The 72,089-nt window shown below is 42.5% G+C and overlaps 2 protein-coding genes and 1 long non-coding RNA gene across 4 annotated transcripts in view; all 3 read right to left on the bottom strand.

The window, feature by feature from the left end:
- The window catches only part of LOC124594307, a 21,061-nt gene extending 2,531 nt beyond the window's left edge, over positions 1-18,530 (bottom strand). The window contains exons 1-3 of the mRNA XM_047132670.1: positions 18,379-18,530; positions 4,796-5,157; positions 4,298-4,723 (exon numbers count right to left, since the gene is read on the bottom strand). Coding sequence (XP_046988626.1) covers positions 4,298-4,723; positions 4,796-5,134 — 765 coding nt within the window. The 5' untranslated portion in view covers positions 5,135-5,157; positions 18,379-18,530. The remainder of the gene's footprint in view (positions 1-4,297; positions 4,724-4,795; positions 5,158-18,378) is intronic.
- A 42,345-nt stretch (positions 18,531-60,875) lies between these two features.
- Positions 60,876-63,361, bottom strand: LOC124595779. The gene is made up of 5 exons (XR_006978244.1): positions 63,011-63,361; positions 62,244-62,903; positions 62,014-62,129; positions 61,840-61,910; positions 60,876-61,734 (listed from the first exon to the last, which is right to left on the bottom strand). It is a non-coding gene; the product is annotated as an uncharacterized LOC124595779 (long non-coding RNA).
- Positions 63,362-63,492: 131 nt separating this feature from the next.
- LOC124595778 (E3 SUMO-protein ligase ZBED1-like) lies at positions 63,493-67,604 on the bottom strand. 2 transcript variants are annotated; one of them, XM_047134664.1, is made up of 2 exons: positions 67,329-67,604; positions 63,493-64,027 (listed from the first exon to the last, which is right to left on the bottom strand). In XM_047134664.1, the coding sequence occupies exons 1-2, from the start codon at positions 67,492-67,494 to the stop codon at positions 63,600-63,602; spliced, it is 594 nt and encodes a 197-aa protein (XP_046990620.1). In that variant the 5' UTR covers positions 67,495-67,604; the 3' UTR covers positions 63,493-63,599. The 2 variants fall into 2 exon arrangements, with proteins under 2 accessions (XP_046990620.1, XP_046990621.1); XM_047134665.1 differs by lacking the exon at positions 67,329-67,604 and adding an exon at positions 66,029-66,112.
- Between the last annotated feature and the right edge of the window lie 4,485 nt (positions 67,605-72,089).

Here is a 72,089-nt window from a genome sequence, read left to right as displayed (position 1 = left end):
TCAGGATTGAAGACCACAACAACAACAACAACAACAACAACAACAACAACAACATTGTCGGTTGTGGTTAGATTCGCAACATTCACAGTGGAAGTATTTCAGTTTGTGTCATTTCAGAAGTAAGGAGTCGAGCCACTGAAATAAACTGCAAGTAATAAGTATAGCGCACTCATCTTAACTTGGTTGATTTGAAATGCGGTTGCAGACTATGGCTGAAGTAGGTGTCACTAGGGAGAGGAGTGATGGTGAGGAAGCGTGTGTTTTGTAGCAAGTATTTACCCTCAATGTTGATAGTTAGCTTTCGTTTCTGAAAAGGAGTTGTAAGCAGCACTCGGGATTGACTGAGAACTGCATCATCGTATAAAAAAAGATTGTTAGACACGTGCAATACTAATCGTCTCATTTATTTACTCGTTCGTGGGTTAATAATCTACAATAACTATACATCATTTATCCTTCATTTTGAAAGTAAAAGTGTTCAAAGAATATTGTTTGTGATGCAAATTTTCAATTAGACTGTAATGTTGAAGAGAGTGGTGGTGGGGGCGGGGGAGGTGGGAGGAGATTCCGGGGGGAGGGGGGGATTATGGCTAATACCTGGTTTCTTAACCTTAAAGGCCGGTCCACACGCAACTATCCACGAGCGTGAGTCAAATGAAAAACCTGAAATTTGTAATAACAAATCAAAATTTCGCGCCTTTATCCTGTAAGTTGGTAAGCGTGCTACAAACAGTGTACAGAATGGCCAGTAGGTGGCAGCATAGTGCAGATGCACACATACCGTCGCAGTGTCAGTATAAAGATGGCCGCCCCACTTGCGACTTGCACCAGGGAAGAACAGCGTTCTGTTATTCGGTTTTTGCGTAGTGAAGGTGTGAAACCTATTGAAATTCATCGACGAATGAAGGTTCAGTGCGGTGATGCATGTCTGTCACAGCAGCAAGTCTACGAATGGAGTAGGAAGTTCGTAAATGGTGTGACTTCAGTGGAAGATGCTCAGCGTCCAGGTCAGGGACAACGAGTTGTGGCTCCACAGAACATTGCAGCAGTTGAAGCCATAGTGAAGGTGTTGTGGATTGCCAAGACAGCCAACCCACTATGAGAGGAAGCCGAAAGGCACGCGTTTTAGCTCACGCAGGCTGGCGTGAGGTCTGGAACAGGTCAAGGAAATGAGACTAACAAAAAACGTACGTAGCTGTGGAATACTTAACTTTAATCCATAATTGGTGAACATCGCTCTTGACGGTACATGTTTTACAGCATCAATAGTAACTGGTAATGGCGCCTTGCTAGGTCGTAGCAAATGACGTAGCTGAAGGCTATGCTAACTATCGTCTCGGCAAATGAGAGCGTATTTTGTCAGTGAACCATCGCTAGCAAAGTCGGCTGTTCAACTGGGCGAGTGCTAGGACGTCTCTCTAGACCTGCCGTGTGGCGGCGCTCGGTCTTCAATCACTGATAGTGGCGACACGCGGGTCCGACGTATACTAATGGACCGCGGCCGATTTAAAGGCTACCACCTAGCAAGTGTGGTGTCTGGCGGTGACACCACAGAAGGAAAACCGCCGAGTAACACTGAATGACACTGCAGCAAGTTTACACATTAGTCATGAGTCAGCACACCACATTGTGCATGATGTGCTCCAGTTTCACAAAGTGTCTGCAAGATAGGTGCCACGGCAGCTGACTCCTGAAATGAGAGAACGACGTGGTGATGCTTGTGAAGAGCTTCTTCGGCGCTTTGAACGAGAAGGTCATGGCTTCCTTGCAAGAATCGTTGCTGGGGACGAAACTTGGGTTCACTTCCACCAACCGGAAACGAAGAGAGCTAGCAAGGATTGGTGCCATTCCTCATCACCAAAACCAAAGAAGTTTTGAACAGAACCATCAGCAGGGAAGGTTATGCTGACTCTTTTGGGACGAAAAAGGCGTCATTTTGGAGCATTACATGCTTAGAGGGATCACTGTCACCAATGCATCATACAAAGATCTCCTAAATAAATCTTCTGCGACCTGCAATCAAATCAAAGCGACATGGATTGCTGTCAACAGGTGTCCTTTTGCAACATGACAATGCAAGGTCCCACACTGCCCGTACAACAGTTACAACAATCACAGATCTGCATTTTGAGTGTCTTCCTCATCCACCATAGTCACCAGACCTTGCCCCCAAGTGATTTTCATATGTTTGTACCACTCAAAGACGCAATGGGAGGAAAGAAGTTCCGTTTTGATGAAGAGGTACGCCACACGGTGCATGAGTGATTACGCGGATTACCGAAAGAATTTTTTTCCAAAGGAATTTATGCACTTTGTAAGTGCTGGAGGACTTGCTTTGAGCGTGGGGGAGATTCTGTGGAAAAGTGTAACAGCTTTGCACCACTTCTGCATAATAAATAATATTTAAAAAAATATTTAAGGTTTTCATCTGACTTACCCTCGTACATATCTAGACCACAATTATCGCACTAGGCTAATCTGGGACCGGGGCAAGTAAAAATCCGCTTCAAAAGTAATTTGGATTGTAACGGGAAACAAACTGATGGTTTCCGTCGGCGCTGGGTATAGCATGAACGACGTGACGAGCAGAATTTGTCTGAGCTGACTCCAGCTCCATACTGAAAATAGGAAATTGGAAATACACTACTGGCCATTAAATTTACTACACCACGAAGATGACGTGCTACAGACGAGAAATTTAACCGACAAGAAGATAGTGTGATATGCAAATGACTAGCTTTTCAGAGCAATCACACAAGGTTGGCGCCGGTGGCGACACCTACAAAGTGCTGACATGAGGAACGTTTCCAACCGATTTCTCATACACAAACAGCAGGTGACCGGCGTTGGCTGGTGAAACGTTGCTGTGATGCCTCGTGTAAGGAGAAGAAATGCGTACCATCACGTTTCCGACTTTGATAAAGGTCGGATTGTAGCCTATCGCGAATGCGGTTTATCATGTCGCGACATTGCTGCTCGCGTTCGTCGAGATCCAATGACTGTTAGCAGAATATGGAATCGATGGGTTCAGGAGGGTAATACGGAACGCCGTGTTGGATCCCAACGGCCTCTTATCACTAGCAGTCGAGATGACAGACATTTTATCCGCATGGCTGTAATGGATCGTGCCGGCCGAGGTGGCCCAGCGGTTCTAGGCACTACAGCCTGGAACCGCGCGACCGCCACGGTCGTAGGTACGAATCCTGCCTCGGGCATGGATGTGTGTGATGTCCTTAGTTTAGTTAGGTTTAAGTAGTTCTAGGGGACTGATGACCTCAGAAGTTAAGTCCCATAGTGCTCAGAGCCATTTTGTAATGGATCGTGCAGCCACGTCTCGATCCCTGAGTCAACAGATGGGGACGTTTGCAAGACAACAACCATCTGCACGAACAGTTCGACGACGTTTGCAGCAGCATGGACTATCAGTTCGGAGACCATGGCTGTGGCTACGCTTGATGCTGCATCACAGACAGGAGCGGCTGCGATGGTGTACTCAACGACGAACCTGGGTGCACGAATGGCAAAACGTCATTCTTTCGGATGAATCCAGGTTCTGTCTACAGCATCATGATGGTCGCATCCGTGTTTGGCGACATCGCGGTGAACGCACATTGGAAGCGTGTATTCGTCATTGCCATACTGGCGTATCACCCGGCGCGATGGTACGGGGTGCCATTGGTTACACGTCTCGGTCACCTCTAGTTCGCATTGACGGCGCTTTGAACAGTGGACCCTACATTCCAGATATGTTACGACCTGTGGCTCTACCCTTCATTCGATCCCTGCGAAACCCTACATTTCAGCGGGATACTGCACGACCGCATGTTGCGGGTCCTGTACGGGCCTTTCTGGATACAGAAAACGTTCGACTGCTGCCCTGGCCAGCACATTCTCCAGATCTCTCACCAATTGAAAACGTCTCGTCAATGGCGGCCGGGCAACTGGCTCGTCACAATACGCCAGTCACTACTCTTGAATTGTGGTATCGTGCTGCAGCATGGGCAGCCATCCAAGCTCTGTGTGACTCAATGCCCAGGCGTATCAAGGCCGTTATTACGGCCTTAGGTGGTTGTTCAGGGTTCTCAGGATCTATGCACCCAAATTGCGTGAAAATGTAATGACATGTCAGTTCTAGTATAATATATTTCTCCAATGAATACCCGTTTATCATCTGCATTTCTTATTGGTGTAGCAATTTTAATGGCCAGTAGTGTATGTACGGACACACGAGAGAAAACGCGCCTGATGATTCTCAGGAGAGATACTGTGTATATATGAAGGAATGTGTGACACAGACCTGGAAGTCGTAGAGACGGACTTGGAGCTCTCCCGCTGCGGTGCGGAACATGATGTTGTTCCTCTTGAGGTCGCCGTGCAGCAGGACGCGCAGACCACCGGAGCATTCCTTGACTGCCCGCGCCGCTCGCGGGTACAGCTCGCGCGCTAGCTTCTGGAAGCGTTGGTCGTACGGGTGAAACCACGGGTATTCCGCGAGCACCTCCCCCATGCGCAGCAGGGACGACTGCACCAGGCCGCCGACGGCGGCGGCGTTCTCGTCGGCGAAGGTGAGCGACTGCCGGAAGAGCGGGCCGTCGAGCGGGGGCCGCGGCAGCTGCGGCACGCTGGCGGCGTGCAGGCGGGCGGCCGCGGTCAGCGCGGCGGCGCACTGCGCGCGGTCCAGCGGCGCCGCCTGCGGCTCCCAGAAGCCGGCCGCCGACAGGTCCTCCAGCAGCAGGTAGTCGGGCCCGGGCGGCGCGCCGCTGCCGTAGCACGCGGGCGCCACCGCCGTCCACGCGCTGCCCCCGCCACCGCCCTCGGCCGCCAGCGCGGGAAGCACGTCGCAGTAGACGGCGCGCTCCCGCGAGAACACGTCCGAACTGCCCAGGTCCTTCATCGCGCCCTCCGACCGCAGCGCGCTCTTCACCACCAGCGACCGTTCTCCTGCACTCTGCCCTCGAAGCTTCGCCCGCAGGCGGAAAGTCTCGCTCATTAAGCCGCCTCCGTACTTGCACGCGTACTCGATACGTGCAGTATCCGAGTCCACTTCGTTGCCCGCTTTGAGGAAAGCCTCTTCGATGAATTTGTTGTCCATCCACGACGGCATTTCATTTCTCTTTTCCGTGCTCGGCTCCATTACACAGCCGCGGTTTCTTTTCTCTGAAAATGAAACAGAAGAGCTAGACTTTCAAAATGATGGAGTTCAGCAGTCAGTCATCCTTTCCTTTCAGACTTTATTAAAGCAAATCTAGGACTCGGCTAGTAATTAGACATTCTCAATGCAGTATTTCAGAGTTTTAATAGATGCCCTGTTGTTCGGGCTCCTGCCACAGTGCATTCACAGTTTATTCAGAGTTCATCGAAACGATAAGTGATTGTTTGCATGTGAAGCTCAAATGGTATTTGCACTTTTTTTTTTGGTTTTGACGTCTACCCGTCGATAAATGATGATCTGATGGTGGATTACCGAATGCTGCAGGCTCTGGCAGTTGATCTGAATGTAAATACGAGGCGTGTTATTTAAGTACCGTTTTGAAATTAAAAAAAGATGTTCAGATGTGTGTGAAATCTTATGGGACTTAACTGCTAAGGTCATCAGTCCCAAAGCTTACACACTACTTAACCTAAATTATCCTAAGGACAAACACACACACACACACACACACACACACACACACACACACACACACACACACATGACCGAGGGAGGACTCGAACCTCCGCCGGGACCTTAAAAAAGTCGTGCTAAGATATCTCAATAATTTTATTTTTACATCTGGCCTGTACCTTAACCACCTTTTCTACATAATTTCCGTCAATATCGATGCATTTGTCATAGCATTGTACCAGTTTTTGAATACCCTCCTGATAGAAGTCTGCCGCCTGACTTGTTAACCACTGCACCACCACTGTTTTGACTTCGTCGTCGTCTTGAAGACGCTGACCGCCCAGGTGTTTCTTCAAGTGCAGGAGCAGATGTTAGTCACTGGGCGCAACATCGGGGCTGTACGGAGGATGATCTGGAGTTTCCCCATCGAAAAGATGTGATGAGATGTTTGGTCTGATTCGCCACATGCGGACGGGCATTGTCTTGCAGCAAAACGATGTCCTTGCTCAACTTCCATGGACTGTTGCTTTGATTCTGGTGTGACTTAGGCCACTCATGTTTCATCACCCGTAACAATTTGGCTTAAGAAATCATCACCGTCGTTGTGGTACTGCTCAAGGAAAGTCAATGCACTGTCTCAACGTTTGGTTTTTCGCACATCCGTCAACATTTTCCCTACCCAACGTGCGCACAATTTTCGGTAATTCAAGTGCTCGGTCACAATGCCATACAAAACACTACGAGAAACAGTAGGAAAGTCATCCCGCAAGGAGGAAATCGTAAAGCGTCTGTTTTCTCTCTCCTTATTGTCCACTTCCTGCACAAAACTTTCATTAACGACCAAAGGACGCCCACTCCGTTGTTCATCATGCACATTTGTGCGGCCATCTTTAAATGCTCTCACCCACTTTCTTACCATTCCATCACTCATAATGTTTTCTCCGTAAACTGCATAGATCTCACGATGAATATCGATCGCTTTTAGGCCTTTAGCACTAAGAAATCTTATAACAGCCCGTACTTCACAGTCGGCGGGACTCACGATAATCGGAGGCATCTTAAACACTCAGTACACAACGTAAACAAGGAAGAATCAGACTGTAATGGCGTCAGTGAGTAGATTAAGGTACCGGGTTTCATGTAAAAACAAAATTATCGAGATATCTTAGCACGTCTCTTTTAATTTCAAAACGGTACATACTTAAAAAACACGACTCGTAAATATAACATATTGCACGTACATGGAGAAAGAAATCCACTGCTGTACAAATACATTATTACAATTAATAAAATGTTCCGGGCTATTATGCTGTGATCGAAAGGATTTAACATTTAACCCCAACTTTTCGTTCCCACCTGTGAGGGACGTTTTCAGTGCGGATCGTAGCTTTCTTGTCAGTCCGATTCACACCCTGACTCGCTACTGACAGCAGCAAGATTAGGATTGCCCGTGCTCCCACACAGCCATGCGACATCAGATGCTTTCTATACCCGGGTGCAAAGATTGTTCTGCAATAGCTGATCTGTCAATCTTTGCCCTCCATGCCCTTGTGCTCTTCTATTCGTTTTTGGGCTATTCTTTTTGTAGTACCCAAGTGTATCTAACAGCAAGTACACGGAATCCTATATATTCCTGCCTTTTCTAGCGGTTCGCGACCATCCTTGGCCAATTTTAGGTGATCCTATATCTTCTGCGTGGGTTTGTAGATTAATGCGAGTTACAATTTGTCAAAATTTTTCCTGGGCGCTCAGTAACGTCCTTAAGGAAAGGCAGGAAAGCTTTCGATTTCACAGGCGCTTCTGCATCGCTATGACTTTTAGGCGGTGGTCTTAACGTTCTTTTTACCTCAGCGGACGAATAATCATTGTTGAGCAATGGATTGGTGAGGTGTTTTAATTTCGCGCAACGTAGCTCTTTTTCGAAAATGTTCCTTGCTGTACCACCAACGTTTTTATGATGCCACGCACAAGGGAAGCTGCAGAAGGGGTGAGACTGACAGATGGTTCAAATGGCTCTAAGCACTATGGTACTTAACATCTGAGGTCATCAGTCCCCTAGACTTACAACTACACTAGTGGGCATTAAAATTGCTACACCAAGAAGAAATGCAGACGATAAACGGGTATTCATTGGACAAATACATTATACTAGAACTGACATGAGGTTACATTTTCAGGCAGTTTGGGTGCATAGATCCTGAGAAATCAGTACCCAGAACAACCACCTCTGGCCATAATAACGGCCTTGATACGCCCGAGCATTGAGTCAAACAGAGCTTGGTGGCGTGTACAGGTACAACTTCCATGCAGCTTCAACACGATACCACAGTTCATCAAGAGTAGTGACTGGCGTATTGTGACGAGCCACCATTCACCAGACTTTTCAGTTGGTGTGAGATCTGGAGGATGTGCTGGCCAGGGCAGCAGTCGAACATTTTCTTTATCCAGAAAGGCCCGTACGGGACCTGCAACATGCGGTCGTGCATTATCCTGCTGAAATGTAGGGTTTCGCAGTGATCGAATTAAGGGTAGAGCCACTGGTCGTAACACATGTAAAATGTAACGTCCACTGTTCAAAGTGCTGTCAATGTGAACAAGAGGTGACCGAGACGTGTAACCAATGGCACCCCATACCATCACGCCGGGTGATACGCCAGGATGGCGATGACGTTCACCGCGATGTCGCCAAACACGGATGCGACCCTCATGATGCTGTAAACAGAACCTGGATTCATCCGAAAGAATGACGTTTTGCCATTCGTGCACCCAGGTTCGTCGTTGAGTACACCATCGCAGGCGCTCCTGTCTGTGATGCAGCGTCAAGGGTAACTGCAGCCATGGTCTCCGAGCTAATGGTCCATGCTGCTGCAAACGTCGTCGAACTGTTCACGCAGATGGTTGTTATCTTGCAAACGTCCCCATCTGTTGACTCAGGGATCGAGACGTGGCTGCACGATCCGTTACAGCCATGTGGATAAGATGCCTGTCATCTCGACTGCTAGTGGTATGAGGCCGTTGGGATCCAGCAGGGCGTTCCGTATTACCCTCCTGAACCCACTGATTCCATATTCTGCTAACAGTCAATGGATCTCGACCAACGCAAGCAGCAATGTCGCGATACGGTAAACCGCAATTGCGATAGGCCACAATCTGACCTTTATCATAGTCCGAAACGTGATGGTACGCATTTCTCCTCCTTAGACGAGGCATCATAACAACGTTTCACCAGGCAACACCGGTAAACTGTCGTTTGTGTATGAGTAATCGGTTGGAAACTTTCCTCATGTCAGCACGTTGTAGGTGTCGCCACCGGTGCCACCCTTTTGCGAATGCTCTGAAGAGCTAATCATTTGCATACCACAGCGTCTTCTTCCTGTCGGTTAAATTTCGCGTCTGTAGCACGTAATCTTCGTGGTGTAGCAATTTTAATGGCCAGTAGTGTACTTAAACAAACTAAGCTAAGGACATCACTCACATCCACGCCTGAGGCAGGATTCGAACCTGCGACCGCAGCAGCAGCGCAGTTCCGGACTGATGCGCCTAGAACCGGTAGGCCACAGCGTCCGGCAGACTGACAGATGTTGCGGAAAATGCTTTGCAGGCAGGAGACTACAACATTCATTTTGATAGGACTCAAGTACTGGTAGCCCCAAGCCATGAAAGGCTGTACAGAGAGGCCACAGAGATTGTGAAACACCCCAGGAATTTCAGTAGGAAGGAGGAGGGCGTTAAACTGAATGACATCCGAATTCCGGTGTTGAAGATGAGTACCTGTCTTCCGCTATGGGGCGGCAGCAACAGCGGGCTACAGCAGTCGACACCGGCCAACTACGCTCGGGTATTCAAAACATGTGACGTCACGCCACAGCGCGGAAGCATGAGAAAACGGCATTTTGTTGCAGTGAGTAACGAGCCATGGTATGAATCGGATGCACAAAGCCATCCGCAGATGGCGACAAAACGTTGGATTTAAGCGTTAACTCCATTCGACCACGCCACGCCGAGTGGCCGCGAGGTCTGAAGCGCCATTTCACAGATGGTGCAGCCCCTCCAGCTGGAAGTTCAAGTCCTCCCTCAGGCATGGATGTAGGTGTTGTTCTTAGCATAAGCTAGTTTAAATAGTGTGTAAGTGTAGGGACCAAAGACCTCAGCAGTTTGGTCCTTCAGGAATTAACACACACTTTTTTTCCATGCGACCACACCGTAATAGCCCAGAACATTTTACTAACTGTGAGATTTCCGACAGTGAAAGTTTACATTTTACAACTACACTACTGACAACAAATTGCCGGTCACAGCGTCTACAGTAAAATATACAGGAGTATTAGAGCGACCTAAAGGGTATACGGAATGAGTTTTTCGATGCGAAAATCGATTTTTGGGAAAATGCATTTTAGAAATATTTAGAGTCTCCCGTTTAAAGTTGTGTATATAATATTGACATGAAGTGTGTAGAAGTATTTTAAATCATCTTTTCAAAATTGCAGCACACGAAGTTCCGCAGTGTTTGAGACATGAAACATGCTTAACGTAGCCTGCGTTGCCATAGATATAATTGAGCGTAATTTTTTCTTTTGGCTCCATTGCAGGACAGTTGGCAATCGAACTTGCGCCATTTGTGTTCTTCCCTTTGTGAATAAATGCAGGTGTTTGTTATTAAAGTCAAACTTGATGTGCCAGCCGGTGTGGCTGAGCGGCTCTAGGCGCTACAGTCTGGAACCGCGCGACCGCTACGGTCGCAGGTTCGAATCCTGCCTAGGGCATGGATGTGTGTGCTGTCCTTAGGTTAGTTAGGATTAATTAGTTCTACGTTCTAGGGGACTAATGACCTTAGAAGTTAAGTCCCATAGTGCTCAGAGCCCTTTGAACCATACTTGATGTAGTCATTGAGGTTTCTTATCTTCAGCATGCCAAGATCTAGTGCGAAGGTATTTAAAAAGCGTGTACATTGGCACAAGAAAGTAAAGGGTACTAAGAATTCCTTTCATTCATCGACGACACCAATATTTGACGTCCCAGCAGCGCCCAACCTCTACTATGGTAGTTATACACTGAGTGATGCTACATGTCTGTGTACTGTGGGAAAATCGAGAGTACAGTTCCAAAACTCATGAAAAAATGTTCCTAATTTTCGACTCAATTTACCAGTGTAAAAATACCCTGTGGAATGGCCACATACAACAAATAGTAGGAAACGCAGTTGCCGCACAGCACTAAGGTCAACATACTACTTATTCCCACATACATCTCGCGAAATGACCACAACGTGAAAATTCTAGAAATTAGGGCTAATACAGAGGCTTTGCGACAATTATTCTTCCACGCGCTATTCGAGAGTGGGGCAAGGAAGGGGGGATTAGTTAGTGATGCCAAAAGAACCCTTCACCACACATCGGTAAGTGGCCTGCGGAGTATGATGTAGATGTACAATGACTATATCCTTGTTTACCCTTATTGAGCAAGAATGTTTGCGCTTGCTGTCTCGCTTTTTTTCCTTTTTTCTAAGGAACATTACTAATCACATCCCTCCAGCTGAAAGCCGATAGAGTGAAGAAGTTATGACTTTATGGCAGGGGCTGAATTCTGCCGAATTGCTGTTGATCAAGACTTACAATGATGAAACCAAAATGAAGCAAATATATTTAAAATTAATTTTTTATTAATACAAACATTCAATAAATAGCTTCAGAGAGGTACTCAGTGGATGACCTGTGTGAAGGATTCCAGGAACTAAGTTTGATGTTAAGTATTACTCATTAAATCTTAAAAATTCATGTTCCCTAGAAGGGGTTAACTTTTTGTATAAATAGTTGTCAGTAACAATTTTCGATGTCTGCATTTTCGACGTCTGAAAACTGGTTCAATATTTAAATTTACCTGTGAAAGAATGTATTTTAACAAATACGAAATTTTACACTCGCTATGTTAGGAATAAATGCAGAAACTAACACGTCATTTAAAAATAGGTACAGAAAACTGTATTGCCGAGAAAATACGTACAATAATAAATATCTTTTCGCTTTTTTGCTGCAGCAAACTGTGTCATTCGATCGCAAACGAATGCCTTATGGGTGACAAACTCATGACTTTCGAGGAATATTTTTGCGGCCCAGTAATGCGAATGCCAAGCTGTATGTTTTTGTATACACTTACATCTTAGAATATGGAGTAGAGGTGACCCTTCAGTAATCATTAGACCCGCATTTCCGTGTAAATGCATGTCTGCATGTTTTGGCGTTTCGGGGAGTAAATGCGTATTTCGAAGATTTAATCGATATAACTGCATAAATTTAAACGTTTATACTGCATATTACATCGTTTCTCTTACCTCAATGTATATATTGCAATAGCTTGTATAATAGAACGTTTTACTGATGTTGTCTTAGTAAGAACTACGCCATTCGGAAGGACGACGGTTCAATCCCGCGTCCGGCCATCCTGATTTAGGTTTTCCGTGATTTCCCTACATCACTCCAGGCAAATGCCGGGATGGTTCCTCTGAAAGGGCACGGCCGACTTCCTTCCCCATCCTTCCCTAATCCGATGAGACCGATGACCACGCTGTCTGGTCTCCTTCCCCACACCAACCAACCTAAGAACTACGCCAAAAGTGCAGAACATTAGTAATATCGCGAATTTTGTTACAGTCTGAATTGTCGTGTAGGTGAAACAGTACGTCTAACGCACGGCAACGTGAATACCCTGATATCCTCCACAAACACGGTAAATAGAGGCACAAAATGCCTGTGTTTGATAATTCTTACAGCATTACGTCATAAGCTGATTTCTTCCTGCTGAAGGTTATCTTGAAAGCACCTGTCTATGTTGCAACATTGAGAGAGATATTGTCAGATTTAACTTCGCCACCACAGCCTACAAATTTAAACCAGATGGGTTAATAGATAAGTGCTGCCATCTTTTACTGTTACAATTTCGATGAAGTTAACTTAATAAGGGATCATGAATGCCCGCCAATTTATGGAATTTAACATCTATTTGCTTCATTGTATTGAAAAGCCTTAGTTACTGCCCCCTAATTTTTTATGCTATAGTCTTAGACATATTCTGAGCCATTAATACAGCTTGCACTGAAGTCCCAGAAATGGCAATCAAGAAAACAGATCTGAAACAAGATCTGAATTACATGAAATCAAATTTTGATAGAAGTCTCAGGTAACTGGTATAGTAGTAGTAGTAGCTTTATTCATCTGTAGATCTCTTTTTACAAGGACATAGGACATGTGAAAGTATTTACAAGTTTAGACCAATTTAAAATAAGATAATTCGTATATACATATATTTACAGACTTCTAGTTGGAGACAATCATTAGAGTTTACTCCTGGTATACATTACTTTTTTTACAAAAAACTTATCAAATAATGTAATGCCACACTGTTCACTCATATCTCACTATCAGACACTGCACACACTATACACACATTGTTTTATAACATTTCACTCACCACACACACACACACACACACACACACACACACACACACACACACACACACACACGTGCATGCACATTGGTGATCTCTGGGCCATTTTCTGTACCACACCTTCCCATTTGCTATCCTGAAAAACTGAGTCAGCATCCCTAAATAATGAGTGAGATGCTGAGCTCAGATAGAGGAGGAGGTGCTAGTATTGTGTATGCATAGATTGAGGGAAGAGTGTTTCTAGAACGGAAAAAAGAAGGAAAAAAACAAAGTGAAGGTGTTATGTGGAACGTTGGAAGGTTTATAATCATTATTATTTATTTGTATAACATTTTTTTATCAAACCTCTACTCTGTTTTAGCTAAGTAATCCTTCAATATATAAAATATATTGCATAGCAGGTACTTTCCAGCTGCCTTTTTAAATACGTGTAGTTTTGCAATTTCTTTAATCTCTTTTGGTAATCTATTGTACAGTTTTATTCCTTGGTAGTAAATGCTGTTTTGAGTTTGTTTATTTTTTCTTGGTAAATGTAAGTTGAGTCTATCTCTTGTTGCATGGTCATGGACAGAGATGTTTGTGCAATAGTTATCAATGTTATTTTTGATGTGTACCACTGACTAGTAAATGTATTTACATGGAACAATTAAAATCCCCAGTGTTTTGAACAGATCTTTACAATGAGCTCGACTAATATTTTTGGTTATTATTCTTATGGCTCTTTTCTGGAGTTTGAAAATTATATTCATATTTTGTGTGTTTGTTCCCCAAAAAAGAATGCCATAGCTAAGAATTGAGTGTACATATGAATAATATGTAACTAAAAGACACTTCATGTTATATGCTGATGATAGAATTCTAAGGGCATAACATGTTGATGACGTTCTGTTTGCAAGTACCTTTGTGTGTTCACACCACTTCTTCTGAGAATCAATATTCATTCTAAGAAATTTTGCATTTGTTACACAGTGTATAGAGGTGCCATCTACATTTAATTTAACATTGTAATTTTCCCTCTTCAAACAGAAATTCATGGCATTAGTTTTCTTTATGTTCAATGTCACTTTATTGCTTATTGACCAATCAAACTTCCCTGAGAGTTTCATTCGCTTTTCTCGGCAAGGAGTTTTCTTGTTTTCTCAGTGACTATAATATTGCTGTCATCAGCGAAGAGAATTTTTTCGCCATGAGTAACACTACTGGGAATGTCGTTGATGTATATCAGGAATAGTATTGGTCCTAATATGCTACCTTGCGGAACCCCTATATTAATGTATTTTGATTCCAGTAAGTGTTTTACAAAATGATTAGATCTATTTGAAGTGTGTGTAATCTCTACCCTTTGCACCCTATCTGCTAGGTATGATCTAAACCAGTCATTAGCTACCCCTCTTATTCCTAATACTTCTAATTTATTTAATTGAATCTTGTGGTCGACTTTATCTAACGCCTTAGAAAGATCCAAAAATATGCCTGTGACACACTCATCTTTATCAAGAGCGTCAAGTACAACTTTTGTGAATTCTACTATGGCTGATTCCATGTTTTTGCCACTTCAGAAACCAAACTGTGATAAGCTTAAAATATTGTATTTATTCAGGTAATTCATTAATCCGTCTTTCATAATTGCTTCTATAATTTTTGAGAATGCTGACAGCAGGGAAATGGGCCAGTAACTTTCTATGTCTTCTGCATTACCTTTCTTAGGCGAAGGAATAACTCTCGCCTGTTTTAGCTGCTCTGGAAATATCCCTGATGTGAAAGATTCATTTATTGTTAAGGGGCCTTGTATAATCCCAATGCATTGTTTCAGTACACACACCGTTACTTCAGATAAGCCTACTGGCTTTTTATTTTTTAGTTTTTGAACATTTTTATTGACTTCATTCTCTGTGGTTGGAAGTAACATCACTGTATTTAGTGCAACATTATTTACAGGTGTTATATATATTTAGGAGAAGTTTTGCTGTAACGTCTCTGCAATACTTGAAAAATGCTCGTTTACATAATTTGCTAAGTGTTGTGGATAATTTATTACCTTAACCCCCTCCATTAGCAGTATGTTATTCTGCGTTTGTTTGCCTCTTCCCGTTTCCTTTTTTAATAATATCCCAGACTGCTTTGCTTTTATTCTCTGCATTATATATTATTTTGTCATTAAATGATTTTTTTGCACCAATCAGCACCTTCCAGTAGATCTTTTTGTATCTGTGATAGAATCTCTGATAATTATTAAAGAGGTTGAAAAATTTTTACAGTCATTCCCTGGAGAAGTGGTTGTTGCAGCAGACACAAAATGAACCTAAGTAACCGATAAAATCCTGATTCTGAGTTTATAAAGATGGCAAACAATATTTGATGGCGAAAATGTAAATGATTTCAACTTGATCTGTCTTTTTCCGAAATTTCTTCACTGAAGTGTCCACCAGCCACTTCGTATGGCGTGGAAAAGTCATTTTGTATGTTCAAAAATTTTCTCTCTGACAGACTCACGAGCCTAAGTGAAGAAAATTTGGAGATATTTGTTCTTGTGTACTATTCTGGAAGAAATTAGAAATAAATATTGGGCTGAATATTTTTATGGTTTTGCTGCCTCATTATGTTTGTTTAATGATATGATACTGAATGAATGTTTCGGCTTGATAACGCATAAAAAAACAGGCTTTAGGAAACTGAACTAGCCAACAATGTCACCGTCAATATGAAACGTTCCTTCGTCTCGTTTCTAGAGCTTACGTGGCACGGCGCGGGTTTTCATTTACGGCCACTGGGTGTACTGCTCCGAGGAAACGCAGCAGAAGTAATCCGCTGAATTGTAGACCCATATCACTGACACCAATTTGCGGTCAAAGTTTGGAATGTACATTACGAAATATCTTGAAGGTAACGACTTACTGACAGTCAACTCGGATTCCAAAAATATTGTTCTTACGAAACACAACTGGCTCCTCATACACAAGAACTAATGGGTCCTCACAACGGGATTCTAATCAAACTGCATGCTTATGGAATATCGTCTCACTTTTGTGACTGGATTCGTGATTTCCTGTCAGAAAGGACACAGTCCTTCGTAACTGACTGGAGGATATAAAGTGCAACGGAAGTGATATCTGGAGTTCCCTGAGGAAGTGTTTTAGAACCTCGCTAATTTCTAATCTGTATAAAAAATTGGGAGACCATGTGAACAACTCTCTTCTACTTGCAAATGATGCTGTCATTTACTGTCTAGTTGAGTCTTCTTCAAGCAGTTCGCTCGCAGGCTTGTGGTCCTGCGTTGGTACATGTAAGTTTTAGTATACAGCGCGAGAGCACTCACTGCCGTCCCCTTGTTCCCACTCCAGTGATACACCGGAACAAAACTATCTACCTACAAATACCTTTATTCCGCAATGCTTTACTAAGTGCACAAGGTTCTTACGTGCTGGGGCCCTTGACTGGTCGAACGAAACATGCGTCTGCTAGCTGTCGTAGATGTAGCCGATATCTGCAGAGTGGGCTTAGCCTAATGCACATGTCCTCAACATCGACCGGACTAATCACGTGATTTTGGGACAACGCTGCTCGTCTATAATTTGCGGGAATAGCGAAACTTCAATACTACACTTATTCGCCTTGTTTGATATAAGTTTCTGCAGGTTTGAATTTTAGTACCAGCTGTGGTGCTGTATTGTTACAGATGGAAAGACAAGTATGTGAAAGGGCGACCAGTTACTTTTGGTAGGCACGTACAGCCAAAACTTATATATGACGGTCTGATTAATTTCCTCCAATTTATGCAGGTTCTCAGACCCTTGTGTTTATCTAAGTATTTCTGCATGACGCAGTGACATTTTAACGTAATTAGTAAGAACAGGTCCGACAATATGAATCAGTGGAATAGAAAATTTAAAAAAAATATCGTTCGTCATCACTTCTTTTATTTCTCCAAAATTCGAACATTGATCTTGTATTTTTTATTTTTGTGCGTAGTGTATGGTTTTATTTTTCTGATAACAAGACGAAGAAATATTATAGATGTTTTACTTGTCTATACAAAACAGGACAGTAAATGAGAAAAATTAAAAAAAAAAATGGTCAAGCAGGTGGTGCAGATTGCTTACTGTGTTTACTGTAATAATTTCATGGTTCCAAATGCATTGGTTTTCGTGACACTTTTACGGTGTTTGTGGTATCATTCCAACGCAATTAATTAGAACAGAGATTCGACAATATGAATAAGTGCAATAGAAAACATAAAATATATTGTTGGCCATCACTTATTATCCCGTTATTATTATAAAGTGGGCCGGAGCCGCGCTGCTGCTACGGTCGCAGGTTCGAATCCTGCCTTGGGCATAGATGTCTGTGATGTCCTTAGGTTAGTTAGGTTTAAGTATAGGGATTTAAGTATAGGGGACTGATGGCCTCGGATGTTAAGTCCCACAGTGCTTAGAGCCATTTGAACCATATTATAAAGTGGAATCTGAGCGATGATATCGTGGCGAAAAAGCGAAATACCATTGCTCTTCACATCTTTAATCCAACCTCAGTTCCTGGTATCAAATTGTTAAGATGTCTGTAAGACTCGTAACCAAAATTGCACAGCACTTCTGAAGATGCTGCCATTTGTAGCAGCGAAGTAATAAAACTCATGAGACGCTATACTGGCTGAAATACGCCGTCCCAAAATCATGTGACTTTAGCTACAGGAAATGTGCAGAAAGAATTCTCGTTCCGCGCAGCCCAATGCTCACTCCATAGACATTTATACTCTGTGCTAGCTGCAGACAGAGTTATTTCATAGAGGTTGGGCCAATGCTTCCGCGTGACGTCACGGTTGATTCGAGTTAGGAGCGTTATATGTATTCTCACGTTCGTGTACAGCTGTATTTCGCTTAAAGTAACATTAATTTACGAAAACTGATGGGCGATATAGTTAGTTATGGGGTCGATAGAAGCATACCTACACCGGGACTGAATGTTACTACTTATTACGGTTATGAAACTTATGTCTTTGTAGTAAAGACGAAAGTAGAACTATAGACTGTGCCTCCCCCTGACGTGTATTCTACTATTCAATATTTTCTGTTACATAACTCATAACTTGTCAACCTTCAGTCCGTTTTTAAATATTAGACTTTTTTTTAGTACTGGAAACACATTAATCAGAAGAGCTTTCAGTTTAGTAAAATTTTTGTGCGTCATGATCAGCAATAGTGCATAACATTTTTTTCATGCAGATATTAAATGGAATGGAATTTCCAGTTACTTCATACATTACTACGTGTGATTATACAGAAGCTAGAGATTATCTGCGTCACTTTCAGGAATTTTACGAATAACTTAAATACCTTAATTCGACCTGGAATGAATTTCAGAAGAGCTCCGGGTATGCGTTGCTCTCTGCCGCTGCCGTTCGGCCCTCAGCGCATTTGCTGATGTGTTGAGCTGTCTTATCCGGATGATGGTTCCGGTCTTAGCACACACTGCGATGACCTCTCGAGATATACTTGGAAACTTCCAGATTAAAAGCCTTGTCAGGTTTTTAATCACATTGACGTCTATGGAGGCGTATCTGGAAGCAATATATCCAGCGATGTAGCAGAGACCTTCTATAGAACACTCTGAAGCCTGTATAAAAGGTGTGTATCTTATTTGTTGCTCATATTTTATCATTGACAACGCTTCCTCAGTGCCAGGCACAAGTGCTGAAAACGACTTTGAGGTCACATAGTTTGTCGGTTTCCACTGCGTCTCGTGAATTATGTAACTGACTGTCAGCAGTACTTTAGTAAATGAGATACGCAAGTGGGTTTTGAATTCCACTGGTAAGGGATGATCATAGCCTCTGCCAATTGCTCTTATCTGGGAAAATAAGTTTTCAAGGGAGTTTGGTTGAAACTTCAAGTCGATACATACTTGAAATCGCAGCCATTTTTCAAATCACGAGAACAACCCACCACTGACCGTATCGAAGTGATTAATCCCTTATCGGAAGGAAGGGAAGTTTTATGATCTCCTAATAATTTTTTTTTTTAACAGAATGAGTAGAATCTGGGAAGATTTCTTCTTGTGTCTCCACACACAATCCAATAGCGCTAGACATTCGTCGTTTACCAACAGATACCCTCGAATTCTTAGTACCAAAAGTATGTTTTAGCAACTTTAAGAATTCGGCAGTATGTTTTTCTTCAAGTGCTACAAAAGAAATTGCCTCTGACACAGTGTTGGTAAAGAGCTGCAAGCAAAATAAACACGCTGTCGATCTCTTCCGGCCGGCCGCGGTGGTCTCGCGGTTCTAGGCGCTCAGTCCGGAACCGCGCGACTGCTACGGTCGGAGGTTCGAATCCTGCCTCGGGCATGGATGTGTGTGGTGTCCTTAGGTTAGTTAGGTTTAAGTAGTTCTAAGTTCTAGGGAACTGATGACCACAGATGTTAAGTCCCATAGTGCTCAGAGCCATTTGAACCATTTGATCTCTTCCGGAAACTGTCAGATGAGGAGCACTAAGTTTAGGTCACAGTTATAGTTCGCAAATATGTTTCAATAATAGCTGTTCGATTACGCGTTTTGTTGTTGCTTTTCTGTCTCTCAATGAAATACCATCATCGAAACAGTGGCTTCTCGAAAGTTTCACAAGTCACCAAGTACATCAACAAATACCCAAACACGTTTCGTTATATCTTTTGGGTTAATGAAGTACGCGTTTGTGTAGTCGATGTGGAATGCTTTCCACACACTCCCAGTTTTACCCCACAGATGAGACAATACCGGTTACGACAAATGTCATTTTCTGCGTCTCTTCGGTGATACTAACCAGCAAATAACGAGTCATGGTGGTATCGAAATTTTACTGTGTAGGTTGCTACCAGTTTCCACATAAACCATGTGCTACAATGACCTGCCCTTGGCTATGCGGCGCGTATATGGTCGGTTTCTTGCTCGTAGAATTTGCAGCTGTCCACATTTGTTTCATCAAAGCTTGGCACATACAACCTCTCTGCTTCACATAAGCTTGTTGCCTGCTTACTCCTCACGTACGTCAGTCAAAATGCCAGCAACGCAGCGAAACGAATTACATATCCATCTTTTTAAAGTAGAAAAATCCTGGTAATGGTATACCCTTATGTTTCTCAAATAAACATAAGTTTCTCTGGACAGAGAAGGCACGAGCAAGGCTTTGTTTCCACGACTCCACTGGATTCTCTTCTTGGGTATGAAGAGAAATTTAATTTGTATGACCGAAAAGACTTTTTGTAAAACTTAGTGTACTTGAGACGTCAATACAGCACTTTGCCGATAAAGAAGACTTTGACACTGCTTTCTCTGTGTACTTAAAGCTGTATTTCCACAGGCATGAATCTCTTACACGCGTATCCGTCCATCACCTCAGTTTGAAACACTACTGGCACAATTTTCAATATGGCGACAAGTGAAATTAAGTTGCGCAGCTGTTAACCGAAGAGCTTATGTTGACGCTGACGAAGAAAAAAACGAAGTTACTGGCTCTGAAAATGGGCATCTCGTAGCAATCTTGTTGGGAATATCAAATACAGTAATAAGGGAGTTATCTGAAGAGGACGAGGTTTTATTTGAAAATCATTTTCGAATGAGTAAAATTAATTTTGAATTTTTTTAGCCATATTTCTGGCTCTGTAGAAAATTCTAATACAAGTATGCGAGAGCCATGCCAACTCCCATTAAATTACAAGCTTGCAACTGGAGTCACTGTAATATACGTATTTCATTCCGAAAAGCACCGTTTCTAAATTTTTATGTTATCTACATTACACAGAAGGTACACCGCAAAGCAAGGTTTTTGTCTCAGCAGTTCAGCCCTGTTTTTATTTTCAGAGTTAGTCAGGTTTCTGATAGGACGCAGCTGCTGTAAATATACATTTGTTTTACAGGTGAGGTACTTAATTTTTAAACCAAATTTTGTACTACTGTAGAGAACAGTCGTTACTCAATGATAGCTTTGGTTCAAATGGCTCTGAGCACTATGGGACTTAACATCTGAGGTCATTAGTCCCCCAGAACTTAGAACTACTTAAACCTAACTAACCTAAGGACATCACACATAGCCATGCTCGAGGCACGATTCGAACCTGCGACCGTAGCGATCGCGCGGTTCCAGACTGTAGCGCCTAGAACCGCTCGGTCACTTTGACCGGCTCAATGATAGTGCCAATGCGAATACTCTTATTTACATTTGATTTTAGTGAGGGTCAAGAGGCCGGCCGCGGTGGTCTCGCGGTTCTAGGCGCGCAGTCCGGAACCGTGCGACTGCTACGGTCGCAGGTTTGAATCCTGCCTCGGGCATGGATGTGTGTGATGTCCTTAGGTTAGTTAGGTTTAAGTAGTTCTAAGTTCTAGGGGACTGATGACCACAGCAGTTGAGTCCCATAGTGCTCAGAGCCATTTGAACCATTTTTTGAGGGTCAAGAGTAGTTTTACATCTCTAAAGCCACAAATAAATTTCCATTTCACGGTGATATTTACACTCAAAGATTTTAAAAAAAATTATTAACATTGTACTGAAATAAAAAAATACATCCATAGTATTGACGGTTCTGTAGTAATACGAAACTCGGCAATTCTACACTAACAATTTCAATACTTTTCAATCCATTTCGTCACTTCAAATGATGTGTTACTCTGTTACAAATCAATGATTTTAAGGAGGGGCTGAATGCTAGAACGATATTCCTATTGCAAGGTTTAAGAACATTTTACCAGTTTAGAAAGCATTTATTTACTTAGTTGAAGATTACGCCCGCTGTTCTGGGATGGTGCTAACTTCCCGCGAACATAAACGATTCCATATTTGTACTGTCGAACGAATCAGAGTAGAATGAGAACATAGCCACCTATTGGCAGTTGCTGAAGGTCGTTGGCGGTGGGAGGGGTAGCGGTACCATGCAAGAAAGCAGAGCGGCCCTCAACTTCCGTTAACTTCCGCGTCAGCTGATATGACAGTGCGTAAGCAGGCTGTATCCACATGTAAGATGACTAATGCGAGTGGTGGTGGTGGTGGTGGTGGGAAGGATGCACGTGTAAGAAATCCATGCCTTTGGAAACCTGGCTTAATTCACAAACCAGTAATTTGATTCCCAATCACAGCTATTGAGGGGCCGCTACTCACGCACCGACCAACAGACCGACAAACTGGACGTGTCTAGGAGTTTGGACCGACTGAAGAATTTCCCTCGTCGGGATGTCGGGCAGGGAGGACCAGCCGACAGCCAACCCCCCGCCTCCGCCATCCCCTGACCATTCTACTCTACTCTACTCTACTCCACAGATAGCAACGTGTGTGGGCTGTCGTGTCGGGCCAGCTGCCTTTCGTCAACGGGCGCGAGATAATGTGCCGTTATAGTATACATGACAGGTTGCGAGGCGAACGGAACTTATAGACAGATTTTCTGGAGAAACGCTGTGGTACATGTCGCGTGAGGAGTGTATCAACGTAAATGCAAGAAATGAAGCAATGGTTTCAGAGAATAAAAGTCCGGTGACCCGATACATACTGTAAATGAAATATAAAAACATAAATGTCGACCTTCGGTGGACGTTAATTCATAAAATATACTTGTTTCATTGTTATAAGTGTTAAAATGTCCAGCCTATATCCAAGTCTTCTGAAATGAAGAGCAGACAGAGACTTTTTTTACAGTTATAACAATTGCTAAATGCTTCATTCCTTGTGCAGCCGGCCGCAGTGGCCGAGCATAATTTCTTATCAGACTTTAAAGTCTATGAATCCATGGGACCGATATTTCGCCAATATCAAAGTCGATAGGAAAAAAGTATCGAGGTCCTCGATTTTCGAAATGGATGGACTGTCTTTTTACATAAAGAAGTTGGTATCGAACCCTCAGGGCGCTAATCCTATTTACACCTGGTCAACGCCATCAGACTTCAAGAAGGATATAATAATTCCAATCCCAAAGAAAGCAGGTGTTGACAGATGTGAAAATTAGCGAACTATCACTTTAATAAGCCACGGCTGCAAAATACTAACATGAATTCTTTGTAGACGAATGGAAAACTGGTAGAAGCCGACCTCAGGGAAGATCAGATTGGATTCCGTAGAAATGTTGGAACACGTGAGGCAATACTGACCCAACAACGTGTCTTAGAAAATAGATTAAGGAAAGGCAAACATACGTTTCTAGCATCTGTAGACTTAGAGAAAGCTTTTGACAATGTTGACTGGAATATTCTCTTTCAAATTCTGAAGGTGGCAGGGGTAAAATACAGGGAGCGAAAGGCTATTTACAATTTGTACAGAAACCAGATGGTAGTTATAAGAGTCGAGGGGCATGAAAGGGAAGCAGTGGTTGGGAAGGGAGTGACACAGGGTTGTAGCCCATCTTCAACGTTATTCAACCTGTATATTGAGCAAGCAGTAAAGGAAACAAAAGAAAAATTCGGAGTAGGAATTAAAATCCATGGAGAAGAAATAAAAACTTTGAGGTTCCCCGATGACATTGTAATTCTGTCAGAGACAGCAAAGGACCTGGAAGAGCAGCTGAACGGAATGGACAGTGACTTGAGAGGAGGATATAAGATAAACATCAACAGAAGCAAAAAAAAAAAAAAAAGGATAATGGAATGTAGTCGAATTAAATCGGGTGATGCTGAGGGTATTAGATTAGGAAACGAGACACTCAAAATAGTAAAGGAGTTTTGCTATTTGGGGAGCAAAATATCTGATGATGGTCGAAGTAGAGAGGATGTCAAATGTAAACTGGCAATGGCAAGGAGAGCGTTTCTGAAGAAGAGAAATTTCTTAACATCGAGTATTGATTTAAGTGTCAGGAAGTCGTTTGTGAAAGTATTTGTATGGAGTGTAACCACGTATGGATGTGAAACGTGGACGATAAATAGTTTGGACAAGAAGAGAATAGAAGCTTTCGAAATGTAGTGCTACAGAAGAATGCTGAAGATTAGATGGGTAGATCACATAACTAATGAGGAACTATTGAATGGAATTGGAGAGAAGAGAAATTAGTGGCACAACTTGACTAGAAGAAGGGATCAGTTGGTAGGGCATATTCTGAGGCATGAAGGGATCACCAATTTGGTATTGGAGGGCAGCGTGGAGGGTAAAAATCGTAGAGGGAGACCAAGAGATGAATGCACTAAACAGATTCAGAAGGATGTAGGTTGCGGTAGGTACTGGGAGACGAAGAAGCTTGCACAGGATAGAGTAGAATGGAGAGCTGCATCAAACCAGTCTCGGGACTGAAGGCCACAACAACAACAACAACAACATCACTTTTTCTACTAAACTGAAGCCATCGAGCACCTGTTTCATGATCTTTGGAAAACTTATGATAGACAATGATACTACCGCTGTCTCCCAATTCTAGTTTTCACGCACAGCCACAGCACGGTTCGGCATTATTAACGTCAAACAGAAAGAAGAAACTCTAAATAGCTTAAAAGCAAACAGAAACAACACCAAACGTACCTGCTTCTACACGGAAGAGCGCGCGCGAACTGGCTTAATGCGTGAGCGGTGAAAAGTCTCCGCTCTGCGCAGGCACTATGGGCACCCCTTGAGCTGCTGTGTCTCCACGCTGTGCATCCGCTGCCTACGGTCGCTACACAGTACCTGCGGGCACAAAGGACCCGGAAGGTCCCGTTGTGTACGCACAAAGTTACAACGTTTCCCGACAGGGAGCGCAGATAATACTGGACGAACTGACCCGTCCAGTTTGCGGAATGCCACTAGATGGTAGCAGGAGTGCTCCCACCCTAAAATGCGTCTTCTCATCTTACAAGGTAAACAAGTTTAACAAGCAACAGATAAAATGAATATCGTTAAGACATTATACAAGGGCATATAAAATGAAACACACTGACATTTAGGATACGCAAACAAAACATTACTACCATAAATATTACAGTTGAGGAAATGTACAGCAGTCAGTCGCTAATAATTTATCTATACATACCAATCGCTGTGTGGCTATCTTGAATGCTAAAAAATATAAAAATGCATTACAATAAGGCACATGCATGCATCAAACGTATTGTAGTTGTATAAACGTTGTACAAGAGTAGACGATAACGAAACACACTGGTAAGATGAAGGTCAAATCATCATTTTCGCTTGCGTATACAAGTAGCCTCTACTACACTACTCATGTCAGTATTTCAGTTCACATTGACGCCGCAGTTTACCATTATTACACAGCTGACTTCGGGGTACGTCTTAATAGTGTGCAGAACCCTCTGCACATATGTACTGACGAATGCAGACTTTACTGGCACTGTTCGTACTACGTTCGCTAACGTTTGTAAAACATCAAACATAATACATAAAATCATTGCTGAAATAGCTTAGATTTGTATAATTCAAAAGGCAGTCGCATACATATTAGCGGGTCGACCTGCATGGTGGTTGCTGTGTGAACCAAAAGTAGTTTGTACACATTGCTATTTTAAAACGCAAATATATAAGAAAAAATAAACAGTTACTCTTGCTTACAGGAATAAAACTGGACTGGAAACCTGGCTTCATTTCAATGCGTTCCAAAGAAAAGTTTTAAGAACTAACGTACCAGCGACGGTATGTGACAAGAAACAAGAAACATTACACTTTACCATGTATTTATACCCAGACTTCCCACAGGAACGTATAACTATTGTTTCAGTTTGGTGCTAATTTCACTGAGCTTCAGAGTAAGCTGGCTATCGATGTAGAAAGACCTTTATGTCATATAATACCGAACATGTTTTCATATGTGAGCCCCACAACTATTACAGGCCAATGCTAGCGGGCCTATGTGCCTACCGGCAATTGCTGTCACTAGTCAAGCTCAAAATGGTTTTTGAAACGTTCCCATAAACCAGTGCTCTTCATTGCCACGTTGAGTAGCGCACCCTCAGAGCTGTGGCCACATCTTGGACAGACGTCGGATCAACTTCAGAACGAGATGCTTATAATACTTTCCACAACGAAACTTTGTCTCGAAACCTGGGAGAAAATCCAAAGACATTCTGGTTGGGTGTAAAACATGAAACACGTATGTAACGTAGCAGCGATTGTGAGGCACGTTAAAATCTTTGACCAGAGAGCCTATTATTGTAGTTAGTCTGCGCTTGACCGCGCGAGTGTTACGAGCAGTACTCTGTCAGTAGTCGTTGCGAGCAGTAGCTCAGTTCAGTTGCGAGCAGTACGCTAGTAGTCGTCATGTAGAGCAGTTCGCTAGTTGCAGTAGGCCAGTGCACTCTGTCGGTAGTAGCAGCCCAGTGCGGTTGTGTGATGTAGTCTGTCGGCAATACTGGTCAAGATGCTGAATGAGGTATATTGTTAATTAAGGTAATCATCAGATAATGTAAAGTTTATTTATTGTAATTAATTTCCAACAAGTGCCCCAATAATAATTTTTGATTTCAAAAGCAATTTTACAAAAAAAAAAAAAAAAATTATTTAATTGAACTAACGATTTCGTTCCACTTCCCTTAAAAAAAAGTTTCAGTTAAATTACAAAAAAAAAGAATATTATTATTTGCAATGCAGTTCCTCCAAGCCGTGCGCAAGAATAAGAGCAGAAATTTGTCTAGCAGTTACAATGAGGTAAGAAATTAATTCTGATTTTTGCACAAGGGCCAAAGACCGATATTTCGGTTTAATTGAATTTTCATTATCACTGAGATTTTCTTGTCACTGAATGGACTTTCATTTTTTTGTGAGAAACTTATATTTGAGTCAGATTGCGATTCTCATTTTTTATTGTCATTAAATTTAATTGCTAGGGAGGTTACGTTTGGCTCCCATTCATTTATTATTTCTGTCTTTAAAATTTCGGTGGGGAGGTTACACTTAGCGCAATGTCCATTAGCATTCTTAATTAAATAATATTGTCATTTTTAAAATTTTTGTGGGGAGGTTACAAACATCGAGACGACTGCTGGCAGAAAATTTCCAGCTCCTCCCTTTTTCACATGAATGGAACATCCTCATGTGCGAGGACTAACTGTAATTCCATGTTCGCTTTCGACGAGGTGGGCGGCAATAGTTAAACTTAGTCAGGTTGCTCTAAAGCTCAATGAATCTGGCACCAGACTGAAGCAATAACTGTGTGGTCCTGAGGGAAGTGTGGATTTGAATGCACTGTAAAATGTAATGTTTCTCGTTTCTTATAAAGTACGTTCGCTGGGCCTGCCGCTGTGGCCGAACAGTTCTAGGCACTTCAGTCCGGAACCACGCGACTGCTACGGTCGCGGGTTCGAATCCTGCCTCGGGCATGGGTGTGTGTGATGTCCTTAGCTTAGTTAGGTTTAAGTAGTTCTAATTTCTAGGGGCCTGATGATCTCAGAAGTTAAGTTCCATAGTGCTCAGAACCATTTGAACCATTTTTTTATAACAATAATTCTATATCCATAATGTGCAAATCATTGTGAACTACATGGCAGAAGGCACTTCCCATTGTACCTGTAACTAACGTTTCTTAACGTTCGATTCACGTACTGAGTGAGGAAAGAATGATTGCTCAAATGACTCTGTGGGCACTGTAATTAGTACAAACCTATCCTCGCAATTCCTACGTGAGCGACATATAGGGTGTTGTAGTATAGGCCTACATTCAGCATGTAGAGCTGATTCTTGAAACTTACTACCTAGACTTTCTCGGGACAGTTTGTCTTCGTCTTCAAGCGGCTGCCAGTTCGATTCCATCGGCATCTCCGCGACACTTTCCCACTGGTCAAACAGACCTGTGACCATTAGTGCTGCCTTTCTCTTTCTCAATAGGTTTATTTATAAATAAATAAGTCTTCTGCTACCAGCCACGATTTTTCTTTATCTTACTATTCGCACGACGCGTTTCGAGAAATAATTCCCATTTTCAAGTGCGTTTTTTGTGTATATTAAGCCATTTCTTTTGATGTTGTCAGTGTGTGTGAGCCTGCTTTATTTTGTTGACGTTTACTGTAATACATAAAAACACGCAATTTTTTAGTTGGGTATCAATTCTTTTTATGAGGTTAGTGGCTAAAATGTAGAAGAATTTGTACTTACAGTTTTCTAATGGTCCATTTGTGTAGAGTCTCACACACACTTAACATCACACACAAGCAGAAGATTTATTTATTTATAAACAAACCTATTGTTTCTACAGTCGCAGGCTTTCAAAAACCATTTATAATGGATCAAATCAGATTTCTCTTTCTCGTTGAATAGCCCTTGTTACTCCTCTGTGGTACGGGACCCACACACTTGACCAATATTCCAGGATGAGTCGCACGACTATTTTGTAAACAATCTCGTTTGTAGACTGATTGCATCTCCCTCGTATCCGACGAATGAATCGTAGTCTGCCCCCTGCTTTACCTACGACTGAGCCTGTGTGATCGCTCCATTTCACACCTCTACAAACCGATACGCTCAGCTGTTTCTACGGGATGACAGACTCCAACTGTGACTCGTTGATAACGTAGTCATAGGACACCGCGTTGTTTTCGTTTTATGATGTGCACAGTCTTACATTTTTTAACATTTAAAGCAAGTTGTCAATCTTTGCACCACTTTCAAATCTTATAAAGATCTAACTGATCATTTGTACAGTTTGTTCAGACAGTTCTCATTACAGATACCTGCACCATCTGTGAAAAATCTGAGATAACCAAAATATCTTCTGCAAGGTAATTACTATACAACATTACCCACCGGGGTCCTAACACACTTCCCTGGGGCATAGTCGATGTTACTTCTACGTCTGTTGATGGCTCTCCATCCATGATCACTTACTGCCTTCTCCCTAACGAAAAATCCGTATTCCAGTCATAAATTTCGCTTAATACCCCATAGTATATTAAGCGTAGATGTGGTACTGAGGCCGACGCTTTTTGGAAATCGAGGAATAATCCATCTTCTGACTGCGTCCATCCGCGGCTTTCAGGATGTTAAGTGAAAAACTGCGAGGTGGGTTTCACGTGGTCGATGTTTACGGAATCTGTGCTGTTTGGCATGGAAGAGATACCTCATTACGTTTGAACTCAGAATGAGTTATAATATTCCATAACAAATGGATCTCAAGTATATTGGGCGTTAGTTCTGTGGTTCACTTCTGATACGCTTTTTCTAGATGCGTATGGCCTACGCTTCCTTCCAACCACTGGGCACAGTTTTTTGTTTGAGGGATCTATGACAGGATATGAGTAAAAGGGGTGAACTCAGACGGAAATCAGACGGAATATCTAATAGATGTTCCATTGGGTGCTGAAGCTTCACTAAATTTTAGCGACTTCAACTGTTTCTCAACACCACTGACACCAATGTCTACGTCACTTCTTTCTGCAGTGATACGAGAAATTAGTAGGGGCAATACTCCTGGATAGTACTACATAACACTGTCGCTACTGCAAATCGGAAGATACTGGAGCGCTATGAAACTGTATATGAAGTAAGACACACTTTAAAAGAACAGAGTACTCATCACATCGTATGTAACGTCGTGACTTGCATAACAAAAGAACAAAAATGTTTTGAAGGTGACAAACACAATGATTTTTCATATTAGGACAGAGTATGCGTTAAAGGGGAGTTACTAAATACGGATTTCCGAAAGTCCTTCACCAAAGAACACGAAGTACATAGCCCAGAATTAGAATCAAGAACTGCTACTAACATCAGTAACTTAGAAGTAGATACCCTCGCTGTAGCTACACAGCTCAAATCACTTAATAAAGGGCAGTCTTCTGGTCCAAACTGTGTACCAATTAGGCTCCTTTGAGAGTATGCTGATGTAATAGCTCCATTTTTAGCAATCATATATAACTGCTTGCTCGACGAAAAGATCCGTACCTATAGACGAGAAAGTTGCACAGGAAACATAAATACGGAAGAAAGAAAATATGAGTACTCGATTTACACACCTATACCACTAACGTCGATTTGCAGTAGGATTTTGGAACATATACTGCTTTCGAACATCATGAATTACCTCCATGGAAGCGATTCATTGACATATAGCACGGATTCAGTGTAAGCGTTCTTGTGAAACACAACTACCTCTTAATTCTCATATAGTAATGAGAGATATCGACAGGGGATCTAAAGTTGAGCCCATATTTCAAGATTTCCAGAAGGCTTTTGATACCGTTAATCACAATACAATAGAGAACTGAACACCCAGAGAGAGTGGTAATGATTGCAGGAATTCTACCTCAATTACATTAATAGTAAACCACGACAGTTGAGAGGTAAAAGTAGGAGCACAGACAGCAAGATGTGTCTGATTACGTTACTGACTTCGTAGCCGCGAAACTGGACGCGAGCATGGAAACTCGCGTAAGAGCACGTGAAAAACCATCTTAGTCGCTGCAGTACCAGGGTGGTATTCATAGTACGCGACAGCAAACGAGTTACGCGACACTGCTTCCAAGAATCGAAAAGAGTCTGAGATGAGATGGAGGCTACTTCTGCGTTACTTACGAAGCGGCGCGTCTTGCATCTCCGAACAACTGCGTGTAACTGGGGGAGGCAGTTGGTCCCTCCGGAGTTTTGCTGCCTCTAGCATCTCCCCACAATTCACTTCCGTGATACCAACTTGGCTGGGGGGGCGGGGGGCAGGGGGGCGGAGAGGGGTCAACGTTTCTGTGTCCCAGATTGGAGGCGTGGCCCGGCCGTCTGAAGATTATCGGAGAATGGGGAATATTATTTAGTCCCCTCCGCCCGATAGTACACTTTGAAACCATGACATGGCTGTGATTTAATGGTATTAGAAATTTTACTTTCGTGCTCAAATCGCACGTATTAATTAATGAACTTTTAAGTAAATCAACTAACAGGCCTCCGTTCGGGACCAGTCGATTCGTTATCTCGCTAGCGTTGTAAATAAGCAATCAGATTATTCCAATCAGTTTTCTCTCACTCTCCTTATTTGTTTTCTATCCGGGAGAAAGCAGTCTTTGTTGTTATGCCACGTGCTGGATATGCCCGCAATAGGCCTGTGGGTTACAAGTTCGCCTGTAGAAATATTTGCTGGTTCAGAGGACGTTAGCCGGCTAATGGTGTGCAGCGGCCTACATACATAGGTAGTTTAGTTTACACAATTTACTGGTCTTGATCTTACAGTGCTGACTCCCCGGAAAACATCAAACACAATAGATAAAAACATTGCTAAAATGCCTTACATTTGTATTATTCAAAAGTCAGTGGGAAACCCATTTGCGTATCATTACTGTGTGAACTATATAAAAGTAGTTTGTACAAACTACTGTTTAAAAACGGAAATACGTCATAAAAAAATCTACAATAACTCCTGCTTACAGGAATAAAACTTTCTAGAAATGTTTTATTAAAAACAACTGGCTTCATTGTAACTCCAGCTGCAAATAAAAATAAACAACAGTAGCTTTAGGAACTTAACGTACCAGCGAAGCGGTCGCGCGGTTCCAGACTGCAGCGCCTAGAACCGCTCGGAAACACCGGTCGGCTTATTGTTATAGAGAAAATTGTTGCCTAACACTAGGAGTGAGAGAAGAATCTACGTACAACTCATGTCAACTGTACAGGATGAACCAGAACGCCGCCGAAAATATTTCATAGTTTGTTCAGGGAACTTTTTGAGTATTTTGGCATAAAGACGCATGGTCACCAGTGGTTCCTTGGAGAGTAATTAAATTTTGTTTGATTTCTTACCCCTGCATCCATTGCATTTAGTGAACCCATAGACGAGATTCATATCAGCTAAGTTTTCGTCATTAAATCCTTTCCATACTGTTCTATAGCACCGTTAAAGTGAAACCAACACCACCGGAAGAGCCAACCCTAGATTGGACTGAACAGTACTGAATGAAAGCTTGAGTACCTAGAGGAAAGTGGGCCTAACTATTGTCTACATCAAGTACCGTCAGCGAATGCAACAAATTTGTCTTCAAACAAGACACACGCCGCTTACCGTCGACATATTAACCGTTGCGCAGATACTTTCAATGCGATACCGTTACAAGGGGTAAAAAACGAAATGTAATTACTCTGTGACGAGCCTCTCGAGGTCTCTTATACCAACCTGTATGGAGAAATGCTGGCGAGAGAAGCGCTGAAAGGATGCGGAAACTTCAAAGTAGGACGACGTCTCATCAACACCATCAAGTATGCAGACGACCTGGTAGTGCTCGCCAAAAATCAGAGACAGCTGCAACACATGATGAACAATTTGGTGGAAACGGGAAGAAAATAAGGCATGGAGATTATCATCGAAAAATCAAAACTGATGCGCGTATCAAAACGTGAGAAACACTTGAAGATAACTGTTGACAGTCGGGAACTGGAAAATGTGAGTCAGTTCAAGTACCTGGGAAGTTTTATCACAAAGGATGCCCGCTGCAGCAACGAAATCCGAGCAAGAATCGCCATGGCCAAAGCTGCTTTGAACCAGTAGAGGACTCTGCTGACCAGCAAGTTGAGTTTGGCATTGAGGAAAAAACTGATAATGTGCTACAGTTGGAGCTTTGCACTGTATGGAGCAGAGATATGGACCATGAGAAAAAAGGAGAAAAAATACTTAGAGAGCTTTGAAATGTGGTGCTGGAGGAGAATGGAAAAGATCAAGTGGACAGATCGCATAAAAATGATGATGTACTGCGAAGAGTAGGACAGAAGAGAAGTATTCTGCGTCTTCAGAGGAAGGCCAACTGGATTGGACATGTACTTAGACACGAGGGACTCATACACGATGTCATCGAAGGGAAACTCAGAGGAAACGCAGGACGAGGAAGAAGAAGAATTCAACATCTGGACGACATGAAAGATGGAGGGAGATACAGCAGACTGAAGGAAGAAGCTGAAGACAGGGCACAGTGAAATCAGAAATTCTCCGTACGAAGACATGGACCTGCAGACATGCCACTAGGCAGAATACTACATAATAACAATAATTAAGAAAATATTTCTGGACGACCTCTGAAACTTTGTCGGTGCTCTAGTTCATCCTGTGTACATGCAGAAAGGCCTTTTCATTAGAATGGCAGCGCATCTTACGTACATATGCCAACCCATGGGCATAGACCATATTTTATATTAAAGTATGCTTTGTCAAGTAGAAGACATATGGTCTTTAGAACCCCTGTTTGTAATTCGGTTTTAATGTTTCCCATTGTATTTTATGGTGGCAAGTAAAAAAAAAAATTATAATCACTTCAGATTGCAAAAATTTTGGCATTACAATTCTTGTACTGTTACATCTAACAGTCGGCAGATGATGATTGAAGGTATCGCTACTAATATCAGTGTTGCTGGCCCCTATCTTATCACAACCAAGGTGGAATCTTCCTAAGCGTCGATCAGGGGCCTGAAGATGGCGTAGTAAATCACCGAAACTGGTAGCCAAATAAAATAAGTTCGGAAACCAGATGGCTCAAAGGTGCTTAATTTGGCATCCCCAATAAGAAGAGGCCGCCCCTGTTTGTTGTAACAAACGGCAGGCAATCCAAGGCAGAAGCAGAATTTCAGAGGGGTTCAAAATGGAGGTTCTTTTGCAGGCATGGATCCAATGCCCCAAAGCTAAAGGTGCCAGAAATAAGTACGTGCAGCGAAGTTCTGCCGCAACACGACGACGTGCGTGATGTGCTCAGGTGAACACAATTGCTCCACCTATGACAGAAGCAAGGAATAGACACCGAAGTGCGCTTGCTGTGGTGGGGCTCTCACCAAAAAATGGTTCAAATGGCTCTGAGCACTTTGGGACTTAACATCTTAGGTCATCAGTCCCCTAGAACTTAGAACTACTTAAACCTAACTAACCTAAGGACATCACACACATCCATGCCCGAGGCAGGATTCGAACCTGCGACCGTAGCAGTCGGACATCACACACATCCATGCCCGAGGCAGGATTCGAACCTGCGACCGTAGCAGTCGCGCGGTTCCGGACTGAGCGCCTAGAACCGCGAGACCGCCGCGACCGGCGGGCTCTCACCATCCGACGTGGATAGCAGGCAATTTTTGGCCACAGCCAAGCCACAGACACACCGATAAAGGACAAAACTCGTCGACAGCTGGTGGACTCAAGGAAGGCGCAACACGGAGACGATCTTTCAGCATGTTTCGCTGCCCTCGAGTGAGTGGGAAATTCCAACAGTGGCAGAGGTGAGGGGGTTGGGGGATGGGGGCCGACAGCGAGAGGAAAAGTGTCAAGCACTGCCCGCGCCTGGAAAGACGCACTGGAGGAGGATCGGCGACGGTGTGCACCCCACTTTGCGCGCTGCCACCGAAGAGGCTACTGTAGCCTCAAAAGACGACATGGCGGCAGAGCGTGCAGCATTCAGAGCAGCCCTAGCGGCAGACAGATGAGTCCTCCGTCAGCTGCGGCGACTGCGCGCTGCACTCGAGCACGATCTCCGTACGGAAAAAGAAGAGGATCCTGCCACCACAACCATCCTACCCAAATAACAAAGCGTGGGAAGGCACCAGCGACTAGATAACCACTCCCTTAGCCACTGCAGAGATGCACTTTGTCACCGACGTGATCTCAGAGAAGAGTAGCCCGCTGACGTGTCGCCTCACCTGAGACGACAGCAGCACCACCGCTGGCCCCCAAGAAAGCTTCGACGCCCAAGCCAGAGAGCCACCCGAGTCATCGGGGCCGCTCCAAGACTGCCCCCCCCCCTTCCCCCGCCACCAACCCTTTCTCCTCTGTGGACGGTACAAACAGACACCAGGCACGAAAGTCTGCTGTTGCACACAGTCATCTCACTCGGAGCGGAGAGCTGACAGATCGATGCAGAGTGTTCCCTGTTGCTATATGACCCCAGCGTCTCAGAAGCTCTGTTATTCCAACGGCTCGGGTAACGGTGGTAGAAAACTCTTCCAGAGACAGATAACGACGTCCACGCATAGTTTCTTTTTTTAATTCGGGGACATTTCGAAGTCTGGTGGACACATGTCCGGGCTGCAGCAAGGACCCAGCAATACTTCCCATCCGTATTCGCCCAGTTTCTGGGCTACAACACTGCCCATATACGAGCACTGTCGTGGAGAATGAGTGGCCCAGCCTAGAGCAACTGAGGTCGGGTTTTGCGCATTTTTCTGCTAAAGCTTTGATTGAAGTTACGACAATACACTGCTGTGATACTCGTTCCACATGGGATTCTGCCATGAAGACTCCATGGCGGTCATAAGGAAAACTCATCGTTTTCTTGAGCTTTGATTGAACGCGTCGAAATATTTTTGGACGTGGAGAATCTGAAGCTCTCCGCTCATTGGACTGTGATTTCGTCTCTGGTTCAAAGTCTCTACTACGTTTCATCAACGACGAAAATTCGAAACATGCACCGTTGACCTTCACGATCGAATCGTTGTTTGAGCAAGGTTGCAATGTCCAGGCGTTTCTGCTTCTCATCAGCAGTCAAACACTGTAGGACCCACCTCGTAGAAATTTTTGTCTTTGACAGAACACGGAATACTTATGTTCGAGAAATTCAAGTAACTTCGGAGTGTTCCTCACAAGTCTCATAGCGATCATCTTCAAGAGCAACTCCCATAAGTTTTACACTTCGTTCATCTGTTGACGTTTTCGGCCTTCCGGATCACGGATTATCGTCCATGCCCGTACGACCACCACGAAAACCGTTAACCCAACGTGAAACTGTACTACGGTCCACTGCAAACTCACGACATACTTCAGTTAACGCACTGTGATTTCTGTAGAGTTTGCTGCGTAAAGTTTCGATCTTGATGTTTGACCTCTGGTCTTAGGACATAGACTCGATACTCCTACAGGATCCATTTCTACCTCTCGCCAATTTTATGTTAAGGTAGTCAGCAAACAAAAAAAAAAAAAAAAAAAGAAAAAAAAGAGTGCATATTCATTAAATGAAACAACAAGTTTACTGTTACCAGTCACCGTTTTATTTATTTCCAAGACGCGTTTCGAAGGTTTAAACCTCCATCATCGGGTGGATTTACATTAGTTAGTATGACATTTGTGTGTGTGTGTTGTGTTACGATTTCTGGAGGAACTTGTGTCACTGCCTAGTGGAGAAACAAGACACTATTTCAGAATATGGTTTAGGATTATTTTTGACAAAAAATTAAACTGGTATCTAATGGTAAACATTAAAAAAGTAAACTAGAGTGCCTCCAGTGGTCACAGGTCCCTTTTGCTGTCGTAACACATCACATGTATACTGCTACATTTGTAAACAAATATGGCGTCTGGAATCAGCTGGGTGCAAGGTTCGTACAGCAGAAGAGAAGACATAATCGCAAAGTGCAAAGACTATACATCGTAACAACATTATTACAGAATAATTGTTTAAAGCATTTGGAGGTGTTTATTTTGAGGTGTCGAATATATGTGTGGGTACTTCAGGTGGTATATAAATCCAATTTTGACAAGTTAAAACAGCTAAACATTCGTACTCGTTTGTACAATCAGGTGTAATGTTAAAATGGCTTAAACTTCATACTTGTTAATAACAATTAGGTGAAATGTTACAGACTTGAATTACAATGATCATATTGGCTACAGCAGTAAAATCATACGTAGATGACACTCTTTGATTGGGATTAATAAACAGATGTGAGGGGCTGGAGGCAGAAGGAGAGGAAGAGAGAGAGAGAAAGTGTGTGTGTGTGTGTGTGTGGGAGAGAGAGAGAGAGAGAGAGAGAGAGAGAGAGAGAGAGAGAGAGAGCTGGCCGGGGTGGCCGAGCGGTTCTAGGCGCTACAGTCTGGACCCGCGCAGCCGCTACGGTCGCAGGTTCGAATCCTGCCTCGGGCATGGATGTGTGTGATGTCCTTAGGTTAGTTAGGTTTAAGTAGTTCTAAGTTCTAGGGGACTGATGACCGTAGAAGTTAAGTCCCATAGTGCTCAGAGCCATTTGAACCATTTGAGCCAAGAGAGAGAGAGAGAGAGAGAGAGAGAGAGAGAGAGGAAAGAGTGATTATATGAGAGCAAACATTTACATGGCAAGGAGTCTTAAGATTACATGTTACATATATTAGCTGCTTAAAGGTTGAGGTAATACATTGGTTAATGCTATAAAATATGCAGATAGATATATTCGACACCTCAAAACAAACACCTCCAAATGCTTTAAACAATTATTCTGTAATAATGTTGTTACGATGTATAGTCTTTGCACTTTGCGATTATGTCTTCTCTTCTGCTGTACGAACCTTGCACCCAGCTGATTCCAGACGCCATATTTGTTTACAAATGTAGCAGTATACATGTGATGTGTTACGACAGCAAAAGGGACCTGTGACCACTGGAGGTACTCTAGTTTACTTTTTTAATGTTTACCATTAGATACCAGTTTAATTTTTTGTCAAAAGTAATCCTAAACCATATTCTGAAATACTGTCTTGTTTCTCCACTAGGCAGTGCCACAAGTTCCTCTAGAAATCGTAACACAACACACACACACACACACACAAATGTCATACTAACTAATGTAAATCCACCCGATGATGCGGGTTTAAACCTTCGAAACGCATCGTGGAAATAAATAAAACGGTGACTATTAACAGTAAACTTGTTGTTTCCTTTATTGTCAGTAATAGTCACGGTAAAGCTTAACCTAAAAATGTTCGCATTTAAAGTTAATGTGCATATTCCTCAGGCTTCAACCACATCTGACGTAATTTTCATTGTTGTTGCATCAAACAATCCACAGTAACACCAACCTGTGCATTATTTACGATATGTCCATCGTATAAAACCATCACCACATTGTCATGACTGTCATGATTTCACAAACATGCTTGGAAATCATCATGTGAACATATGTATACTGCGGTGATGTTTGTGTTACTGAATATGGTCTTAAAGACCTAAACTGGCCTAAAATAAAAAAAAAAAACACGTAACGATTGCTGGGGAGTTTTACTTTATGACATTCAAGCAATAGTTATGGCTATGGAGAGTCACTTAGCAAAAGTATTTAGTCAAAAGAACTGGTCTGCGCAAACTACTGACATAATGTACGTTTTTAGCGTTTTTGGTGACGTCAGCAAGTCCATCCAGAAAACTGGACTCGCGGGAAGTATGCGAATGTCGCTGTGCTGTTGTGGGCCACGTTAGCACGGAGCCATAGTGCGTCCAGTGTACTTCAGCTTATAACTTCTCAGTTCAGTTGAGCGGTACAAGGTAGGGCAGATTAGGGGGAGGGGAAGACGGGTCACTGACCTGTTGTTTCATTGTCTGGCCTCGCAGGTGTCACTGTATTGTGAGGTACTTCACAATAATCTTATCACATACGTAAATATATTGACAACGACGAGAAAGCGATTGACGAGAAGATAAGGCAATGTGGCAGCGTGTGTTCATTTCGAAGGAAGCATACCGAAATTTTAGTTAGACAAATGAAAATTCTAATTGAGAGAGAGGTTCAGGACATATCAGAAATAAGTTATGGTGTAGCAGATAAAACTGCTTGTATTCAAAAGTTCTCAAACTGCATTGTGTTAGATTGTTCCATGGATATCAATATTTGATTCGATAACTGTGAATAAATTATCAGTGAGTTTTCACATGACTTTGTTAAATAAGTATGAGACTTAGCTCTTCTGGAACTTTTTACTAAAGTTGTAGGAGAGGCCTGCAAAGGAGGTAGTGTACTACTTTCTCTTAATACTTCAATCTTGTCTGAGATTACGCTAAACCTTGGCAGACAGCAGGTTTATGATGAGCGAAACCTCTACGGGGAGAAAGGGAGGAAGATTAGGGCTGAGCATTGGGTACACGATGAGATGGAGCATAAACTCATGTAAGACAAAGAATTATGCTATTGTTCGCCTTAAGGGAATTTTCCGAACTCGGATCCTTATTTTATCGTCACGTTCAACATTTTCGTTCTGCATAAAATTATTTTAGCATACAAATATTTACGAACAAACAAAGGTACATATCTTAAACACTATGAACATAATTTTTGGCAGACTAATTGATAAGCCATACAGCATAAAATGGCGGCCAAAGTTAGCTCTGCGCGAATTGCATAACTAAACGGTTCACTGCAGATCATCTTCAGATCTGCCACCACAAGGTTCAGTTTGTCAACAGTGGTAAGGTGACGCAAAAGTAACATCTACTGTATTTTTACGTTTATTTTATGTTATTCTTACCGCTGTTGACAAACTGAACCTTGTGGTGGCAGATCTGAAGATGATCTGTTGGACAGATCGAAACCGCTAATCATTAATAAAAGAAGTAATGCTCCAGACAGTGTTTGCAAGTACAAAAGCAACATAACTTATTGTGAAACGAAGAGACGTATATACAGGTAAGACGATGAGGGTGATTTACGCCTTAGCGTCGTATATATGCATCCTCGGAAACTGCTGAAGGGTTCCGTTTTTAAATGTATTTTTCTTCCTTAAATTGCTCTCGTACCTACAATGAATTTAAATTTAAGCGGTAGGAGGTCTGAAGATATTTGACTGGAGTGTAGCCTTGTACGGAAGTGAGAAGTGGACGGCAAACAGTTCAGACAAGACCAAAATAGAAGTTTAGAAAAGTTTTGCTAGAGAAGAAGGCTAAAAAACCGGATGGACATCTGATAACCAATGAAGAGCTGCTGAATCGAACTGGAGAAAAAATAAATTTGTGGTGCAAATTCGCTAAAAGATGGAATCACTTCATAGGACGCACCATGAGACAATAAGGGCAGGTTCTGGTCGAGAACGATAAGAAAAAGATTTTTTTTACATAATTTGCATCACTGAAGTATATAAATTATGCTGCAAAGGGTTTCTGATTGTGAAAGTATTTTTGAAGTTACAGAGTGTTGAATGGAACTGTGCGTCGATCGAAATATAGGCACCTGCAGGTGATCGATGAATTAGTTCAAGAAAAGATTCGACCAGTGTAAGAACTTCTTTCCAATGAAGATTTGCTTGAAATATGCGCTTCAAAGTGTGCATTTGGTAAGAGGTACCGAAACACCTTCATTGTAGGGCAAAAACGGAACAGCAGGATGCATAGCTGCAGGTATATTCAGTGAAGGTTATTCATCTGTTCTGAAGGCCATGGAGGTGTTAGGAATCGTCATAGGGAAGAACAGCTAAAACTTTGCGGGGTTATCTGCCAAAAACGCATGGTCGCCGCGGTGCAAGGAATGCGTTTGTTTGCTAAAAGAGCCCGGACTGAACAAATACAGCACCAAATTGAGAACCACAGCACGTTTGAGGAAGAGAAACGATATCTATATGGTCCTGGGATCGTAGATTAACCGTAAGTTTTGAAACAACTTTTTCTGTGTTACTCCAAACTTTAAACACGTTTTCCTCGAAACAACGTTATTCTTCGCGCGAAGTGCTCTGGATCGTCGACAGATTAACCGACTCATTTGATTTTTTTTTTTAGTGAAAGAGAATTAAATTTGGCAAACATTTGCGAGAACTTATTGTGTTCAAATATTAAATATTTTTTAAGCATTTGAGCTTAGAAAAACATACCAAGAAATTGATTAATATGTTACAAATAGCCGTCATTTTTTCGAAATATGTATTTATCAGAACCCCGTCGCGATGGCACCTCGAATTCATTGTAATTTAAGAATTTTCTATTTAGGTGCCTATTTTGGGATGGGCGGCAACCACCGTTTTTAATTTTTTGTGAGATACATTTTTTTCATACGCGAATGTACATACACTCCTGGAAATTGAAATAAGAACACCGTGAATTCATTGTCCCAGGAAGAGGAAACTTTATTGACACATTCCTGGGGTCAGATACATCACATGATCACACTGACAGAACCACAGGCAACAGAGCATGCACAATGTCGGCACTAGTACAGTGTATATCCACCTTTCGCAGCAATGCAGGCTGCTATTCTCCCATGGAGACGATCGTAGAGATGCTGGATGTAGTCCTGTGGAACGGCTTGCCATGCCATTTCCACCTGGCGCCTCAGTTGGACCAGCGTTCGTGCTGGACGTGCAGACCGCGTGAGACGACGCTTCATCCAGTCCCAAACATGCTCAATGGGGGACAGATCCGGAGATCTTGCTGGCCAGGGTAGTTGACTTACACCTTCTAGAGCACGTTGGGTGGCACGGGATACATGCGGACATGCATTGTCCTGTTGGAACAGCAAGTTCCCTTGCCAGTCTAGGAATGGTAGAACGATGGGTTCGATGACGGTTTGGATGTACCGTGCACTATTCAGTGTCCCCTCGACGATCACCAGTGGTGTACGGCCAGTGTAGGAGATCGCTCCCCACACCATGATGCCGGGTGTTGGCCCTGTGTGCCTCGGTCGTATGCAGTCCTGATTGTGGCGCTCACCTGCACGGCGCCAAACACGCATACGACCATCATTGGCACCAAGGCAGAAGCGACTCTCATCGCAGAAGACGACACGTCTCCATTCGTCCCTCCATTCACGCCTGTCGCGACACCACTGGAGGTGGGCTGCACGATGTTGGGGCGTGAGCGGAAGACGGCCTAACGGTGTGCGGGACCGTAGCCCAGCTTCATGGAGACGGTTGCGAATGGTCCTCGCCGATACCCCAGGAGCAACAGTGTCCCTAATTTGCTGGGAAGTGGCGGTGCGGTCCCCTACGGCACTGCGTAGGATCCTACGGTCTTGGCGTGCATCCGTGCGTCGCTGCGGTCCGGTCCCAGGTCGACGGGCACGTGCACCTTCCGCCGACCACTGGCGACAACATCGATGTACTGTGGAGACCTCACGCCCCACGTGTTGAGCAATTCGGCGGTACGTCCACCCGGCCTCCCGCATGCCCACTATACGTCTTCGCTCAAAGTCCGTCAACTGCACATACGGTTCACGTCCACGCTGTCGCGGCATGCTACCAGTGTTAAAGACTGCGATGGAGCTCCGTATGCCACGGCAAACTGGCTGACACTGACGGCGGCGGTGCACAAATGCTGCGCAGCTAGCGCCATTCGACGGCCAACACCACGGTTCCTGGTGTGTCCGCTGTGCCTTGCGTGTGATCATTGCTTGTACAGCCCTCTCGCAGTGTGCGGAGCAAGTATGGTGGGTCTGACACACCGGTGTCAATGTGTTCTTTTTTCCATTTCCAGGAGTGTATAATAAAGTCGTAAAACCCCTGTTCCCACAGAAATAATCGTTGTACGAAAAAGAATTCTAGTCAGTTTCATAATGGAGGGAAGTGTAGTGGTTAAAAATTGTAGAGGGAATCCAAAACTCGACTGCAGTGTAGGTTGCAGTGGTTACGCAGAGCTGAAGAGGCTTGCAATGCGTATACTAGCGTGGATCGGCCTTAAGCACTTTTTTGAACTATTGTACCACATAGAAATGTTGTTTCAAGCCCATGTAAAAACTATGTTTAGGGCTCTAAAACTGAAAAGTCAACAAGCAGCTGATTCAAGATGCTACTTCCCACGTTCGGACTGAAGCTCACAACGACCTACAACACAGTTAAAGCAATCAATTTCTCTAAACATGAACGTTTATTGTGGACGAAAATGCAGCCTACAAGGGCACCGCGCCTACTGCTCATCGCCAATTTGGTCCAGATTTATTATATAAGCGGAGTTTGAACAGAAATGAAAGTGACAGAAGTCGTAGCGCCAGATGGTCGAGAGTTTAGAAAATAAAAAAAAAGTGGCGTTTTTGGCGCGGAGCGGGCGATGCATGAGACATTATTTTATGTTAGAATGGTTTCCAGGCAGCGATTGGGTCAGCGGATAGAGAACTGAACGGTAATCCGTGGGTTATGGGAGCGGGTCCCTATGTGGAAGCACTTTTTATTTTCAGTTTTTACGTTACGTACGCTGCATATAAAACGAAATAATGGTCACTGTATTTCATTTACTGATATTTTAATGAAAGGGATGAAAAGGAAAGAGTAAGGAAAATATGCAATTGCAAATAAATTTCCAGGAAGGTTTTGAACTTACAGCGTCCAGAGAATTCTGCAGATAACTTTCCAAGAAGGGGTTGTAATTCAAGCATATAGGATTTACTTACGCGTGGTTTGCTGACAAACTGTTCGATGAGAGAGAACGTTCTATGGATGTAAACGACGTTTTTTCCTATAGAAACTTTAATACAACGATGTAATTGTAGAAATGCGGCGTTTATAAAGTGTTCATGTTGCAGAGAAAATTATTGATTCCCTGTTTTTACAATGAAAATCACTCCAGCACGCGTAAATCTTCGAATAACGCATTAAAAGTGTTTAATTTTATATACACACATCAAAAAAATGTTTGCATCATCCCGGTTCCCAGAACTGAAGACACGTTGGATGTGGGTATTGTATCACAGACACAGTCCCTTTGGCTGTCCAGAGATGTCACTAAACCCGCCCAAAGTTGTGAACAACCATGCATGAGCAACGCCTATTAGACAGACGGGGTCCGACAGCCGATCAGTTCGAGTCATTCCACCAGGAAGAAGGTACAAGGCTCGTGTTGTCCGTAGTTCAACCATGCCTAGACGGTGAATACCGCGGTTCGATCGCGTCCGCATTGTTTCTTTGTGCCAGGAAGGGCTCTCAGCAAGGGAAGTGTCCAGGCGTCTCGGAGTGAACCAAAGCGATGTTGTTCGGACGTGTAGGAGATACAGAGAGACAGTAACTGCCGAAGATATGCCTCGCTCAGGCCGCCCAAGGGCTACTACTGCAGTAGATGACCGCTACCTACGGATTATGGCTCGGAGTAACCCTGACAGCAACGCCACTATGTTGAATAATGCTTTTCGTGCAGCCACAGGACGTCCCGTTACGACTCAAACTGTGCGCAGTAGGCTGCATGATGCGCAACTTCACTCCCGACGTCCATGACGACTTCCATCTTTGCAACTACGACACCGTGCAGAGCGGTACAGATGGGCCCAACAACATGGCGAATAGACCGCTCAGGATTGCCATCACGTTCTCTTCACCGATGAGTGTCGCATATGTCTTCAACCAGATAATCGTCGGATACGTGTTTGGAGGTAACCCGGTCAGGCTGGACGTCTTAGACACACTGTCCAGCGAGTGCAGCAAGGTGGAGATTCCCTGCTCTTTTGGGGTGGCGTTATGTGGGCCGACGTACGCCGCTAGCGGTCATGGAAGGTGCCGTAATGGCTGTACGATACGTGAATGCCATCCTCCGACCGATAGTGCAACCATGTCAGCAGCATGTTGACGAGGCATTCGTCTTCATGGACGACAAGTCGCGCCCCCATCGTGCACATCTTGTGAATGACTTCCTGCAAGATAAAGACATCGCTCAACTAGAGTGGCCAGCATGTTCTCCAGACATGAACCCTATCGAACATGCCCGGTATAGATTGAAAAGGGCTGTTTATGGACGACGTGACCCACCAACCACTCCGCGGGATCTACGCCGAATCGCCGTTGAGGAGTGGGACAATCTGGACCAACAGTGCCTTGATTATCTTGTGTATAGTATGCTACGACGAATACGGGCATGCATCAATGCGAGATGACGTGCTACTGGGTATTAGAGGTACCGGTGTGTACAGCAATCTGGACCACCACCTCTGAAGGTTTCGCTGTATGGTGGTACTACCTGCAATGTGTGGTTTTCATGAGTAATAAAAAGAGCGGAAGTGATGTTTATTCCAATTTTCTGTACAGGTTCCGGAACTCTCGGAACCGAGGTGATGCAAACTTCTTTTGATGTGTGTATGATGCTCGCATGTACCCCTACGCCTTATAATTGCTTCCTGGATATTTTTTTGCAATTCCAAATTTTCCTTTACCTCTCCTTTCCATGCCTCCTTACGAAAATATTAAGAAATACAGTACATGGAATATCATTTCAGCTTAACTGCAGTGCAGGTACAGTAAGAATTGATAATATAAAAATAAGATAGTTTCTGGACAGAGACGCATTGTTGTTCCGTACTCTTTCTGCTGGGTCACCCGCCAGGCCAACATAAAATAATGGCTCGTAGCTCGTCCGCCCCGCGCCAAAACTGCAATTTTTTCTAAGCGCTAGGCCACCTGGAGCTTTCTCATCTGTCACTTTCATTTCTGGCCAAGACCTGCATATACCATAATCTTCGACGAAATCGGGGATGGCGAGTAGGCGGGGTCACCTCGTTAGCTGCAGCTGGAAAAAAAAAAAAAAAATAAATCGAAGGCTTCATTTATGTGGACCAACTAGGTTACGCAAACACGTCGATCAGTATTTTTTTTTTAAACCAGTTGTGACTATTAGCCTACGCGATAACAGGTTACCAACATATCTAACGTAGTAAAAGGTATTCCTGTTGAAATGGTGGGACACTCCTCCCTGTACACCAGTGACTGAGGCTGCAGAGTCGGCAGTCAGAACAAACAGCGCAGCGCCAGGCAAGCAGAGCTTTCAGTTTGTTGACGCGCTGACCTCGATAATAAGACATCGGCATTTCAGATGAGACCGACGAACTGTAGCTCACCAGTACTGCTCCGAGAACCGCTATACAACGTTATGAACTCCTGCTGGCGGGCTGCTCGACGCCTGTACCATCACAGTGTACAGAGAAAGCAGCTGACAAGTACTGCAAATATGGAGCGCATACCGGAGAATTACACTGTGTTGATGATATCTGCACCAGCGTCCCAGGTTCAGACGCATTCAGAAAGTGAACCCGAATTTCTTTAAAAGGACTCTTTTTGGGGCTGCAGGCTGCTTCCCAACGACTTCGTACCTTTTTCCTTTTGCTCACGTTACACCTCGATCTTACCTGACATCAAGCGCAAACTTTGACTACCTGCTCCAGAAATTATGTTGGTCTATACTGAATGAGCAGCGTACCTTCAGGGCAAAGAAATGTTCGCAGCCTTAATCAAGATTTGCAGCACACATGTTGTGTGGTAATTTTGTCAGCGCTAATGAATATAATGGTAATCTCACCGTAAAATGGATGTACAGGGAGACACAGAATAACGGGAATGTTTGAAATGAGTAGTGGCAGCCACGGGCAGGTGACAGCACTGCAGTCTCGACACAATAAGCGAGTAAACAGGCCGGCATTCCAGTAATCATGGATCAGTGGAACGGACAACAGCATGTGTTAGCCATAAAAATGTTTTATAAAAACAGTGATAGTTTGGTTGCGGCGCAGAGGGAGTTTCGACGTTTTTATAATTTAGGACGTCATGATTCCATTGCATCCAAACACGTGATACCATGTTGGATTAATAACTTTGAAGAGACTGGATCTGCCCTCAAGAAGAAACCGACAGGACGACCAAGAAGTGTGCGTTCTCCAGCGAACATTGATGTTGTATGGGAGGGCCGTCTTACAGAGCCCACGGCGCTCAACTCGTAATCAAGCAGCGGTGGTTGGAATGTCCCGGGAGAGTGTTCGCAGAATACTTCATCTTGAAACTTCCTGGCACATTAAAACTGAGACTCGATCTGGGCAAAGGTTCCGAGTCCGGCACACAGCTTTAATCTGCCAGGAAGCTTCTTATCAACGCACACTCCGCTGCAGAGCGAAAATATCATTCTGGATACTTCATCTTGATTTGGAATTTCATCCGTACAAACTACAGTTGGTGCAACAATTGAAGGACATCGATTACCGGTTGCGCTTACGATTCTGTCAACAAATGATTACAAAAATAAACAATGACGATGAATTTCTAAGGAAGTTTTGGATGTCAGATGAGACAAATTTTCATCTCACAGGTTATGTGAATAAACCGAACTACCGCTGCTGGGCAAACAAAAATCCTAATGACTTTCATGAGCGCCCTTTACACGCTAGAAAAGCGATGGTATGGTGTGGTAATTCATCACGTGGTATTATCGGACCGTATTTTTTCGCAAATGAACGGGGAAACACAATAACTGTCAATGCCGATCGTTACGTGGAGATGTTACGAAATTTCGTTACACCTGCACTGAATAACTTCCCAAAGCCCGGTTTCAAAAGGACTGAGCAACATTACACACTGCACGGAAATCAGTGGCATATGTGCGAGAATTGTTTGGCAACCGTGTGATCTCACGATTCGATAACATTCCCTGGCCCCCCAGATCGCCAGATTTATCCATTTGTGAGTTTTTCTTGTGGGGCTACCTCAAGAGCAAAGTCTACACGACTCGACCAAGAACCCTGGATGAGTTAAAACAGAGAATTCGGGGTGCAGTTCACGGTATCCCAGATGAGATGTTGCAGCGGTCAATGAGGAATCTCAACACCAGATTTCACGAATGTATTCGTACAGAAGGACGCCATCTAAAGCACGTATTTAAAAAAAATGATAAATGCCATCAATGTTTCGTAAATGGCAAGATTTCAATTACTATGACTGTAATTTCTTTCCTTCATCACTTCTAGCTTTATTGGATTGTGGAAATGTTCCAGTGTTTCTGTGTCGCCCTGCATTCCCTTGGATTTCTCAATTATTAAACAGGACTGTAATATGCAGAGATAGAAATTTCTGTTTCAGTGAAAACGTGGGTATTCTACCATATTGTTGAGGGACAAATAATTTGTGACCATCCTCATAACACCAGAAACCCTAAGGCCACCACAAATCTCTACAAAAATACGGATGTAGCCATTCGCGCCCGGAAAAGGAAGAGGGGAGAAGACAATGGAATACAAAGTACCCTCTGTCAAACACCAAATGTGTCTTTTGGAGTATGGATGTAAATGAAAAGATGATGAAGTATCCACCTGCTGTAACCAGATAAAATGAAACTGTGGAAGATGCTGGTAGCTTCGATCGTCTACGAGAACGCTGTGCAGTCAGTAAAGCGTTCTCTCAATGGTGCAATCAGATATTTTGCGTTCTATTGTCTTGACCATCGTTGAGGCTTGAATGTTTCGTGGAAGATGAGTAGAGGACATTAGGGTTAGGTAGACCAACTGAGTCTTATGCTGCAACTTGAAATACATTTGATTAAATGCTTCTCATTTCGGAAACAGAAACTGCTAAGCTTTCTGATCAAGACGAGCAAAGTCCTAGAGAATGCACGGTTTGTCAAAGCGTGGGCTCAAATGCCTGTACTGGAACAAACATACAGATGCCACCATTTGGGTTCACTGGCAATGAGAAACGCAGGAACGAGATGTGTTTACGGTTGCTGCAAGTATCATTTAGCGTTGAATGACGACTACACAAGTGTGATGGAAAGTAGTTTTTCCATTGCATCAATTTCATCTTGAAAAAAATGGAAATAAAAATTCTGAATAAATGAACACATTACCCCATTTTGGCTTCATGCAAAAACAGAGGTTCAATGTTCCAAGAATAGAGAATAGACCCCTGTTTCAAGTGTTTTATTAATAGCGACGTGTTTCGTGCTGTTAGTCCGTCCTCAGATTATCTCGGAAGAGCGGATACCGCTTTAGTGGTAATAAAATTTTAAAACCGATGAGGCAAACTTCTGAACACATTACTCCATTCCATTTTGGCTTGTTGCTGCAACAGTGGTTCAATGTGTCAAAAATAGAAAACAGACTCTGTTGCAAGTGTTTTATTAATAATGACACGTTTCACGCTTTAAGAGCATCTTTAGATTATTAATAAAATACTCGCAAAAGAGACTGTTTTCTTTTTTTGGAACTTCGAAGAAATCAATTATCCTTTAATCCCATATTTTTAAAATATTTTTACGTAGCAAGAATAAATTAGTCCGTAAAAGGGCAATCGAATGAAGTTATAAATTCAACACATTTATTAGACAGCGGTGTCTCAAACATGCAGTTATAACTGCTTTGAAACCCAAGGTGTAGATTTAAAAAAAATACAGCACTCTAAACTCTCTTCCACAAAGAAACGTTAATAAGGGATATGATTCCCATAGCTTCCGCATACGCTTGCACAGTGATGTGATATGTTTTGTACGATGTAGTTCAAGAGCTGTATTGACAGCCGGTCCCTTGATACATGCCTGACTTGAGCTATACTATGATTCGGATTCGGATAAATAGCTGGAGACTCCATGTGATTGATATCCAACAGGGCAGCTAGATATTAGCAACAATATTATTCATGAACAGGAAGTCTGGACCAATGGAGCGTCTCAAGAGACCAACATCAGATTGCAGTTCCTGAGTCCTACATCACTGGGAGCTGAAAGGACATCCCTGGCCACCAGCTCGATATGCCTACTCAACATACCCGAGGGATACGCTGCGATTCTGATCGGCTTTGAATATGTTGTAGCCGGCCGCGGTGGTCTAGCGGTTCTAGGCGCTAAGTCCGGAGCCGCGCGACCGCTACGGTCGCAGGTTCGAATCCCGTCTCGGGCATGGATGTGTGTCATGTCCTTAGGTTAGTTAGGTTTATGTAGTTCTAAGTTCTAGGGGACTGATGACCACAGATGTTAAGTCCCATAGTGCTCAGAGCCATTTGAACCATTTGAATATGTTGTAGCGTAGGACAAGTCAAGAGACGCGTATTTTTTGTACGTGACCAAACGGCTCTTGAGGGGGTGAAACATCCCCTTGACAGGAATTGAGTTTAGTATTTATGAATGAATACCGCTGAAACGGATACCGCTGAAACGGTAGCAGATATAAAAAGCAATCTTCAAATAAAAGTTCTATTGTTTTTAATTGGCACACTCAAATTTTTCGAAAAATGTTATTTTTTCGAAATCCCCTCCAATTCAGCATTTTTTTGACCTGACAATTTTGCAGTTCCTTATTATTGTACAGATCTATAATAACTTCAAACAGTAACAACTTCAGAGATATCGCCATTAAATCTGAAACGGTTACAACTTGAAAACAAAAAATATACGAATTTTAAAAAGAATATTCAAATACAACACAAAATATTTTATATTTTATAAAATTAAAAGAAAAAAGTATATATAGAACAATGCAGAATATACATTTATAATATAGTTATTTCGAAAAGACTGGTTAAACAATCCATCATGACAGGTGGCATTGAAGCGGAGACATATTGGGCACGCATACAGTGGCACAGAGATATTTGTAGCTTATTTCTGACATATGCGTCTTTGGGATAACACTTCATCATATATGGCTGAATCTGATATTAGTGATGCTATACGTTTTGCTGTTAGTAAATGTCCAAATGGAAAACAAAATAGTGTGGGGGAAAGGATTTAAAAAAATGACATTTTTGACAAATATTCTTGCACCGTTGTAGCTTACATTACAAACCGTAGAACTTTTATTTGACGTTTCTTTGTATCTGTGACCGTTTCAATGGTATTCATTCAGAAATATTAAACTCAGTTTTTTAAAGGCGCTGTTAACCCTCTTAACGGCCGTATGGGCACGTATAACAATATGCGTGTCTTAGTTTGTTCTACAATCTACATTACAACATATCCAAAGCCGATCAAAATCGATGTTTATCCATTAGGTAGGTTTACTTGTCAGAGTTCACCACCACTGAACTGCTTTCTGCCTTCCTATGACTGTCCAGCTATGACGTTCTCTACTAGCGACGACTAATTCTTCTATGAAAAGCACATTTCCACATTCACCAATTAGTGAAAATCTAATCTCTGCGTTACCGAATCCATGCTGCCATTACCCAGACCTACTGCTCTGGTAAATAGTTTATCGTGAAACTACTACTGCGATAGGAACTGCAAGCTTGGAACTCTACTGCCGTGAGAGAATCGCTGAATTTCGCAGAGCAGTTAAGGGTGAATATCGTTCCTGCTGTGGAGTGGTTTTACTATTGGTGGTCGAGTTTGTGCTGATGTACCACGATCATTATCTGTGCCCCGGAATCGTTGTCAAAACATTGAAAATACCGTTTGTGGCATGTTCATAGCAGCGGCCTGTGACCTCCCAAGGCGTCCAAGGAATCTGACCTTCAAAATTAGGTACCAGTGGCGTCTGATGTGTCCGCGGTCTGATACGGCACACAGCTATATTCACAAAGGGCGCCACACTGCAGGGCAGATCTCCATCGTGGCGCCACACACATTGCCAGACGAAAGAAGTTAAGCACCCAGAAGACATGGCCGGATGTCAGTGTAGCTCCATATACAACATCCACGCTGTAGGAGGTATTTAGAATTGCAGTTCACTGTGACAGGTAGAACGGCCACCAGAATGCGTTAGTGTCGTTTGTGTTTAGTGTTGTTAGTAGGCCTGGTAGCGTGTTATCATCATCATTCGCTTCAACGCGGGGTCGGCCTGATTTGGCGATGTTAATGTCAGAGGGTGGCCGAATGACCTTCCTGTCGCCACCCCATACATCCCAGGGCGCAATTAGTGTACCCCAGCTGTCTGCGTCTAGTGGAAACCATGAAATAGTGCGAACGGTTTTTTTTTTTTCAAATGCCTGCGAGTAGTGTAACTGAGGCGGGACGTGGGGACCAGCCCAGTATTCACCTAGTGGGATGTGGAAAACCGCCTAAAAATCACACCCAAGGCCTGGTAGCGTGTATATGGGATGTGAACTGTGTCGTATGTTGAGTAATTACTGCGAAGGACGCGGAGTGCCGTGTACGTGTGTGAGACAGTGTTATCACAACCTGATAGAATTTGAAAGACGCCTCAGTTGGGTCTCCATTCGGCTGGGCGGTTGAATCGTGCAATATATATGTATATATATATATATATGTGGGGGGGGGGGGGCATTTGGATGTGGCAGTCGCCCGACGGAGGACTGTATGGGAAGGTGAAGTGAGACATACTCGTTCTCAAAGTTCCGGTCGCCCATGTCTGACAATCACAAGGAGGGATCACTGTATTGTGCATCAAGCACATCGGAACCCCTTCACATGTTTATCTGCCATCTGAGAATAAGAAATGGACTAGCTGCTACATCCCATGTCATACCGCACCAGTTATCAGAGACTAGGTGCAGGCGAACTAGGGATTGACCGTCTGATGTGCAGGTTCCCGTTAACACCGCAACACAAAAGGCAGCGTTTGGGGGAACCACGACGGGGAATCATGGACAGAAGGCGAATAGAGTCGCATAGTATGTGCACTATACCGGATGACCATCGACAGCGATCTGGCGAGAGATGCCATTCTTCCAATGTTTTGGAGAGACGCACAGGTGTTACTACTGCTGTCTTGGTGCGGGTGCTCATCGGGTATAACTTGGTCGCGGCTTATGAGATAGAGGGAATTCTGTCAGCACACAGATACGTCACGATCATCCTACTTCCTGATGTGTTACCTCTCAAGTGGCAGTATCATGCCACTATTTTTCAACAGGACAATGTTCGTTGAGCCGGCCGATGTGGCCGAGCGGTTCTAGGCTCTTCAATCCGGAACCGCGCGACTGTTACAGTCGCAGGTTCGAATCCTGCCTCGGGCTTGGATGTGTGATGTCCTTAGGTTAGTTAGGTTTAAGTAGTTCTAAGTCTAGGGGACTGATGACCTAGTCCCATAGTGCTTAGAGCTATTTGAACCATTTAATAATGTTCGTCGACGCATCGCGAGTGTCTTTATCAACTTTCAGAGTGATACTGAGGTACTTGCATGGCCAGTAGGATCCGAGATCTGTCTGTGGTAGGATATGTGTCGCACCAGCTTGGACTTCAGCTCCATCCCAACGCTAGGTCCAGGATATTGAGAAGCAGTTTCAGCAGATGTTGGCCAGCTTGCCTCAGGAGAGGACTGAACGGCTTTATGACACGTTTCGCGTTTGCAACCAGGCTTGAGGCTGTGCCCAACATTATACTGATAAACAGGCTCGTATTGCCGATTTATTTGTCATTTTGACTCTATTTTTTAATCACTTGTGAATTTTTATTTCGTATCCTCCTCTCCTTGTGAGTGGTTCACTTTTTTTGTCAGGCAGTGCAGTTATGGTTAGGTGTCACATGGATGACGTACGTAACAGTGACGACATTATGCTTCTGCCATAAGTCGCCTCTGTCTGCCATAGTTATATTCTGACAATGCAGAGGCAGCTCTGCAGGGGCTACATCCTTTTTCCATCTGACGTCAGCCAAAGAGTTCGCAAATGGACTTTAATCAGCCCACCGTGGATTTAAGCGGACGCACAGCTTCACGCCAGTATTTGTCGTCGAACAGCATTGTCGTACAGGCGCCGCACAGTGTCTCAGTAATCATCGAGTGTCGCCGTGTGCTGTATTAACAGAGACAGGACTTAACAGTCGACGACAAGAGAACCCGACAGGATCTGCTAATAGATTAGTTAGTCATTGTTCTCTCAACTACGTTGATACTAGTGTTCAGATGTTTAACGCCTGTGTCAAGCCCTCTCATCAGCGTCACACAAAAACTGAGTATTTGTGTATGTAGATGCTTTCAAAATGCTTGTTAATTGTTACTCATTGTGTTGCCATTGTTGTTGTAGTTCGCTGTGATAAGACAGTGCAAGCACACCACCTCCTGCAGCAACTCCTTTCTGTGGTGGTGTGATAGCTTCCTGCTACGTTTATGTTGGGCACCGTATTTATGTGGTGAATAATAACAAAATCATTGTGACATTTTACGATAAATCTCACTTACACGTCGGAATGCCGAAGAAAACTGCCGCACCCAAATATTCGGAAAAAGATTCCAGTTGTTTTGCAGAAATGTAGCTTCATTTTATGAAAGGGTTTGTATGGCAGGCAGTCTAGGAATATTCACGCACTGCAGACTTCCAAGGCTGGGGATTGTGGTATTGCTGACATTTGATATATGGGCATATGGCCGTGGTCCAGGGCTCTTCCCCACGTTCCGTCTCCCACTGCTGCAGACTTCATCAGAGGCTTTAACGATTCAGAAAGCTCAAATGGCTCAAATGGCCCTGAGCACTATGGGACTTAACTTCTGAGGTCATCAGTTCCCTAGAACTTAGAACTACTTAAACTTAACTAATCTAAGGACATCACACATCCATGGCCGTGGCAGGATTCGAACCTGTGACCGTAGTGGTCACGCGGTTCCAGACTGTAGCGCCTAGAACCGCTCGGCCACCCCGGCCGACTTCAGAAAGCTATTACAGACTCGAACAAGCTCTACAAGCCGAACTATCTATACGTATATACGCAACGGTCGGTTCGTGACGTTATGAGACCGCTACCTAACGCCACAGATGCTTTGGAGCTTGTAGAGCGGAAGATTTTCGCTGTTTGTTTTAATTAGCACGGCGAAGCACCATTTTTCTAATTTCTATCCTCCTCATTTTCTGTTGAAATTGTGTTTGTGCTTTTGAATTTCCATGGCCTCTCTGTACCTCCTAGCGTAGTAATTATTAGATCTTGTAAAAACTACAGAGGGCGGGCCGGAGTGACCGTGCGGTTCTAGGCGCTACAGTCTGGAACCGAGCGACCGCTACGGTCGCAGGTTTGAATCCTGCCTCGGGCATGGATGTGTGTGATGTCCTTAGGTTAGTTAGGTTTAATTAGCTCTAAGTTCTAGGCGACTGATGACCTCAGAAGTTAAGTCGCATAGTGCTCAGAGCCATATGAGCCAAAAACTACAGAGAAACGAATTTGATTTTTTCCGACACTAGGGCATGATCTGCACAGCTAATTTATCCATCTTGGCACAGGCAACAATTTTCTTGTGTTCTCTGAAGCGGGTGCTGATGCTTATTTTTGTAGTTCCTAACTGCTGCTCCCCACCACAAAACTGCCCAGCATACGACGACTGGACTCAGCGATCTTTGACTGCAGTCTGATGACGTCACGAGCCGACCTTTGCGTGGATATATGTAAACAGTTCGACTCGCCGAGCTTGTTTGAGTCTGTAACACCTTCCTGAGCCGTTAAAGCCTTTGAAGAAGTCTCCAGCAGTGGAAGACGAAACGTTAGGCGGAACATCAGCAATCTAGGTAACCCCTACAGTTCTCTAAGAAATGACTATGGTATTAACTACGGGTCGTTGAGTAGCGCACAAAAAAACATTCCTCTACACTATAAGTGCAAATGTATCACGAAGAAAACTTTATGGAAAATAGCGTCCAGCACGCATTGTCAATGTTATGTTCTAAGCGAATTTTCAGAGCAGCGGCTGCAGTACTTACACGGCACAGGTAAGAGGGCCTCCAGTTTAGATGAGTTGTTGTGCTTTCACTGTCACTTATAACGCACTACCGTGAGTGCAAATAAGTACGCGTTATCTTCACGATGCGACGTCCACGTGAGTTCAGCTTGCAACTAGCGCATGCGCAATCGGTATTCTCCTCCTCTCGCAGCGCGAAGTTGGTGGGGGAGAGTGGAGGGGATACCTCCAGCTGGGGCGTCTGACACACTTTTCGTTGCCTCGTCACTCCGCCGTCCTTGTGTCGAAGAAGTCGAAGACCCCAACACTTTGCTTGTGGGTGTACAAAGGTTATTTACGGCACTGAACGCAACAAAATAAACCTGCAAAAAAATCAAAAGGAACGTCGAATCGGAATACTTGTGGATGAACGACAACTGAGTATACAGATTGTATCTCTCAGACAGTTACAACCATTTTATAAATACATTAAATAAACCTTTATAAGAGTTATAGGAATTAGTTCTCTTCTCTTAGAAAAAAAAGGAAAAAAATGTAGAAGGATCTAAAACTTATACCTTCGCTCAAAATGGAGGTCATTGTCACAAGACAGTGTCAATGCCTGCGCATGAAATATTAGTATATCGGTGTTTAAACTACTTGATGCTTATCATTCAACATAGAGCTGACACTTGGTCAATAAATGGTGCGCTATCACCGCGGCATCACTGGCGTCGCACTTTGGATGCTCGTTATGATATAGGAAACCGTCGGTAAAGGGCAGATCTCATACAAAGATGGCTAGATCTACATCTTACCCTGTGAGTGACTGTACAGAGGGAGGCCACGGTGCTCGATTTTTAGAACAGTGCACTTTACTGACACTGGATATATAAACGTTCTCAAATTGTGTGGAAGCACATACACCTCTTGCGGCTTTTTCGTGGTACATGAAGTGTATGAGCCTCCACAAAACACGAAAACGTATGTATATATTCAGTGTCAGTACAGCGAAAAACTCTGGAAACGGAGCACCTATGTTTGGGAGAACAATAGGAATGCAGTAGGGAACAAAAAATCTGACCACTGAAGATGCTTTGAAATAAAGGGAAACGCTTTAGTTCTAAATAAGACTTATTGCTGCCGCAGAAGAAGGGGTATAGCCTACATTACTTTTATTAATGCCAATGTGGGAAAACAGAGGCCTAAACACAAAAAAGACAACTTGTATTACATTTTACGTATTATTGATGACGAGGTCATTAGACGAGGAGCACAAGCTCGAATTGGGGAAGAAAAAGAAAGAAAACAGGTCGAGAATTTTTCAAAGCAACCGTGTTGGCACTTGCCTTAAGCGAGTTAGGAAAACCACGGAAAACATGAACCTGAACGGCCAACTGAGGATTTAAACGCCAGTCCTTTCGAATGTGGGTCCAGTGTCAGCCCTGCCCAACATCGCCCTGTGCAGTTTGAGGAACTTCAGAGAATCGTCAAGTTTCACCTGTTAGAGTGCCACGAGGACTGAGTAGAAAAAATACAGTGAAATCCCTTGGTAACTTTTCACCGAGAAAACAGAGCAGCTGATTAAGTCCCTTTATTTGGAATCGCCAGTGTCTATCACAGAATAGACAAAGTCAGGTTTTATATACAGCAGGATATATTCTGGCAAATATCATTTATAGTATGCACTTCCTTGTATGCCAGCGACAAAATTTCGAGTGGACTTGTGGATTACCCAACAGGGATATTTAGTCTTTGGGAGAAGCTACAGTATATGCCAGTAAGTTACAATCCCAAACAACTTCCATGATTCCATAGCGATGAATAAATAGTGAGTGCTGGAGGGCGAGTAACGACGGCGAAAGCAGGGTACTCTGTGACTGACCCAATCTCAAAACATCTGTCAGGGTGAGGAACGACAACGGATGTTAAAGGCAGCTCAGCAAACCGCTCACACTAAACGCTAGAATGTGCGGCACTAGTACGGAAGAGACTAGTTCAATAATTTGCAGTTAAAGGTCTAATTCAATTTTTCATTCATCGTAATCGACATTTGTTTATGAAATAGATTTTTGTGCTGCCAGGCACAATTTTATTTTAGTTATTTCTTACATGGCACGTTTCGGGAAGTCATTTCCATTTTAAAGTGTGTTTCTTTGTATAATATTGCATTTATACGTGATGCTTGTGTTCCTTTACTGTAATACATAAACAACCGCAACAAAATAGAAATGATCCTAAGGCGTCAGTGGCCGGGAGTTCCTAGGCGGGAGGTTAGGCCGCCAAGTGCAGGTCTTATTGAGTGCAACGCCACATTGGGTGACTTGCGTGTCGACAGTGGGGATGAAATGATGATGATGACAGCACAACATCCAGTCCCTGAGGGGAGAAAATCTCCCAGCCGGGAATCGATCCCGGGCCCCTGTGCGTGGCAATCCAACGCGCTGACCGTTCACCTAACACGCGCAATTTTGTAGTTAATAATATGTATACAGGGTGGTTAAGAGGAAATATCACATAACTTGTGAGATGATTTTACATCACAAAATAAACCGAAAAATCCTGTGAACGTGTGTCCGTTTTCGATCGATACGGAACTGGAGCGTTTTGAAGACTACACACATCCATGAATGGATATGAAGACAAGAGAGAATATTACTTACCGAAATACTGTGTAGGAACTGTGGTCGACGGAATAATGGTGGGATACATGACTGATTTATCCTGCAAGAGGTGTTCAAAAAGTTCCTAAACCATCTCAGCGCACTTGTCAATGCATCGCAGGGTGTGTTGTGGTGCACATCGAACATCATCTCGGCGGGCTTTAATGCGGCCCACAGTGTTGGTAGTGCGAGCGCCAAGTTCTTCACTCGTCTCCACCTTAGTAGAGCATACATCCCCCTTTAACCAGCCCCCTAAACAGATGTCCAATGGGGTTCGGTCGGGTGACCTGACAGACCAGTTAATGGGTCCGCCACGGCCAATCCACTGTTGAGGAAATGTGTTATTCTTAGTGATGGGCTAAACTGCGATTTTCCGATATCAGTGATTTCTGTGAATGCTACTTTTCAGTATCTGTTATTCTTGACTGATTTGTCGCAGTTAAGAATCGCAGTTAAGGAATCCAGCTCTTGTATGCCTCCGCACTCTACCACTGCGATTTCTGCTACTTCTGCGATTTCTGCGACTTCTGCTACTTCTGCGACTTATCTCCGAATGAAAAAGTTACATGTGTTCACACAGAGAATTGCATCTCAAGAAAACTGACATTAGTAAGTGTGTTTTACAATTGTTCTTCCGTTGGCTTTACTTTTGTATTAAAGAAACAATTGTGAAACTATTAATAATGTAATTAATATGTTAGTAGCCAAACAGTACCGTAATAGTTCGTGTTTAGAAAAAGAACTCTAACGTATTGTTATGTTCACAGGTACCCGAACTACATTCCAGTCACTCAGTAAAGCGATAATTCGAAATATTATCGTCAACAGCCACTGCGTCTTTAGACTGTCTTCGTCAGACGAGAGGTTAGTTTCTAAGATTTCGATGAACTTAATTACTTAAATGAGATCGTTCTTGCAAATGTGAAACGTCCCCCATTGAATGGCTTTCATGACAGCAAATATTAGTAATACTACTCTGTCAATTACATTGCTTGTAATTAGTGACAGCAAAAATGTTTAATAATCCTTTTAATTTTGCAGACGCAGTTCCAACCCCGATTACTGGTTTCTGTACGTATCTATCCACTTCAAGGCTCTTGGGAGAGAATCGTGAATATTCAAGACAGCTCTTGGAGGATTTGCAGTTTAAAAGTGCCATAATTATGAAATAAGTGTGCATAATGAGTGATTGAACTGTGTTTAATTTGAAGTTCTTACGCGATTTTAAAGGAATGATAAATGTTAAATACAGTGAGTGAATAAATAAAATATTTTCCACGTGTTAAGCAGTCCTATACCCAAAAATCTTCCGCCATTTAATTACTGGTAAAGACTTGTTGGAGAGTGTGACATGCCGCCGCCCCCCATCCCCCTTTCCCCAGAAGCTTGGTGTGACACTGACCTGGAATATAACCCAAGGTCTAGAGTATGCATTTTGAGCCCATTATGAAAGTGGGAAGTACAGATCTTAAATCAGGAATCATTTAAGTGTAGTACTTGAAGGTAAACCAGGAAAAGTTTACTTATGAAGGTGCTTGTAGTGTCAGCAAAAAGTTCTTGTGTGCAGTTGCTATGTAGAACGCCAGGTGTAAAATTTTCCTCCGTAGTTTTGAACACTGTCGGAACAAAAGCGAGGCACTCATATGATTCAATACTATTGTCTTTGTTTCATTACACTTATACAGATGTCAGAGTTCTGCTGTGTTAACATTGCAAATTCCTGTAGGCAGGTGGAGTATTTACCATAATTGTCATATTGGAAGCGGAATCTCACACATTTTTTAGGTTACTTGTCTCTAAATGATATTTTCAGGAGAAATGGGCAATGCTGCTTCTTATTGATATAATACATTCGGTTACAGCTGTTTGGCCAACCATTACTGGTGCTGAAAGTGCGTGACATCATGCAGTATGCACACAGTCCCAAGCTGAGGCATATTACAAGCGTTAAAACCACTGAGGCAGATTTTTTTAAATATGTAAAGTAAGTTGCCAATAACTTTGAGTATGAGGTTATTGGACTTGTTTTTAAAAATAAGTAATACTTCAGTAATCCTGCCGAGATAAATTTTAAGGGCGAACACCTAGATCGTGATGCCAGTATGAAGTCTCAGTTGCAATTCCTTTTCCAGTGCCTAAGTTTAAAATGTATAGGTCCTATGTAATAAGTGGCTGGATTGGAGCAAGCAAGTTGAACAATTCACAGCAGTTTGGTTTTAAGATGATGGTGACACTACAGCTACATTTAGGGAATAACATATGCATAAAACAGATATTCAGATTTTTCACATTGAAATGGGACTGTTTACCCATGTCTATTAGAAAGATGAAATGTTAAACTTGCTCTCCAAATTTTAAACTTGTCTGCAGCCCTTGCTCTTAATTTGGTCCAAAGAAAGACACTGGGTGCTGGAAAGGTACATTCCCACCTGGTGAATTTACCTGCAACTGCAGGAACAAACTTCATTAAATTCTTTACATTTTTAGCTTTGTAAGAGACTTAACAGTGCATCAGCAGGTGGTCTCGGGAAATGCTAGTGAGTACAGTGAGCAGTAACCTTGTGACCTTGAGCACATATCTAATGCCATCTGACTGGTTATTGCAAGGGATAAGAGCTACTTCCTACCAGGTAAAATGCACACTTATAATTTACTGAACAGGTTCAGGAAATGTCAAATATGTGGTGGCAGCTACTGTATTTCTGTTTAAATTCAAATAGATTTTATTTATCTATGGTTTTACATATGGTATTGTCAGTAAATATTAAATTATATAATGTTGGTGTAAATACAGTTACATTGTTATGTAGACAAGCTGTTTCTTCTACATAATTCAGTTTTTCAAGTTACACAGACTGCAAATATTTAAAAAAAGTTACAACTTGTGTTATTAGGACACATTTGTAATAAAAGATCTGTGTTACAGGAAGCATTTTTCTTTTGGTATTTATCTACAGCATTTTACTGACAAATTCATAAAAATGAGCATTTTCTGAGCTGGAAACTTATACGTCCTGGCATTTGCCCACGGTCTGAAGGAAAACCAGCTCCTCAAAACCCCAGAAGGACGTTATCAACTGTGTACGGTTGTTGTGCTACATATTAAATATTTTATGTTGCAGTCTTGAGGGATCCTCCTCCTCCTCGAATCTTGGGTTCGCCTCGTCAGGTTACATGAAACATTTGTACAAGTATGAGCAAAACAAACATGTACACACATTTCACACACCCCACATATTAATCTTGTTATCGAATGAATAATAAAATCTCAACAGTTTTAGTCCTCTCAAAGTGCAGGTGGCTCTTAATTAATGCAATTAAAAAAGTTCTAAATAACAAAGTAAAATTTGCTAGTTGGGATGGTTCATTTTAGCAGGAGACAGGAACATATATGTACATCTGCAATCAACAACAACAAAAAGAAAAAAGAAAAAAAATCACTATTAGTGTGCATTTGGAATAAATTTTTCAAACTTGCGTGTGTTCCACAGCTGGTCGTGGCTCTTTCTGGTTTTTGGGTCTTGGTTGGTATTCTTTGCTCATTCCAGTTTTTATCCACATGGTGTCACCAAATTCATTATGTAAAAGATAGCACAAAACAGATTATTGTATGTCTACAACATCACACATTACAATCAACTTTTATTACATATATAGAATTTTTTTCCTTCAGCATAAGCTCATGGATTATCATTGACTGACTGTCCTCACTTTCTAGATGGTATTCCTGTTATTTTTCAAGTCGAGGTGCTCAAGATATTTCTGAAACATAACTTAAAGTAGCAGGTTTTAGTATAAAGAAATAACACTTCCAGTATTTACATTCACTCACCATTTTAATCATTACAAAGCTTTGTGCCTTAATGGCATCAAATCAGTAACTGTGCTCCATCCAAGTCACAGACCTACTGCTCCCAGTATGACCTGTTCCTCTGTCACCTTTCTGTGGACAAACGAATGAACAAATAGTTGACGATCTATAAGATTTAAATGTAGTAGTGCATGATGATGAAATTCTGGTTAAAAATATGTGGTCTCTGCCTCGTTAAATTGTTCATTACCGTGCATATATCAACAAAACTAAATCTGTGTTTTTCAACAAACAGAAACTAATATGACAAAGAAAACACAGTCTTGGAAGTGATATCAGTGGTCTGTGTTACCAATCTTTTGATGCTAGAGATTTAACTCACATGTATGCCAAAGTGAAATACCTGCAGTAAGTGAAAGGTATCTGCAACAAAAGGAAAAAAAATTAAATTTTAGTAAGCCCACAGTGTATGACGAATGACTTGTTTGTGATCCTTTATAGTGAATTATGAAACACCAAAATACTCACATATTTTACATTTTGCTAATCATCATACAGTTGTGTGGTCTTGTTTGCTTGTGCTGAAAGTGCCCAGTTACCTGCATATAATAAAAATACAAATGAGTTCAACATTTTCTACATGACAACATGTGCTCGAGAAGAGTAAAAGGTTTCCTACACCTATTGGACACAAATACTCACATATTTTACATTTTGCTAGGCATCATACAGTTGTGTGGTCTTGTTTGCTTGTGTTGAAAGTGCCCAGTTACCTCCATGGAAGCAAACCTCACACGGGTCCAGAATTTTCTGCAAGACTGTGTATGCATGTAAGAAACATATTGAAGATGATAATTATTCTTGTTTATATACAACAATTCTGATTATGAGTAGTTTAACAATGTACTGTGTTCTAATGATGTATCACTTACCAGCACTAATCACAGGTACCATTGGCATTCAGAAATATTAGTTTTTCTAAATTCGATGGCTTGAGGCGGGTTCTTCTGTCATTTATTAAATGTCCAGTTTTTGAGAAGACCCTCTCACAAGGTACAGAAGTTGCTACAACATTAAACCTCTCTTTCACTACTTTTGCAATGGTTGGGTATGTGTATTGATTTTGCCTCCACCATGCCAGAGGATCCTCAATTTCTACTGATGACTGAGCTGTCAATGTACCTTTGAACCTCTACAATAGCACATGACTGTACTGTGCCCTGTGGCTGTGCATGTTTCACTAACTTATCAAATATGCCCCACACAGAGAAGAACTCAGTTGCCAAATTATTTGGCTCAACAGATTGTGAAGGCTGAATACCTACTGGCCTACATTTTTCCATTTTCTGGGCAACAATATTAATTAATTGTTTCTTCATGTTGTCTGCTGCTGCCTGGTTCTGAAATGCCAGCAATTTGAAACGTGGATCCAGCAGAGTAGCAAGGGCAATGGACTTGCTCTGCTCAATATTCGAAAACCGGTTTGTAAGCCCTTCTTTTAGTGCCTCAACAACTTTCATTGAAACTTCATGTAGCTGCATTTTGGCTATTTCGTCACATACTGCCAGAAGTCCACGTGTCAGGACTATAACCTGAAAATTGAGACAAATATGCTAACAACTACACAACATATAAGGAAAGTATACAATAAAATGACATTGAACTTACATGAGCCAAATAAAGTAAATTATTAACTTACCAAGCTGCCAGTTGGGTACTCCTCTGCACTGAGCTGCCTCGAAACCTGCTCAAACAGTTTCAAAATCAAACAGAGTTCGGAGCAGATTTCCCACTCATCATTTGACAGTGACGGAAGATCTGTGGGTCTGTTACAAAGGGCAACTGTAATTTTCACTGCCTCTGATAATTCGACAATACGTTCCAACATGAACAGGGTTGAATTCCACCTTGTGGGCAAGTCCTGGATCAATTTCTTGACATTTACTTTGCCACTGTTCTGTTGGCATGTTAAGAGCTGCTCTGTTGCACTGCTGCTCCTTCAAAAAAAACCTACAATTGTCTTGACTTTCCAGTGAACTTCCTGAACATTTTTAAGTGCATCCTGCACAACTAAATTAAGAGTGTGAACATAACAACCAAAATGTTTCCACTTGAGAATGGTGGAAATAGCATTTTTTATATTTGGTGCATTGTCCGTGACCATCATTAAAATTTTGCCACCAAGACTAAATTTGTCTAATTTTAATCAAAGCTGTGGACAAATTTGAGCTGGTATGGGCACCACTGAAATGACTGCATTCCAGCAGTACAGACTGTAATCTGAATTGTTAATTTATGAAATGTCCAGTCACAGCCATGTAACTTTCATTAGAAGCTGATGTCCAGCAATCTGTTGTTAGACAGATTGTCTTTATGCCTTGCAGCTTTTGTTGTACTTTCTCATTTGCTTCTGCATATGCTGCTGTCAACATTACATTTGTTGTAGTCCTTCTACTCGGTATTTCATAAGCGGGATTCAGTGCATGTACAAAATTACGGAATCCTGAGTCATTTACAATAGAGAAAGGTTGATAGTCTTTTGTGAACAGACCCATTAATTTGCTATCCACCTTCTTCTTTTGAATCAGTCCCATCTTTTTGGGAATGTATTCTGTGATGGCTGTCTGATGCAGTGATGTGGAGGGAACTGCTTCCCCCTGTGTGCTGCTGGCTGTGGTGCCTTCTTCTGGCAACTCCACTGCAAGAGAGGCTTCACCTATAAAACAATAAGCTGAACATCAGCATACAGATTGTGTCAGCAACAAAGGCAGGATATACATTTAGAGTACAATTTACTTTCCAAGTACTGTATGCTGATGACATGACACTCTTCACTGATGGAGAAAATCAGAAATATATTTTAGAATACTACAAAGTTGTAAGTGAAATGAGCAGTGACTGGTGCAGGGCCAATCAATTATCAATACATAAAATAAAAATGGAGGTAGTTTACTTCACCCTAAAGACATTTAAACAAGACACAAAATGTGTTAAATTACTGGAATTGCATTTACATCAAAAACTCACATGAGATAAGCATATAAATCATCTGTGTGCCAAACTTGCTAGTACTGTCTTCCTACTACACAACATGAGATGCATTATTAGTAAACATTTATTAATTTCTGCATATTTTTCTTTCTTCCATTCACGATTGCAGTATGGAATACTGTTTTGGGGTAACTCAGTGAATTCAAGTACCATCTTGAAGTGGTAGAAGAAAGCAGATGTATATTGCATCCACCACCAAGGCAAAGCTGCAAAAAAAATGCTTTAAAGAATTCAAGATAATGACTCTGCCCCGTATGTGTACTTACATTAAGAATTTTAATTTAAGATCCCAACTCCATGCCCATAACATCCAAAATAACAGTAATCTAGATCTTCATACTCAAGACTGACATTAAATCATAAGAACAGAAAGCAATCTATTAATGAATAGTTTGAAGCATCCCATAGAAGTGTGGTTCGAATGTATGCTATACTTCTCAACTGATGGGTTTCTAAACAGTGATAGACAGGAAATATGCACTAGCAGTAACCAGGTGGTAACTACATAATGAAGTATGACTATAGGTGTGCGACAGTAATGTATAAGCATTCACACTTTTTTCTACAGGATACATAAGATAACACATAATTATGTAGATACTTTTGTATAATATGTGATAAATGTAATTAACTATTACTACTGCTGTTATGTTAACACTGTGTAGTACCACTGTAATTATGATTATTTTATTATTACCATTATTTTAGCATATGTATATTTGTCCTGCACATAAATACTTGCATTATTATATTTTGCTTTTATGTATTCAATTATTGACGACGCCAATTGTATGGATAACATACTGATAGGCAAATAAAGATTCTGTTCTGTTATATTAATTATACGTGCAATGTAAACCTTTCCTCGCGCCACTTCAAGTTTGAAATCTTATACAACAGTAATTAAGAGCCACGTGAAATACAATACACCATTCAGATTTTAAATTACATCGCACTTCACTCGATGTTAATTTGGTACAATCAAAATCAAATCGCAGCCTTAAGTTACACTATACAGCAACAAAAAAAGTGGAAACTTATTTCTAATTACTGTCTGACGTAGAACATAAATTTCATGGAAGTGAACATCCACGTTCTAGTTTAAATAGAGCGGGCTTGCGGGTTGCTTTGCAGCCTGTTACACTACGCTATATATTTTCAACTCGAATTTAATACTTAAAGAAGCTGAAATCTTCACTATAATTCGGACAGTTAATGTCATTTAACTATTCTAGGAGCAACTGCGCAATTTGCACAGGAAATGGTCGTGTTGGAAGAAATTATAAGTGTTTCCCTGTGTGAATGTTGTGCGCGCATGTTGGTAACGGCTGCGTCGGGCGTTTATGTCGAATTCTTATTGGCTATTGCTACCATGTGGCATTGCCAACAGCACAACACAGTGGCGCACATTTCAAGTGCCACGGACGGCGAGAATATCTCGTTCAAATTTCAGTTAAGCTCGATGGGGATTATTACACTTACAAACGCATATACCATAGTTAGAAAATTGAAAGTACAATCCTAGCCCCAAGAGTAAATTTTCTAAATAATCTACTTATAATATCACACAGCCTAGCATGTTTTCTTGGTATTAACAGCGCTGTTTTAAAAAGAGTGCTGACAAAAAAACAATCATCCCGTAAAACAATCAGTTGTTGCAAAATACCTGGCTCTGGCAACACAGGGTCGACGGATCTTGAAGAATTTGTCGCAAAGTTCACCATTACATGCGACCTTTCGATATGTTTCTTCAAGTTCGTCGTGCTGGTTCTGTACGACAACTTTTTGCCGCATAAACTACATTTCGCATACTCTTCATCCAGAATAGTGAAATGATTCCACAATTCGCACCTCCGTGATCGCTTCATCTTGGCAGAAACAAGAAGTAAACCCTTGAACGACCAGAGACGAAATGGAAGAAAATCAGGAAATACTGTCCCCACGCTGGGAATTTTCAACTAGTTGGGGAAATCCCAGTAACGTAGACCTAACGAATGGGATCGAATCAGCCGCCTATAACATAGGCCGTGGTTCAATTCTTCGACCATACATCGATCTCGTCTCATGTCCTTAAAACGAAGTACGAAAGTCAATCAAAAAGTCAATCGACAAAGAATGTTAACTGCGCTTTTTAGTTGCTACTTGCGACTCTTAGTTGGGACTTGTCACGGAAATCGCAGTTGGACTCCATAGCGTACCGCGGAAATGGACGTAGTACGAACTTTGGCCAACAGATGCCACTATTAACCGCGCTTTTTAGTTGCTACTTGCGACTCTTAGTTGCGACTTGTCACTGAAATCGCAGAAAGCAGTGCTAAATTCGACCAACAGATGGCTCACGTCTTTGAATGTGAAATACTACTTGCGACTGCTAACTGTGACTGAAATCGCAGTTAGATTCTGTAAAGTTGCTACTGTGATATCTGTGACTTCTCAGTCACTGTGATTTCTAACATACGCGATTTCCTGCCCACCACTAGTTATTCAGATATTGGGCTGCAGGTAGGTCTTCTATCAGGAAATATGTGTATGCTGTGGCTGTTATGAGATTTGGCAGGACCTATAACCAGGTCATCAATTGGACCACACCAGACGTTCACTGAGAACCTAACTTGGAATCTTGTTTCCAAAGTGTCATGTGGGTTCTCCATCACCCGTCTATGAGAATTGCGGGTGTTCATGATACCACTGCATGTAAATGTAGCCTCATCTGTAAATAAAATGTACTGCACAATGTATCTGTGTACAGCCAACCATTTACAAAATTGTTGTCTGCTCATGAGTCACCTGGATGCAGATGTTGCATGAGCTGCACATGAATGGATACGAGCCCTAGTAGTAAACCATACACCCATTTATGGAATATCCAGTTGACGGGTTAATAATACTCTGTGTAGTGGTGGTGGGACTCTGTTGTACTATTGCAAAAACGTCGTCCCTTTCGTCGGCTGACTGGGCAGTCTCACCTCCTGATGTTACATGTCTACTGGATAGTGATCCAGATTCACGTAACGTTTGAAGAACCCTTGGAAATACTCCATGACAGGGAGCTCGTCGATCAGGGAAACGCCTCTGGTATTCTGCCACAGCCACATGGGCGCTGCCGTTACAGTAGCTGTACGCAAACAACATGTCTGCAAATTCTCCATGGGTGAACGTATGCTTATGTTGGTATTCACGGACACAACGGACTTGCTCAAATAAAAAACTCTCAAGCACGACAAGTACGTGGCTAACGGCTGCTTACTGATCAAACCCACGATTGCACACTGGGTAAACTTGCAGGCAGCTGTTGCCTCGGTGCAACGTCACAGTGCTGCCATCTGTTGGAGAATCCCCGCACCTCTTGTAAGCTGCATTACTCATCTGTCCCACCATTATTCTGTCCACAGCGTCTACACAGCATTTCCATAAGTAATATTCACACTTGCCCTCATATCCCCATTCACGATGTGTGTAGTCTTTAACCTCTCCAGTTCCGTAACAATCGAAAATGGGACACTTCATCGGACTACTTCGGTTTGTTTTCACATGTAGAATCACCTCACAAATTATGTGACATTCCTCCTGAATCAACCTGTATACAAGCGGCAGTCAAATGAAAACGAGACAGATGGAAAAAAGTAAGGAAACTTTATTCTTTGAAAAGTAATCACCATAATTGTTAATACATTTATTCTAGTTTAACAAGACGGTCGTACCCACACGGAAAAGTGCTTGTGGTTGTCTACAGAACCATGATTGCATCCAGGCATGTACCTCTTTGTCCGAAGCTTACCGGTACAATAATGGCTCAGTAGGGAACCGCAAACATTTCTACACGAAAGCGCTGACCATGTCTGGCAGCGGGATAAATCTCTTAACAGTTATGGCTATTATTTATGAAATAATAAACAGTTAACTTTCTATTTTTTCATCTCTCTCGTTTCATTTGACTGCCCACTACAATTAATGGTGGATTTGAAAAAAAAAACTTTTTACTTACAGATTTCTTGTAGTCAACTTATGTAGAAACTACATTCATACAATTTAGGTGAACAGTGTATATTGAAGAAGGCACACGTACAGAAACAGACAGAAAGATAAGGAAGGAGAGGCACACAGCAGTCAGTCACAATGCCAATATCTTTTATTATTCTTGCAGATCTAGATTTCGGCTATAAACAGCCATCTTCAGTACATTTTCGTTACATTTCAACAGAATTGCGGCAGTTCATGTCACCGTCCGTTCTTACTGGTGTATAGGCAGAAGGAAATGCACTGATGATGGCTATTTATAGCCGAAATCTAGCTTTGCGACTGAGTGCTATGTGCCTCTCCTTCCTTATAATCTACAGAGGCTGTGCACAACGGTCCCTGATGGAACCGAAGTTGGTTAAGTTAGAAATATATTTCACGGACAAGCAGCCAACAGAGATAACGCTACAGACTGTCCGCGGAGTACATATACTATAATTCCACACAGAGAGTATTTTCCACATGTAATCTGAAATATTGTTTGCTTATATTTTATTTATTGTAAATATTTTATTCACTTCTTAAAGGATAATGTCGAAGCAACCGATGAAATCCACTGAGCCACTTCCCACTTCCCAGATTTTCATTCTACATATTTTTGGCTTTTCTCAGTCAGTGGAGTGCAATACATACAATTGTAAGTATTAGTACTTGAAAATGGGCATAAATTCAAAAAACGCAACAAGCTATGCATAGAAAAACGTAACTGGTGCAGTTTTACTATTTAAATAATTAAAGTCCTATTGCTTCACGATGCAGTACACCAAGGTTTTTACGTAAGTAGATCGTGCTGGTCCATAGATGCTACACTCATCGTCAGATCGAAACTGAAAGCTCTGCAAAATTCGTAGAGACATTATCTACGGCACTGTAGTTTCTCACCCGTCGCGATTTGGTTACGACATAGACTCGCATAGGCGGCGATCGCTTTTCAAATCCTCGTCCGACTATCCTGATCAAAGTTTCCCAATATATTTTACAGTGAATGCGTGCATGGTTCCTTTGGCAAAGATGCGGCAGATTTCCTCCCTGATCCTTATCCAGTACAAAACTCGCCGTCGACAGGATGTGAACAATAATATTCCTTCCTTCTCGATCAATCCGCTTGAGAGATTTCTGAACATTCATGAGGTTCAATACTTTCACGCTGAATTTTCTCAGCTGTGGCAGCCACATGACCTGTGCATCAAGTGTGAGGCCCGAAACCTTAGACAAACTGGGGATAGCATCTATGAACTACATCTGAAAAGTATTAAAATTTTGTCCAGCATGGCTGAAATTAATGAACGCCGGTAATTCGATGAAAAACGCGTCTCATTCTTGTAGCCCAACCTGGCCGATTTTTGAGCATGAGTTGGTATTGGCTAACTGTTATTAGTTTGGATGAAGACGAACACACAGTAATATCATTGACGAATTGCCAGTGTTTCGCCCGGCTCCACGCAGTGTTGCCTGTTGTAATCGTATATGTTGCTATAATGCGTAGTAACACGTCTCACTTTCCTTTTACTAGATCGACGGAAAATGTGCGTATGAAAAAACGTGACTTTAATTAGTAGTAATCTAAGGAACAGCTATTGTGCCCAGGTTTGTTGAGATTTGTGTGCAAATATGAGGAAGAAAAATGCGTGCACACTGCAGAAAGCGACGACGGGTGTTAACTTGGACTGGCCTGTTGAGTCACTCGCACTTTGCAGTCGTGGGGTGCCGTGGACTCCAAAGAAGAAAGGGGCATGACGATAATGATCGAGCACTAAAGAAAAATGAATGTTGTTATATAGACTCTGTGCCATGATATCTCGAGTTCAGTACGAACTTTCGTCTTTTTTTTATTTTGTTTGGTCAATTAGTGAAGCGTCATGTATGAATCTGTCTGAAAAGCTTTGTTATTTATTTATTTATTGTTTTTTTTGACCTGGAAAGATTAGGGCCATCAGGCTCTCTATTATGTCTAACCAGGCGTTCTACTTATTTTACTTTCATATGTTTTAGTAGGCATGTTAAACTACATCTAGTACAAATAGTGGAATAAACAACTACAAGGGCACACTTGGAAAAATACATACGTATACAGTTTATATTCGTAGATGATAAGTACTGCTATAATTAGACATTATGATGGAGACAGATTCTAGATAGGAGTGCTAGCAGCAGGGGGTATGAGGGAAACTCTAGGTGAAGGGAGGAGAAGAATAGGGACATGATGAAACATAATTAAGAAAATAAGAAGGAAAATAAGATTGCTTGGCTAACGGAGACAGATGAAGAGGAAGAAGAGAAAGGAGCAAGGTAGGAGACACAAGCTTTGCTATTTGACAAAGGGGACGATTGGCCTTGTACATTAATTTTGTGTAAAACGTTATGAGGATGATAGCAGGAAATGCTTCAACTTCTTCTTAAAAGCAGCAGGGGATTGAATTTTGGGCAAGGTAAGGGGCAGTTTGTTCCAGAGGCGGACAGCGGCAACTGAGAACGAGTTTGTAAAAGTTTTTGTTTTGTGAGTGGGCACAGTTAGGATACCAAGTAACAATGACCTGGTGTTTCGCTTATGATGGCATGAAAGGTGTTTAATGTCTGAAGGAAGGTACTGGGGTGCTTGCGCGTCGAGGAACCGGTGAAGTAGACAGTGTGTGGTAGTCACGCAATTTGTCCGGCCGCAGCCACCCTAACTGGGAGTATGAAGCACTAACGTGATCACATCGGCGAATGTTGCAGGCATTCATGGTTAGTTCTAACCGTCTTTTGTTTTCACTGCTCATGCCTTGTTGAATTACATCACAATAGTGGAGGTTCGGTAGAACGAGTGCTTGCACGAGCTGGCGTTTCAAGTCCTGTGGAAGTACGTTCCGAAACTTTTTGAGAGCATAGAGACAAGCGGACGTCTTCCTGCACGCTGCGACTGTATTCTCTGCCCAGCTGAGTGCTCATACAAAGTTACACCAAAGTTCTTAACTCTTTTATGATACGGTATTGGAATACCGTCCACCAGAATAGGAGTCAGCCGTCCGCGGAAATCTGATCTTATTAATTTCTGATGAGTTGTTAAGGTTACTTGTGTCTTTTTTGCATTTAGTTGAAGCCCCCAGGTTTTTCGCCCATGTCACCTCTGAAGACAGATCATTATTCATCTGAGCGATTGCAGGGTTCATATCTTCAGGTCTGACGCTTAGGTAGAGCTGGAGGTCGTCGGCATAGAAATGATACTTACAGGAGAACAGAACCGACGAAATATCATTGACATATAAGGAAAAAGTGGTCCTAAGACTGATTCCTGAGGTACTCCTGAGGAGACATATTTCCAGGAAGATTTTTCATTTACACAGACAACACATTGCTGTCTGTCTTTTAAGTAGCTTTCAAACCATCTCATTGCACTATCTTAGAAATTAAGCTGTTGCATTTTTCTGAGCAATATGTCAAAGTTAACAGTGCTATGCTGAAGTCTAGTAGCGTCAATATTGTTGCCTTGTTAATTATCAATTATTGTGTTGAGAACTTATTTGAAAATGGAGGAATTACGGAAGCCGTGTTTTGCGATTTTGTAGTGAGTTATTTAAACGCAAAAGCTCCCTTATAGCCCTCAGTCCTGTGCAATCGGACAAGAAGTCAGCGGTCAAGTACGTGGCACTGCATAGCAGGACCACAACATGAAGAGACAACAAGACGGCTACCGGGAAATTCGGAAAGACGGCAACTATTATTACAGGGAA

This window comes from Schistocerca americana, chromosome 2 (assembly GCF_021461395.2).
Source record: "Schistocerca americana isolate TAMUIC-IGC-003095 chromosome 2, iqSchAmer2.1, whole genome shotgun sequence".
NCBI classification, from domain to species: Eukaryota; Metazoa; Arthropoda; class Insecta; order Orthoptera; family Acrididae; genus Schistocerca; species Schistocerca americana.
The sequence above is the reverse complement of the archived record's forward strand: the minus strand, read 5'-3'. Positions and strand labels throughout refer to the sequence as shown.

Excerpts from the sequence above, each read along its gene's own strand:
- LOC124595778 (XM_047134664.1), bottom strand. The coding sequence starts at position 67,494 with ATGTTGTTTGCGTACAGCTACTGTAACGGCAGCGCCCATGTGGCTGTG. Across the intron at positions 64,028-67,328 it reads TAGACATGTAACATCAGGAG|GTGAAGCCTCTCTTGCAGTG; the intron begins GTGAGACTGCCC and ends ATTGTTTTATAG.